This window comes from Ictalurus furcatus, chromosome 3 (assembly GCF_023375685.1).
Source record: "Ictalurus furcatus strain D&B chromosome 3, Billie_1.0, whole genome shotgun sequence".
In the NCBI taxonomy this organism is placed as follows: Eukaryota; Metazoa; Chordata; class Actinopteri; order Siluriformes; family Ictaluridae; genus Ictalurus; species Ictalurus furcatus.
The window spans coordinates 14,241,051-14,309,854 of record NC_071257.1 but is presented as its reverse complement, the minus strand read 5'-3'; the positions used below and the strand labels follow the sequence as shown (position 1 = coordinate 14,309,854).

The 68,804-nt window shown below is 40.0% G+C and overlaps 5 protein-coding genes across 6 annotated transcripts in view; 4 read left to right on the top strand and 1 right to left on the bottom strand.

The window, feature by feature from the left end:
- The first annotated feature begins 8,204 nt into the window (after positions 1–8,204).
- On the top strand, positions 8,205–18,291 carry pprc1 (PPARG related coactivator 1). Its single transcript, XM_053620896.1, has 13 exons — positions 8,205–8,390; positions 11,557–11,688; positions 11,826–11,978; positions 12,273–14,124; positions 14,224–14,277; positions 15,041–15,101; positions 15,368–15,435; positions 15,580–16,213; positions 16,325–16,513; positions 16,772–16,850; positions 16,949–17,070; positions 17,187–17,338; positions 17,845–18,291. The coding sequence occupies exons 1-13, from the start codon at positions 8,205–8,207 to the stop codon at positions 17,943–17,945; spliced, it is 3,783 nt and encodes a 1,260-aa protein (XP_053476871.1). The 3' UTR covers positions 17,946–18,291.
- Positions 18,292–20,051: 1,760 nt separating this feature from the next.
- Positions 20,052–34,831, top strand: oga (O-GlcNAcase). Of its 2 annotated transcripts, XM_053620893.1 has the most exons (17): positions 20,052–20,990; positions 21,223–21,274; positions 21,373–21,470; positions 21,585–21,715; positions 21,833–22,004; positions 22,096–22,194; positions 22,298–22,582; positions 23,078–23,236; positions 23,346–23,977; positions 24,479–24,653; positions 28,669–28,722; positions 30,079–30,164; positions 31,169–31,273; positions 31,595–31,686; positions 31,883–32,075; positions 32,176–32,335; positions 32,519–34,831. In XM_053620893.1, exons 1-17 carry the CDS (start codon positions 20,828–20,830, stop codon positions 32,653–32,655), a joined length of 2,793 nt encoding a protein of 930 aa, XP_053476868.1. In that variant the 5' UTR covers positions 20,052–20,827; the 3' UTR covers positions 32,656–34,831. The 2 variants fall into 2 exon arrangements, with proteins under 2 accessions (XP_053476868.1, XP_053476869.1); XM_053620894.1 differs by lacking the exon at positions 28,669–28,722 and having other exon boundaries at positions 20,086–20,990; positions 32,519–34,829.
- Positions 34,832–36,482: 1,651 nt separating this feature from the next.
- npm3 (nucleophosmin/nucleoplasmin, 3) lies at positions 36,483–43,227 on the top strand. The gene is made up of 5 exons (XM_053620892.1): positions 36,483–36,668; positions 37,045–37,130; positions 37,261–37,380; positions 39,300–39,393; positions 42,549–43,227. The coding sequence occupies exons 1-5, from the start codon at positions 36,596–36,598 to the stop codon at positions 42,644–42,646; spliced, it is 471 nt and encodes a 156-aa protein (XP_053476867.1). The 5' UTR covers positions 36,483–36,595; the 3' UTR covers positions 42,647–43,227.
- A 2,166-nt stretch (positions 43,228–45,393) lies between these two features.
- On the top strand, positions 45,394–55,252 carry arl3a (ADP ribosylation factor like GTPase 3a). Its single transcript, XM_053620891.1, has 6 exons — positions 45,394–45,471; positions 47,922–48,065; positions 52,872–52,988; positions 53,195–53,245; positions 53,530–53,715; positions 53,834–55,252. The coding sequence occupies exons 1-6, from the start codon at positions 45,469–45,471 to the stop codon at positions 53,879–53,881; spliced, it is 549 nt and encodes a 182-aa protein (XP_053476866.1). The 5' UTR covers positions 45,394–45,468; the 3' UTR covers positions 53,882–55,252.
- Positions 55,253–60,840: 5,588 nt separating this feature from the next.
- Positions 60,841–68,804, bottom strand: part of trim8a (tripartite motif containing 8a) — a 15,335-nt gene continuing 7,371 nt past the window's right edge. Inside the window, exons 3-7 of the mRNA XM_053620888.1 lie at positions 66,328–66,423; positions 64,490–64,723; positions 64,157–64,188; positions 63,948–64,063; positions 60,841–63,864 (exon numbers count right to left, since the gene is read on the bottom strand). Of these exons, the coding sequence (XP_053476863.1) occupies positions 63,230–63,864; positions 63,948–64,063; positions 64,157–64,188; positions 64,490–64,723; positions 66,328–66,423 (1,113 nt within the window). The 3' untranslated portion in view covers positions 60,841–63,229. The remainder of the gene's footprint in view (positions 63,865–63,947; positions 64,064–64,156; positions 64,189–64,489; positions 64,724–66,327; positions 66,424–68,804) is intronic.

Genomic DNA, 68,804 nt, shown 5'->3' with positions numbered 1-68,804 from the left:
CTGGTTTCTTTAATAAAAGAACAAAATCAGTTGGCATGGCGGCCTATTACATTTTAAATAACTTGATTGAATTTAAGTAACTTGATGATCAAATTACTTGAAACAAACAATCCCAGCAGTAAAGCTTTCGCATCTTTTATGATGCTGTCATCCAGGGGTATCGTGTGTAATTGCTGGGGTTGAAATGCCTCTCAAAAGCCTGGTTTTCTGCACCAAATTAAGCTCTGGTATAGGTCTGCTGTTGGAGATTAACTCCAATTTTTCATTAACAGTTCATCTTGTGGCGACAGGCCGATGGCCAGCGCACAGGAAACAAAGATTGCTCCTTCCACGACTGCCGCGGTGGTGCTGAAAAGACAGCGTCGCTTCAGCGCCACTAAGGTTTTGGACGGCCAGGGAGCATGTGGTGGCGGGGCGGGGCCGCCGACACACCCACGGCTCCTGAATGGTGCACCGCACGGAAATAATTCCACCATCCAGCGGGCGAGGGGAGGATATAAAAGGGCGGTATTCCACTCACAACGGGAGAAGAGGATCTCCGAGCATACGAAGCCGATGCGAGTGAAGGCTCCGCCCCCCCGGTTGTAACCGAAGGCAGCTGAGACCCTCACCGCCAGATTGCACTGCAACACACACACACGCACCCGCACTCCCCTCACTGTTCATCTCAAATAAAGATCCCTCCACGAATAACCCTAGAACGGCTTCCTGTGGGTCTGTGCTCATCCCACCGCGGGCTAAATTTCCTACACTGGTGGAGGATGCGGGCATGAGCGCAGACACGCCCACATGAGCACTTTAAAGAAAGATCACCAAGACTATTACGTGAACACATGAAATGGATACTTTTTTTTTTCCGTCCCCCCTTGCTGTAATTGAAGCTCTCTTGGGACTTTAAAAAAAGAAAAAAATTTTTATTATAATTGGAGTGGATAGAGAGATGGCCCCCACACTACAGCGTCTCATGGAGACTAGCCTCCAGCAGCAGGCCACAACACAGCAGCTCGCCCAAAGCCTGCAAGTGGCTACCCAGGAGCTGCTGGCCCTCAGAGCGGCCCCGCCATTCCGGGACCCTGGCCGAGAAGCCTAGCACCTTCTCCCCCGCCTGACCCTCGAAGATGACATCGAGACCTACCTCAAGACCTTCGAACGGGTCGCCCACCGAGAAGGCTGGGACATGGAAGCCTGGCCGCGCATTCTCGGCCCATTGCTCTCCAGAGAAGCCCGCACTGCATACTATGCCCTCTCCCCGGAGGACGCGGCGGACTACGGTGAGGTAGAGAAAGAGATATTGGCATGGTATGGCAGAACCTCTTACCGAGCGGTAGCAGACTTCCATCAGTGGAGCTACCAGCCGGGGGCCCCGCCCCGTGGTCAGATGAACACCCTCCTGCGCCTCACCACACGGTGGCTCCACCCTAACCAATGCACCGCCACCGAGGTATCAAAGGTGGCCATGGACCAGTTCCTGAGAGCTCTGCCGGCCACAGAGCGCCGAGCCGTGGGAATACGTGCGCCCGGAACCCTTAAGGAGCTGCTAACGGCCCTAGAACTCACCCTGCCCCCCTTGGAGTTTGGCCGGGATGGGCAGCGACCCCATAGCCCGCCCGGAAGGGGGCCGCCACATCGACCCGACCGCCAGCATACTGCCGAAGGAAAAGAGGTCACCCGGAACGGACCCACCTATGGGACACCCCAAGAGGAGTCCAGGCCGCTGAAACTAGATCGGGGGACACCGAAGGAGGGTCAAGTCTCCAGGCCTGCCAGAGGCGGCCCCCACCGTCCAGACCCACCGAAACCAATCCAGCAAAGGGAGGAGGCCCGGCCGGCCTACATGGCCCGGGGCAAGAAGTATGCCCCGGCCGAAGGTAAGTCACACACATCCCCTAACCCACTCTCCTCTGTGTTTCAACACAGGCCGGGAGCAGAAGGAGGACGACTGCCTGAAGCATTGCTGGGCCCAGGTGCGGCAGATTGACGGGGTCGACCAAAGCCCAGAACACAGGCTACCCACCTCCTACTTTCTAGTCCAGGGAGGCCTGCTATACCACCGAACCCAGCGCAGAGGGGAAAACGTGGACCTCCTAGTAGTTCCCAGGACCCGAACCCAAACACTGGTACACCTGGCCCACACCCATCCGCTCGGGGGCCACCTGGGAGCCCGAAACACCAGAGAAAAACTGAAGGACCACTTCACCTGGCCGCAGAGGTCCGAGCCTTTTGTCAGTGGTGCCCTCAGTGTCAGCACACCGCCCCCAGGAAGCCCCCACCAGCGCCCCTGTTCCCTCTGCCCATCATCAGTGTCCCCTTCGAAAGGATCGGAATGGACCTCGTAGGGCCGCTCCCCAAGTCCGCCCGGGGTCACGAGTACATACTCGTCGTCGTGGACTACACGACCCGGTACCCCGAGGTGGTACCATTACGCAAAGCTACCTCCCGCAACATTGCCAGAGAACTGGTACTCCTGTTCAGTTGTGTGGGGATCCCAAAGGACATTCTGACTGACCAAGGTACGCCTTTTGTGTCCAAGTTAATGTCTGATCTGTGTCGGCTGTTACAGGTGAAACATCTCAAGACGTCTGTCTACCACCCGCAAACTGATGGACTGGTCGAGAGATTCAACCAGACACTAAAACAGATGTTACGCCGGGTGGTAGACAAGGAAGGAAGGAACTGGAACCTCCTCCTTCCCTACGTGCTCTTCGCCATCCAGGAGTGCCCCCAGGCGTCCACGGGCTTCACACCCTTTGAGCTCCTCTTTGGACGGCGACCTCGAGGACTGCTGGATGTGGCTCGCGAAGCATGGGAGGAACAACCGTCAACATTGACCTCGGTCATCGCCTACATGCAGGAGATGCAAGAGAAGATTGACCGTGTAACCCCGATAGTTCAGGAGCACATGAGAGCCGCCCAGGAGGCACAGAAAAGGGTGTACAACCGTCCCACGCAGCCTTGGGAATTCCAACCGGGCGATCGGGTGCTCCTACTAGTACCCAGTAGCTCCTGCAAGTTCCTGGCCCGGTGGCAAGGCCTGTACACAGTCCTCGAGCGAAAAGGCCCCGTAAACTACCGCCTGCAGCAGCCCGATAAGCGGGCAGAGGAAAAACTCTACTAGTGAATCTGCTGAAGAAGTGGGTAGAACCAGCGCCGGTAGTATCAGCGTACGCGGCTCTGGACACAGATCACGGCAAGGGTACCTTGGTAGAATTAGTGGAAGATCTTACCCCCACACAGAGACAGGAGCTAACAGAGTTGGTGGACCAATTTTCTGATGTGTTCTCTACCTCCCCAGGAATGACGCAGCTGGTCCACCATGAGATCAAGACCCGTCCAGGAGTAGTGGTAAGACAGTGGCCCTACCGTGTCCCAGAGGCCCGGCGCAAGGCTATCAAGGAAGAAGTTGGCCAAATGCTGCGGGACCATATCATAGAGGAGTCCAACAGCCCCTGGTCCAGCCCCATCGTTGTCGTACCAAAGCCGGATGGAAGTATACGACTTTGTAACGACTTCCGGAAGCTGAACCAGGTCTCTGAGTTCGATAGCTATCCCCTCCCCTGAGTGGATGACCTCATGGAGCGACTGGGAAGAGCCCGGTTCATAAGTACCCTGGACCTAACGAAAGGCTACTGGCAAGTCGCGCTGGCACCAGACGCGAGACCGAAGACGGCCTTCAGCACAGCCACCGGTCACTGGCAGTACCAGGTTCTCCCCTTCGGGCTACGTGGGGCGCCCGCTACGTTCCAGCGGCTGATGGACATTGTCCTGTGACCCCACCGTATGTTCGCAGCTGCCTACCTAGACAACGTAGTCATCCACTCCTCCACTTGGTCGGACCACCTGTTCCACCTGGGGGAGATTCTGAAGGAGCTCCAGAAGGCTGGGCTGACAGCCAACCCCAAGAAATGCCACCTAGGGCTGACCGAGGCACAGTACCTGGGCTACCGTATTGGCCGGGGTATGTTGAAGCCACAAACAGAGAAAATCGAGGCAGTGAAGGACTACCCCGACCCACATCAAAGAAACAGGTACGTACCTTCTTGGGGTTGGCAGGGGATTACCGCAGGTTCGTGCCTAACTTCTCCTCTTTAGCTTCCCCCCTCTCAGACCTTACAAAAAAGGGCCAGCCGGACCGGGTGAAATGGTCTGCGGAGGCAGAGCAGGCATTCCAAGCCCTAAAGGAGGCCCTCACCAGTGCCCCAGTGTTACGCAACCCAGACTTCGCCCTCCCATTCACCGTACACACAGATGCCTCCGAGACCGGGTTGGGCGCCGTTCTCTCGCAGACCTTCAACGGAGAGGAACACCCGGTCCTCTACATCAGTCGAAAGTTGTCCCCAGCTGAGAGGAAGTATGCGGCCATGGAAAGATAGGCCCTAGCGATAAAATGGGCCATTGAAGAGCTCCGATACTACCTGGCCGGTCGGCACTAACGTCCTGGTGACAGACCATGCCCCACTGCAGTGGATGGCCAAGGCCAAGGACACTAATGCCAGGGTAACCTGATGGTTCCTCTCGTTGCAGGACTTCTCTTTCCAGGCCCAGCACCGGGCGGGGACCCACCATGGGATTGCAGATGGCCTTTCGCGACGGGATGCACTGTGGGCCCGACACACGACAGCAGTGGGCTCGGAGCTGAGGGGGGGTACTGTGGCGACAGGCCGGTGGCCGGTGCACAGGAAACAAAGATCGCTCCTCCCACAACTGCTGCAGTGGCACTGAAGAGACAGCGCCGCTTCAGCGCCACCAAGGTTTTGGACGGCAAGAGAGCACGTGGCGGTGGGGCGGGGCCGCATAGGTGGTAGAGTGAAGCCCAGGTTTTTCCTGGCAACCTGCTGCTTACATGGCTCAGCTTGGTACTCCTCCTCCTGTTGTTGTGGCGTGGCATAGTTCTCCGTGAACATATCCAATCCGTGATTGAAGCCCAGGTACTTGACGATCTGCTGTTTCCGTTGTAGGTCTCACGTTCTGTCACGTTTCAAGGTTGATGCGGAAGCAATCGCAGATTTTCAAACAGTTTAATAAACGAACAAACAACAAAACAAAGACACTACGACAACTTGGCAAAATACTGTGGCAAAAACTAAACATGGAAGCATGGACAAAACATAGAAGACAATTATGTGAGACAAGGAAGCAGTACAAACAGTGGCTATATATAGAAGTGCTTGTTAACAGAAACGTGATTCAGGTGAAGGTGGTCATGTGACATATTGTAGTACATTGCAGTGGCTGATGGGAACTGAAGTCCAGAGTTACCTCCTTGATATATGACACTATCAACATGCAATAGCCTATTGATGATGGAAAAATGACGAGACAAAAACGTAGCTTAAAAAATAATAACTTTATCAAAATCTCTCTTAATTTTAGTCGACAAAAAAAAAGGAAACGAGATATTATAGGCTGTTTTTTTTTTTTGAAAGCGAGTTCATAACACATAACTTCCATAACAAACATGTCTTTCATAACTTATTAACACACTTCACAATGATTAGTTGATTTAGTGAGAGGCATGTGCTCCCAAGAAAGTGCAGCATTTAAGAGGGGATTCATACTGGCCCAATACACTCCAGGCTTCTATTGTCTTTAATACCCCTGCGTAAACTGGATGTTAAACTTTTTTTTTGCATTTAATTTTGCAACCTGAATTTGATTAGCAGAATATAATATAAATTGAATATAAATACTTAATTTTTTGAAAACCTGATTTTTAACTAAATTCCATGTAGTGATAGGTGCACGTAGTACTTACCAGTAACACAATAGTTACAGTGGGCCTCATAGATTTACTTGTAAATGATTCATACAATCATTTACAGAATGCATTTTTTGTTATTTATGAAAATCCTGTAAATGTCGACAAACTTTTGCATTCTATGCTCCTGAAGACTAACTAGTGTTAATTCTGTCAGCAATTTTTTTAAATTTAGTCTTACTCCTGTGTAAAATGTCCCTGATAGTTTTTATCGTATTTAGTCAACCTTATCCTGTTTTTTGTTTTTTTAATCAAGTTGTAGCTCACTAAAAGTCTAGGCATTTTAGTCTTATATTAGTCAAAGAAATCAGTAAGTATTTTAGTCTAGTTTTAGTCAACGAAAATTGTTGGCATGTTAGTCACTGAAAACCGTAGAGATTTTTAGCCTTAAGATTATTATTGATTAACATTTCAGTCAATCTAGTCTAGCCAGTGGTGGAAAGGGGGGTGCCAATATGTGTAAATAAATATTTGTAAATATAATATAAATATAAATAACTCTCTAATATATATTAACATTACACTTATCTCATATCTCCTCCAGACAATATGTTTTATTGGAGTATCAAGACAGAAACAGTTATGAATTATGTGTGGTACAAAACAAACACTGTTCATTCATCTTCATCTTCCATATCATGACCCTCTGCCCTCTCACTCCTAGCTGTTTTACCATGTGGTCCAAAGTAATTTTAAAAAGTTTTTTTTTTCTTTCATCCCACCTAACTGACTCTCTCTCCCCTTCAACATCTCCTCCCTCTATCTTGCCTTTTATGAAATAAGTGACAGTCTGTGTCAGTGCAATAAAAAATGAAAGTGGTACATTAAAAGCCCATGGAGGCTGGAGAATCTGCATGGCATCTAAAATGCTTTATAAACATTACATATCACTCTATGTGAATACTGACCAAGTTTCTATTTGTAATAAACATGCAGGCTAACATAACTGTGGATATAATACTCAGCAAGGTATGATATTAAAAATAAATTAAGATGAATAAGGGCGTTAAAAATTAAACCGGGATCATTTCAGGTAAGTGCACGCAGCTTTATCCTTTATCCCTCTACTATCGCATCTGTTAAAGTCTCTGTTTCTGGTTTTTGGCTCTGTTACTACTCCGTTAACTTACCTGCATGTTTAGGTCCTACCATAAAGCAACACAGGATCAGTGTGCGGCATAAAATTTGACTCTATTCAACCAGCTACTTTACTTTCATGTCTGCCTGGTCTTCCGCCATGTATAGGACATGACCTTTTTTAAGGGCATTGTTTCCTGTGACTTAGCATTCTGCATCAAACAAAGAGAAGAATTTCACATATGTAGATTTGAACAGTAGCATAATTCAGTTTAGCTACCTTGGAAATTAAACAGATGACAAACCTCATGGTTTCAGCCCAGATAGTGTAAATTTCTGTGGACATGCAGTCCATGGTGCCTGTTGAGAGTATTGCCTTAGCTAATTGGGGACAGGATTAAAAAACCCATCTGAAAAGTGGGTTCGTAAGTTAATTTTGCTCTTGAGGGAAATAATCGGTTATGTATGAACACCAACGATTACTGCTGATCAGGTTGCCTGTTTGCATGTTCTCATTGAAGAGTACATCAAAAATAGTTTTGAGTTATTTCCAGACCATCCTCTTAAACCCAAAGACCATTATCTCTCTAACCATCGAGTGCTTATAATTCACTTTGGACCTCTCTTTCACCTTACGACTCTTGAGATTTAAAAGTAAGCATACCTTCTTCAAACAGTGTTTTCATGTGTAATTATTATTTCAATACATTTAAGTAATATTTAACCAAACAATGTCTTTTGAGGCAACTGTTTGATGCAAGCAGATTTATATAATGCTAAACTGTTTAACAACATCAGCATCATAGCACTAAACATGTCTTAGCAGAGCAACTTCTTTTATTTTTTAACTTTTCGATTAAACTGGATTATTAGCAGACGGATATTTGACCTTCTTGATAGCTGCCCCCTCTCTGCGTTGAAAAATGTTTTTCTTATTACTCTTCTTCTTCTGTTGTTTTTATGGCGGGTGGCAAACCAGCTAAAATTGTGCAGTACCGCCACCAACTGGACAGGAGTGTGAAGCATCCACAGAAGGCGATGGATAAATAATTAAATAAAAGAAATATGTCGTTTTTATCATTTAGATTTTAATATCTAATTTGAAGATTCATTTTGTTTACATCCTTTTATCTAAACCGGTTATTTTAAAGATATTATAATAATACACTATATATTTTTGCGTGTTCTGGTGAACAAAGTCGATTTTGTAATGTGAGTTTAGTATCAAATTTGTCCTTTAGTTTCTTTGCAGTCTTTCCTCGTTGTTCTTCATATGCCTTACAATGTAGCATTACATGCTCAAGTGCCTCTTAACTACAATTCATATAGAGTATCCAGTGCGACTTTTAAAACGCAGTTTGGGGGCGGAGTTATGAGGTCATGTGAGTTTTGCCGGGAGCAGCAGCACCACGTGTGTCCGGCCGGCGGCGTGAGTCACGGCGGTTTGAATCACATTTTCACAGAGTGGAGTTGTAAGATGGCGGCCCGCTGGGGAACCGGTGAGGACATGTTAACAGCGTGTAAACTAGAGTATTTTTCACCAACGACTCTTGACGAGGTAAGATTATCTTTATTATTTGCTTCGGAATTCTATAATCAACTTTGAACTGTTGTCATTCTTTGCTTCGCTTGTAATTCGAGCTAAAGCAGTGGACGTGCTGGACAAATGACACGTGGGTTGAGATGGCCTTTGATAAACTAGATACCTGGTGTTGGTTAAATGACCGAATGGTTACCTGCAGAGATGATTTCCAACATACCTGTATATCAAAAATCTGTTTGAAAGGATTTATAAACTAACAGCTTTTCTAATAGTTTGTCAAACGTACAATAACAGCGAGCTGTGGCTATTTGGCATAGATCTCGCCATGCTATGTTAACATTTTTTTCACTCTAATGAATCTGTTTATCGGTGCTGCACAGAAATGATCTAATCGAGCTTTTTCTTTAATTGCACTAAAAAGCTGTGATTTTCATACAGTACTGGTCAGGAGTGAGCGGTGTGAGCTCACTGTTTGTATGAATAGTGCGACTGCTTGGTGTAAACGTGTCCAGCACGAGTGCCTAGGCCAGTCGTCCTCATGCACCAGAAGTGTGGTGTTCTATTCATTTTATACGAGCCGGATAGTAAGTTACTTTCTTTTCTTTGTATTTGTCCTTATTTTGGGGTCTAAATTTAAATATGGCTTCACATGTTTCCTTCCAAATGCCCCACGTGCGTCGTAGGATGAAGCACACATACAGTAGATATGAAATCTAGATATTATACACAGATAGTAGTAGTATTTTATTTTCCATTACACAACATTTTATTCATAATTATAGTGCCTAGACTTATTATGCGTTTATTTATTGCCATCCTCTACTTTTCAAGGAAGACTGACAAAGTTAAGTTTACCTTGGATGTATTTGTAGTAGATGTTGTGACCGGCAATACAGCCTCTTTTTTAAATGTTGATCTAGTGCTTCATGATCATGGTGGTGCAGTACATTGTTTGTTTTGTTTGTTTGTTTGTTTTGTTATTTGGGTTTTATCAACAGCAAGGCCGAAGATAAAGAAAGCAGCTAAATGTACTTTGTCCGAAAATATTTAAAACTAGATAAAGTTGAAGGTCTTTCTGAAAATGTATTTTGCTTTAATGGAATTATTTTCCGTTAACACTTTGACTGCAAAAGATCTCCACTCGGCTAGTTTAGAGTCAGCTCTGTGGTGCTGCCCACTTCAAATAGACCGATCCAGACTTGTTTTCAGATACCACTGAGGCCAGAGTTAAATATCCCAGTGGATGCTGTAGATATCGCATGGTTTATTCCTCGTGGTATTTCAGGTAGTTGTTATTTGCTGCTGCTGTTACCCCTGACCTGCTCATTAGGGATCTAAAGCTACCCCCAGTTTCTTTAAAGCTTCTAACAAGCGTGTACAATATTTCATTACACCCAAGTCGTGGTGATTAAGTGGGTCTATGTTGATTGACGTTATTTGCATGAACAGTAAACAGTTTTGTGATGTGAATTAAACGGTTATGGTAGTAAGCCTCAACTAGTGCGTTTGTTGTAATGCAACACGTGTTTGTCGAGCTGACTGTACTGGACTGTGTCCGAATCCTAATGGTTTTCCTTGTCCTTTAATAAGTGCACTACATAGGGAATGAAATAATGGGGTTTTGCGCTATATTGCAAAACACAGCCTGTACTTTGGTCACGAATGTCAGTGATTTTCTTATAGACCGAGCAGTTAGCAAAGTATTTGCCTGTATCTTTGGGAAAACTGCAACGCCCGGTTCAGAACACGTGTCCTGTTACAACCCAATAAACTGACTGTTGACGTCGGCAAATCTCGGGTGAAATCTCGCGTTATTATGGATGCCGCCCGAATTTCCTGACGGACGGAACATTCCAAGCGTCGTGATTGGTTGTTCTGCACTGGGGCGCAACAACATGCGGAAGTAGAAGCGACGTCACTGCTGAGGCGACCACATGTTTTCTTTTCCGCATGTTGTTTAACCGCATGCTTTGCTTTTCTTTTTCATAATTTCTGCAACATGTGCACAAAGTTTACAAACACAATACAACAGTTCAGTACATCAATGCAAGGCATGATGAAGATAACTAATTAAAAACTTATTTAAAAAATAAGTACTCGCCTACAAGAGTTCAGGCTACCGTTGTTAATTGTAATAATCTTCAGCACAAAAATAAGTATAAAAGTAAGACAAATAAATCCCCTTAACAGACGAGTAAAACTCCTCAGAGAATAGTGTTAAACTGTAAAGTAAAAAGGACACTACGTTATATACTAGTGAAATCAAAACCATTGTAAACATCCAATGAATTTGTCTAATCCAATAATCGATTGTTTTCCATCAGTGGCTGGCACTTGAAACTCCTTAGCTCATAACTAAAATGGTAAACACAAACAAATTACCTTTTTTCTTTCATCTGCATTTCATCACATTTTTGTGTGTTTCAAAATCAGGCTGCATTCAACTGTGTGTTGAGCATTGAACACTGGCCAGTCACAACAGTTGGAATACTATCTGAGACTTCTTGGCCCAAAACTTTAATGAGAGCCACATCAACACACATCTCTCCTGAGTTTCGGCCCCATAATAATTGAAGCCCACACAGAGAATTTTTAACGGACAGTCACAGCCACTAACTATGGGGTCATTCTGAACAAAAGTTCTGAAGTACTTTAACGGTTCCTTCTCAAGAGTCTTTTTTGAAATGGATTGCCTGGCATACTTTGTTGATAAAGTCCAGTTGAAAAGTTGAGGCATGATAAAAAGGAAGTTCAATCACAAATGGTATTGGATTTATATTTGGTGACCATTTTACAGTGTCTCATGGAAAATAAATGTTCATTTCTTCACATACAAGATAGATGGCTTCAGCATGTGTGTAATGTACATTACATGGAAAGGCAGTTTACAATTGTGAATAACTATACAGCTGGTTATTCACTGGTGTAAATGGCCTTTCTACCTGGTTCTGCATCATTATGTTAAAAGCGAACATTAACAACTGAAACCACTGTTAATGACCAATTGAGCATGATCACTGTACTTAAATTTTTTTTCATCTAAACCCCCAGTCAGCAGTTAACAAGTCACTTTTCTGTATTTGCTACATCACTTTATCACCCCTTTTGTTTGTTTTGCTATTGGTTGTAATCATTTAGTTGAAGGTGACCTTTACAACAGGGTTTGATTTTTACTCCACAGTCAGAAATTCTACAGGAAGGTCTATGCAGTTTGCAGCACAATGGTCTGGACACTGGAGATGTACTTGAAGCCCTGCATGGCTGTCTGGATCCATCCATTCTGTCAATCTTTGAAGACTCTACAAATGGAGAGGTAAAGCCATATTTTATTGCATATATAGAGGGGAAATGGGCAACGTACATCATTCTCTGGTTTTTAATTACAGTGTCTTATTGTATGACTTATATTCTGGTAGATTTAATCCAAATACCTTGTGTTTTCTTGTTTAGGTTAAAAGTGGTGTTGATGAAGAAAGTGAGACAACACTGCTCACAGCTCTCACTGAAATACTTGACAATGTAGATGATGAAAACTTGTCTCCTTTTGACACTCTACCTGACATGGAGGTTTTGCAAGGGCAGAGGGGCCGTGAGCTTTCACCTGTGAGTATGCAGCTCTTTCCTTTCTAATGCTGGTGCTAAACTCCAAACAACAAAAAGCTGTCTGTACTCTGAAAAAAGAGATATACTTGTGGCAGTTTGGCCCGGTTCATCTAGTTTCCTAAAAAGACATCTTTTGTCATGTTTTGTTGTTGTTAGCATACACACAGAGAGTCTGTGTGTAACTCAAGACAATCAGTCTATTAGTTTGAATTGATGTAGACATGTCACTAACCTTTCTTGTCGTGTGTGTGTGTGTGTGTGTGTGTGTGTGTGTGTGTGTGTGTGACACTGCAGAGACATAATGGTGGTGAAGATGGTGCTGCTAGTTTTTCTGAACTTATACGAGATTTGGATGTATCATCTGAATTGGACTGGTGCCTTCCCATATCCCTAGAGCAGGATGGAGAGACTGTGTCTGTTACTCTCAGCGATTTGGTCAAGCACATGCACCCGTATGCCATGACTTTGTGTGTAGAAGGGGAGGAACAGCTCCTTCCTGAAGGAGGAATCATTTTGGAGGTGATGGATAAAGGAGAACATGGGGAACCCATTCTTGCTATCCCAGACCTGGGCTTTCCCCTATCTCTTGATAGTATAGAAGATGAACAGAATATTCCTGAAAGCAGAACAGAAAAGGTTACGTGTAAACATGAAGACACTCCATCAGAGGTGGCCCTCTCTAAGATTTCACTGGTCAGAGACAACAAAATGGGGAATGTAAAAATTAAACAACCTAAGAAAGAGTCACCTGAAAAAAGGCTCTTGAAAAAGAAAAAGAAATGGAAAACTGAAGAACCCAAACCTGTTGACGGAAGAGTGTTAAGGAGCATGTCCTCTAATGAGGCAGTTGAGGAACCCAGTAAGGAAGGGGAAGAACAAAAGAGGAAGAAAAAGGTCACATTTGCACCTGTGCTTACTGTAGATGAGAAGAAGTGTCAAGTTAAATCTTCAGAGGTGAAGACAACTGAAGTACAGGTGCCTATTCCTTCTTTCACCATAACCACCACAGCAAATTCACCATCAAATCAAGTCTGTACTGATGTCATAAAACCAAAACACTTTCATGTCCCTGAGGAAAAAGCCACACCTGGTGAACTACCTAGTGACAAATGTAGTGAAACTGCTGTGCCTTCCGAGCAGCAGCCTGGAGTCAGCCAGCCAAGGGAACCCAAGCAAAAATCACTCAGTTTACAACAGTACCGTCTTCTTCGCCAGCAGAAAAAACCAACTCCTCTGGAGAATGTGGGTGACAACAGTACTAAATGGCCTACTTTACCAGAAGCACCCAAGGAACTTCCTCCAATCCCCTGCCTGCCTGACCCCAGCCCTAAAGACCCACGTCGTGCAGTCTCCACTCCTGTGAAAAAGGAGTTTGTCCCTGAAATCATGCCCGCCTGGCAGCCAAGAGGCCCTGGAGCACCCCCGACTCCTCAGGCTTTGCTGGTTCCACCAGCATCAATGTTGGCTGCCTCTAAAAAACCTGTGTCCTGTAAGTCAGTTTCTCCAGCTCCCACAAAACCTCTAGAAAATGTTGCCACATCCACAGGCTCCTCCACACAGCCTAATCCTCAGAAACCACCTGTTCCAACCAATATGCCAGAGAACGCTATTCCCAACAAGGTATCTCAGGCTGCTAAGCAGGCATCAGCTGCAATTACACTATCACCACCAATGGCCACTAAAGTTAGAGAAGCTCAGAATCCGCATGTAGCTGAGCAGGCAAAATGTTTACAAAATACCCCCTCTGCTTCTTATCAGGTTACAGTGACTCAATTATCAGCCCTCTCTAAGGATCAAGAAATCTCACAAATTCAGGTTGTGCCTGAAATCACCACAATCACTACAAGTACAAAAATTGATACCTCTAAGGCTGCTTCTCATAATCTTAATGTTGCAAGTGTAGCTGAGCAAATGCTGAAAGTTTCTGTGCCTAAACCAGCAAAACCCACTCAGTCAGTCAGTGCTACCAAGCCTACTGTCGCCTCCCAACGTCATGTTGCACCCATAGCTCTTCAGCCTTTCTCATCCGCTCCAATTCAGGCCAGAATTATGAAGCTGGCAGAGCAAATGAGGATGGCTTCTGTTGCAGTACCTAAACCAAAGAACCCTACTGCAGAGCTTATAGAGTCATTCACCAGTGAAATTGGTAAGCATAGTTGCAGAGTAAAACAAGTGACCAGTAAAGTTCCTTACAACAAAGACTAGAACTCACCGTGGTCTTTTTTTTTTTTTCCTTCACCCCCAGGTATTGAGGCTTCTGACCTCACCAGCCTTTTGGAGCGGTTTGAAGAGACTCAGAGTAAGTGATTGTTTTAACATGCCAAATGAGTACAACATGATAAAGACCAAGTTTAATGCCTACCAACACCTCACTCACTTTTGGTTATGCTTATTTCCATATTTGATAACAAAAACATACTCAACTATTGGTTGATGATATATTTTATAACATTTAACATTCTATAACATCATATAACATTAGGATACCTTGTGTGAACCTTTAGCTGTCTTTGGCCAGCACAGAGATACTTTTCTTTAAATTATGTCTCGGACAGTTGACTCTATGTAACTAACTTGCTCAGAATGCTCAAATACAAATTTAAAGATACATTTCTCATTGCATAGCTGAACAAGGAAAGTGTGCTTGCATGTAGAGGAGCTACCTTTTTTTACCATTCTAAAAGCGGATGTAATGTAGTTGTGAGGAGGGGCTGTGCCTCTTGGAGAACCCCCCTGTATGGCTGGAACAGCTGCTGTGACCTCATATTCACTGTGCTTCTGGAATTCTGTACTGTTTGCAAATTCAGTTTCACTCTGAGTGAGCTGTCTTTTTGTCTGGGTATTTGTGCCAGCACATGCTTGCTTGCCAGTATACAATATAATAAAATTGTCCTCTGAATCAAGACTCATGTTATTTAGACGCACATTTTACACAGTAGTATACTGAATCTGAAGGAATCGTTCATAACAATCCCTGCATTTGACAAGAATGTAATGTGAGGGCAAGGACCAGAGAGCCTGCTCTGACCCTTGATATTTACCACCTTCCGTTTCCTTTCCAGCCAAAGAGGAGCAGAATGTGCCGGATGTCTGTGGTAGAGCAGCTGCTGTAGGAAACTCCAGGTGAGTATGGTGCAGTTTTGGACAGAGGCAGGAGTTACCCTACAGCCCTAACGCTGCTCCCACACCAAACCTTCTCTGTTTGTGTGTATGGTTGCGTTTTGGTTTTACCAAGAACAGCCAAATATGGCTCCGGACTACAGACGTGGATGACATTGAAAATTCAGTGCGTCCACTGAAACAGTCTACATTTTAATTAGGAATGGCCTCTTGTTTCATGTCAGTGAGTTTTGAACCTCATTGTGATGGCATGTCTGCTGCCTTTGCAGTGTGGAGCAGCATGCAGAAACCACAGTGCTCAAAAAAGCTTGCAGTCCTGATCTGGGCAGCACAGCAGGTAAATAATCATCAATGACCAAAAACAATCATTTACCTTAAAGGGCATTTAATATTTATTTATTGTATTGTATTGTATTGTATTGTATTGTATTGTAACGGCTGTATCTGTCTTTAATTCTTCCCACTCTTCCTTGCTGTATAGGCCTTACTCCACCAGCCACACCTCCTCACCAGATGTGGAAGCCCTTGGCACCAGTTGCATTATTAGAAAAACCAATCAAGTCAGAAAAACCCAAGTCAACTCCATCTAAGACCATTCAAATAGAGCCACTGCCTTTGCCTGCAGGCAGGCTCCAGTGCAAGCCCCAGACTTCTGTTACTCTTGGACAGATCCAGCCTTTTTCTCTAGACCACGATTACTGTCTCCTTTCAAAGGAACCATCCCAGAATGAGCTGGCTAATAAGCAACAACCAAACATAAAGTCTATTGCGCTGCCCTCTGCAAACAACAAGGCATCTGCAGAGACTGGATCTAAACTCCTTTCAAACACCACCATTAAAGAAAGCTTTCAGGAAAATGTCAAATCTCAGCACCTTGTATGTGGGAGTCAGTCTAAGAGGGAGGCCTTGACCACCACAGGCATTGTGACCCCGGATGCTTCTCCAGAAAGGCTGGATTCTGAAAGATATCAGGGATATTCTGAACGTTCCCCCAGCCCATGCCACCAGAAGAGAGGTCGCACACAGAGAAAATACAGAACACGGTTACCTAGCAGGTCTAGATCCACATCAAGCAGTTCTGGATCTTCCGGATCACGCTCACCACCCAGGAAAAGGTTGATTGATTTTGATCATCTGTTTAATTCTTGTAATTATGACTTTAAGCTACCCATATTCCCTTTGCATGGAGTATTGCTTCTTTTTTAACTCAATGTTTTTTTGCATAGATATAGGTCTCGCAGCGCCTCCAGATCTCCTTCAAGATATCGTACCCATTCCCGCTCATCATCTCCTCGCCAGCGCAGATACTCGTATTCCAGCTCCGGCTCTGATTCTTGGAGCCGCAGTCGTTCTCGGTCCCGATCACATTCTCGGTCTCCCTCTCGCAGGTTTCCTCGCTGGGACACTCTTCATGGGTGAGAATTGTTGTGCATCTGTATGATTTTACTTTTTTATTTATTTTATTTTATACCAGTGTAATTTTTTGGCAGGTGGTACAATCAAAAAGGGAGTGCTAGAACTACATAATGTTTATGTACTTTGTAGTTTAATCTTTGCATTTTTAATATTACACACATAGCAGCTCACATTCACTTAAAATATGCTTAGTTTGTTAACTGATATTCTGACTTAAAATAATAAGGTTTACTATTCTGTCATCTTTTCTCTTGTAGCCGTAACCAGAGATCTAACTACTGCTATGATTTAAAACCTCATAACGAGGAAATTAGAAGATACAAGGAGAAGGCTATTGTAAGTATATGGCTGATTCTAATAACGGGAAGTAAATGTAATTTATACTGTACAAACTTTTACTGAGTCTTCAGTAAAAATGTCTGTGCTGACTTCAGGAGGAGCGTAGAGTTGTTTATATTGGTCGTATTCATGGAAGCATGACCCGTAAGGAACTGAAGGAGCGCTTCTCATACTTTGGGGAGATTGAGGAATGCACTGTACACTTTAGAGAGCATGGGTGAGGGAAAAATGACCATTTACGTTCCCTGATTGCTGACAATGTAAATAATAAATGAATTTTTTTGTTGTTTTTATTGTTAACTGTCAGTAATTGTAATAATATTTTTATTGTAGAGACAACTATGGCTTTGTCACATACTACAACACAAAGGATGCATTTAATGCTATTGAGAATGGAAGCAAGCTGCGGCAGCCAAATGAACTTCCATTCGATCTGTGCTTTGGAGGCAGGAGACAGTTTTGTAGGGCTAGTTATGCTGATTTGGGTGAGTTGTTGTTTTTTTTATTACTATTATTGTCTTTTTACAATACTATTATTTACACAGGAATTAATTTGTAAGCATGTGATCCTGGATTAATTTGGTCCTAGATTTCAGGTCAAAAATATTCCACTGGGGAATAGATAAGGATAATTTGTAAGGGCAAGAAGCATAATCTGCTTAATATGAACACTCAAATACACACACAATAAAGTGTGTCTTTTTCACAATAAAGATATATGAAGTCCCAGGTTGATCTGTTTTTTGTTGGGTTTTTTTCCTTCTTTTTTTGTGTTCTTCAGCCCTTTTAAACCTTTTGTTTACAGGCAACACAATCCAAGTAATGGTTTTTGAGCTGTACCAACTATATTGCCAATTAAGTGAACCTTGTACAATAATTCCATATCTCACTTTATAATTCCAGGATTAAGCTTACATTACTTAAAACTTGTAGGGGAAAAGAACACAAGACTTAATTTCTATTACAAATAAACTGATATGTTTTCTTCCAGATTCAAATCGTGACTTTGATCCAGCCCCTGTGAAAGGCAGGGTTAATGCACTAGACTTTGACACTTTACTAAAGCAAGCTCAGAGAAACTTGAAAAGGTAACACTTGAGGAAAAGAGGAAGACTGGAATCATATCATGTATTACCTCAGTGCTATGCACAAACCTTCCAAGTGCTGCCATTAAGTTCATGGAATTTTCTTTTTCTTATTTGTTTTTTTTTCTTCTGCAAGCTTACACCTTCTATTGAAGTGAAGATTTGTATGAAAAATTAAAAGATTAAAAAAAAAACTGAATAACATAAAATGATAGTCACGATTTTTTAAAATGAAGAATTTATTTAAATGCTTATACTAAAATGTTGGATGCATTTTAAGTATTAATGATGAGAGGATGGATTTACATTGCTGAAAATGTAGCCCAGTCCAAATAAACCCATACAAGAACTTGGATGTGCTTTATTTATTATTGGTTTTGAATTTTGCTGTCCAAATCTTGTAATGTGTCAGTTTGTAGTGTTTGATTAATGAATCCAGCCTGAAATGTCAAGGGTTGTGCAGCAGCCACCTGATTTAGTATAGTGGGATGCTGTGAAGGTGAGATTTTGATGGTGATAGATTTATGTGAGAATGTGAGGAAGAGAGGGAAACTGGTACTGGAAAGCCACAGTGCTACACATTTCACTGTATTTTTTCCATCCCATCTCCCATCTGATTCCACTGTCCAGCTAATAAAGAAGTAATAACTCAGATTGCTGTAGTAAAAAGCTATATTTTGGATACAGTAACTATATGCTGATGTGTACACACTATAGCTCACTTCAAGGACAATTATGCTAAAGTGTTTGAAGTTGCATTTAACACAATTGTGTGAGTAATAATTTTAGACTAACAAAGTGCATCTATGCATAATTGCAGATGAGTAGGTACATAATGATGTTGGCACTAAATATATTTTAAAGGGAATCTCCACTAATAGTTCAACTTCACTTAGAATAGTGTGACACACACTGTGTGTATGTGTGTGTGTGTCACAGAGACATGCAAGTAAAATCTGTCACATTTGAAGAAAAAGATTGTACCTTGGCCATATTTGAATGTGTGTAAGTATAGTTGAATTAACCTTTTTTCTAACAAAATAACTAAGAATTTAGTACTCTACAACCCCCCTTACCAACATGACAGCACTAAATCTATAATGATAAGATTAAAAAATACAAAGTAATGAATGAGACTCCTCAAAATGAATTGTCAGATCCTTGGCTTTCTTTTATGGACGCCCATTAAGACCAATCAATCATCACTTGAATGCCACAGACTATTTGAGTATTATAGCTGACCATGTGCATCTCTTCATGGCCACAATTTAGCCATTTTCTAATTTCTACTTCAGCATGACAATGCACCATGTCACAAAGCAAAAGTCATCTCAAACTGGTTTCATGAACATGACAATGAGTTCAATATTCTTCAGTGACCTTCCCAGTCACCGGATCTGAATCCAATGCACTTTCAGGATGTGGTAGAACGGGAGATTCCCAGCATGAAAGTGCACCTGAAAAATCTGCAGGAATTGAGTGATGCAAACATGTCAATATGGACCAGAATCTCAAAGGAGTGTCTTCAGCATCTTGTGGAAACCATGTTGTGAAGAATTGAGGCTGTTTTGAGAGCAAAGGGAGGCGCTACCCAGTATTAATATAGTAATAAAGAAAATACCTAATAAACCTAGTAAAGTGCTCAGTGAGTGTAAATGCTCAGTTGGCATAGCGGTCAAAACCATAGAGTAATCAGTGGTAATGCCAATAATAGGTTGTAAATTCACCCCTCATAAAATCGCATATTAATAGCATTTTAGCCGGTCGATTAGAAAAAGTTTCTAATGTAAACGTGTGTCAAACAGCACAGTCTACGACGATAATACAATCACACGCTCCTCGTTTCTTGCGTTTGAACTGTGGCGCGTCACACTGACCACTCCTTTTATACTGCCTACAGGAGGGAGACTTCTTTTTCATTTAAGGTGTATCGCTCTTCCTGGTTTATATTTTCAGATCCCGCGAACTGGTTACAACCAGCATAACCGCATCTTAATACATAATTTACACTGTATTATTTTCAAATGCACAAAGAACCCATATAATTCTTGGCGTTTCGTATTATCTACATTTTCACAGTGAGACTTTTATGAATGCACGTACTTAGCGCAGAGACTTTAATATACAGATGTGCACATCGTTCAGTTTCCGGTTTGAACAAATGATACTTTTCGTTCTTCACGGTGACAAAATATTCTTGGGGGGGACATAATTTCTTGGTTTTAATTAATTCGGTTTAACTAAGCTGTAATAGCCCGTATAATCTCTTTAACATAACCTATGAGTGTAGAGTCTTGTCGCGTTTGAGCGTCTTTGATAAAGCTTTCTGTTTTTGACTGTTAAACCAGCGGTGACTGGTTCGAACTGGCCCAGTGAGTCTGCGCACTGAGTGTAAACAGGAAGAGAAAAAAAATAGGCTGTTAACGGGACGCGAGATTTAATCGGTTGCGACTGTTTTTAGTAATCAACTAATTTCGAATTCTGTGCACGAAGGATTATTTATCCGTGCAGGCATATTTGTTAAGAAATATGTGTCCTGCAACAGAACAGTGACAATAACGTCTGCTCGAGGAAAGCGCTATCTAACGTTAATCTTCAGTTGCTTGGCTAGCTAGCAGCTCTGGAGAGGATTTTGACGCTGAGGTATATCTTGTTAGCTGCATGGCTACATAAACAGATGCATGAGTGGGAAAGACAGACTTTTCGCTGTAAAGTTACTTTATAAATAGTGCTAACTTGTCATAGCGACAATACGTTTAAAATCCGTATCCTCCAAGCTGGCTAACGTGCTATCTAGCGAGCTAAGTTACTGCGCTGAGCCACTTCTCAGAAAGACGAACGCTTCAGCATTAGTGACATTTTATTAATCTGCATTAACCGCTTCTGGAAATGGTTCAGAAAGATAAAATAGTGGAATTGTCCCAGTCGGACCCTGAGCCGTGTCCTGCAGGGACAGAGGTCGGTGTGGTGGATGTCCAGAGCTCGGTGGAAGAGCACAGTGTTGTGGCTGAGAGAACAGGCCGCAGGAAATTCATCAGCGGTGTTGTTGAGGGTGAGTTCACAGTCTTACACAGCTCCATTGTTTACGTTCACATGAGATGTATTTCACACAGCACTAAACACTAAATAATCATTTCTGTCACGCAGCGCGTATTTAAACAAGGACTTCTGGTGCCAGCAACTAATTTGTGTCATTAACCTGAGTGTTATGCAGAGGGTGGAAATCTTTCCAGTATGTTTGGTTGTGTGAAAACCCTATTTTCCCCCTCTTCTGTTTTTACTAGGTTTTTATGGTCGACCATGGACAATGGAACAAAGAAAAGAGCTGTTTAGGAGGTACTGTCCACTGACCGCTGCAAATACAGTAACGTGCTTAATAGTAAGTGTATTGTTTGAACACTGATGTATATGAACCCCTTTTCCTGATTTTCCAGACAGCAGAAATGGGGTTTGAACACGTATCTGTATGCACCTAAAGACGACTACAAACATAGAATGTTCTGGAGAGAGATGTACTCTGTGGAGGAAGCGGGTAACATCTGTTGTTGTTTACTGTGTAAACCAAGAATGTTGCCTAAAAGATTACTGATGTGCTGTTAAATTTTAATCAGATGGTGGTTATAATTTTGTCATCTTTCCTTTAAAGAGCAACTTATGATATTGATAAGTTCTGCAAAAGAGCATGGAATTGAGTTCATTTACGCCATATCACCTGGCCTGGATATAACCTTCTCAAACCAGAAGGAGGTCTCTACACTGAAAAGAAAGTTAGACCAAGTAATGCAGTTTTATTAATTTATTTTATTATTTTTTTTAAATCAAATATGTTTATTTTTATACAGTATAACTCCCCCCTCCCACCCCTCTCTCACTAATACTCTGTTGTTCATACAGGTCTCTCATTTTGGGTGCAAGTCCTTTGCTCTACTTTTTGATGACATTGATCACAACATGTGTCCGGCTGACAAAGAAGTATTTAGCTCATTTGCACATGCACAAGTTTCTATTACCAATGAGATCTACCAGTATCTGGGAGAGCCTGAAATATTTTTGTTTTGCCCCACAGGTAGAATGATTGTTCTTTTTATTGGTCTGTGAAAGAGGCACATTTGTCATCTCTGTTCTGTTTGCTTAATTTTACATCTTGCACTTTTCAGAATACTGTGGAACGTTTTGCTACCCAAACGTGGCCCAGTCGCCTTACCTGCGTACCGTTGGTGAAAAACTGCTGCCTGGCATTGACATTTTGTGGACAGGTAAGGTTTTTACTGATAATTAATATACACAGATAATGTGTGTAACGGTTTGTATTTTAGTGCTAAGCTTGTCTTGTTTCTTTGTCTGTTTGTTTGTTTTAAGGTCCAAAAGTAGTTTCTAAAGACATAACTGTAGAGTCTATTGAAGAGGTGACAAAGATCTTGAGGAGACCTCCTGTAATCTGGGACAATATTCATGCCAATGACTATGATCAGAAGCGTTTGTTCCTTGGTCCTTATAAAGGCAGGTCCACTGAATTGATCCCCCGGCTAAAAGGAGTCCTCACCAACCCAAACTGTGAATTTGAGACAAACTTTGTAGCAATTCACACATTAGCAACGTGGTATAAGTCTAATATGAATGGAGTGAGAAAGGATGTCGTCATGAGTAAGTATCATTATAATGAAGCTATTTGAGACTTAATTCAAGCCTTTATTGTAGTTTGATTTACATTAGGTTGTGTTTTGTGGGATTTCTTCTGTAGAATATCACAAAAAGATAAAATTGTCGGTAAAGGTGACGTACTTTATGTTCCAGCATTGCTGGAATTAAAGAAAACTGGACAACTTCAGCTGTGTGGTCTTGCTTGACATGAATAGTATGACTAGGTAGCTTGGATGTGTACATGAGTAGCTTTTGAATTTTTTTATTTTTATTTTTTTATATAACTTTAAACAAAGGCCACCAGTTTGTAAAGAATGATGGCAATAACCACTTTGCATTTTCTTATTTGTATTTACATCCTTCTTTTTTAATTTATTATGTAATAAATAATTCTAATAATTTTTGAGGTGTCTACATAATTGCTCAAATGTGTAAATGCACGGCTCTGGCTGATTATTGGAAATATACACGTTCTCTCTTCATCACGTGTTTTCTCAGCGGACAGTGAAGACAGCACAGTGTCCATTCAGATAAAGTTGGAGAATGAGGGAAGTGATGAGGAGCTGGAGACAGACATTCTTTACAGTCCACAGATTGCCCTTAAGTTGGCTCTTACTGAGTGGCTCAGCGAGTTTGGAGTGCCTCATCAGTACAACAGTAATTGCCATTGTTTGCTAGTAGTTAACACTGAATGTTCTGTATACAGTTAGAAATGTTGATTTTAGGGAGTCAGTCTATATGTTGCTCATGCCACGTATTTTAACAGGCCGTCAGGGAGCTCACAGTGGCCCGAAGAGTGCCTCCACCGATGTGCCCTCAATGACTGCACCCTCTCTAGGATCCTCCACTACAGTAACCACAGTTTTTCAACAGCCCATCATGAGCCCTGCTGCTCCCCTTACTGAGGAACCACACACACTGCACAAAGAGGAGGAGGAGGAGGTGGAGGTAGAAGTAGAGAAGAAGGATTCAGATGAGGAGCCCATGGAGATGGTGTTGGAGAAACAAGATGAAGTCGAGGATGCCAAGAATGTCAATCAGATCCTCACAAAAATTGTTAAAGCTGCTATGACTGAGGATCTCAAACCTATGGACACTGATAAGGAGAGTATATCAAAGACTCCAGAGATGTCAGTTCAGGAGGACTCCAGCAGTGACATTGCACCCATGCAGACTGACGAGCAGCTGAATAAAGATATGTTTGTTCCAGGACCCGACGAGAAACCGCTGTACACCGCCGAGGCACTCACACTGGATGACCTGTCTCTGCTGGCAGAACTGTTCTACTTGCCATATGAACACGGTCCTAAAGCAGTGCAAATGCTCAAAGAATTCAACTGGCTCAGGGCTAACACCAGCATTGTTAGTGTGAACTCCAAATGCAAGGACTCAGAGAAAGTAAGTGTTCTAGACAAAATGGACCGTAAATAGTCCTGTCTCATAACCTAATCCACTTCATCTCTTGGTGAAATTTAGAGCACAGATCACTGTGTAAGTTTCATCATGTGGTGATCCCAAATGTTTGACTTGTTTATAATGATGAAGAGCTGAAAATTGTATTACTTTACTGAATGTCAGTAACAATTTTAAACTTTCCTGTTATTGTTGTGTTGTGGAACACTTTATACTTTTTTTCTTTTAGGTTTGGGGTCATTACTTTTAAACCATTCCATTACTTGAGTATAATTACTGTATCAAGTGAATGGAAATAGGATGAAAACCGAGAACTACAGTGCATCAAAATGGAGGAAATGCAGCCTCTGTTTTGACCACTTGGTGGTGTTTAAAAAAAAAAAAAAAAAAAAAAAAAAAAGTCTCATTGCAGGAAGTAGTTTTTCTTTTTGTAGTTGTTACTAAACGTTTTGCTTTATATTGATTTGAGATTTGTGCTTCTGTCAGGTGACTGAATGGCACACCAGAGCAGAAAATTTCGAGGAGATGTGTTGCGCCGTCATGCAGATGTTCACCAGACTCTCCAACTCAGCCAATCGAACCATTTTGTATGATTTGTATCCCTATATCTGGGATATAAAGAGTATCATCTCTATGGTGAAATCATTTGTCCAGTGGTTAGGTAGGTAAGACTATGTTCATTTTTTTTATTTTTTTTTTTAAATGGGACTGCTGGGGGTCATTATACATTAAGTACACACATAAGTAAACTATAACCTGGGGATTAGCTTTTCAAATTGTGACATTCATTTAGTTTAGAGTCAAGAATATAGAAAATCAGGAACGTATCAAGAACAGATGCCAAAACATATTTTTAGACATAATCAGGTAAATTATCACTTGAGTTTAAGCTAGTATATGGGACACACACATACCTACTATATTCTTTCAAATTATCTGCATCGGCATCAGTTTTCTTAGATTAGAATATTTATTAAAAATATACATCTATTAAACCTTAAACAGGCTTATATGACTTTGTTGCTTTACGTTTTTTCCCCATTTTTTTTTTCCACTGGTTTTTAAATACTGTTTTTCTCTACTGACTGAATGCTGTCTTCAGTGCTAGGCTGTTCTCCATTTGTTTTCCAGTTTAATGAAGTAAAAAAAAAAAACCTGTATAAATATAGAGATTATAATTTATTTGGCTATGGATTGAGTTGCCAGTGTGGTTTCTGCTGCTTGCTGTGTGTACAGTATGATTGTGCGTTAACTCAGCAACACCTGCTGGCATTTTTTCGATCAAGGGCCTGATCGTGATGGAAAGTTGATCCTTTACACCCTAGCGCGCTGCGCATGCGAGCTTGAAAAGCGAGACAGGTGTGTAAGGCTATTCTGGTGCGATTTCATTTAATAATACAAGAAGTTATTGGGGCAAGACATTGAGCAAATCAGTACAATGTAATATCCACACAAAACTGATGAATGCTTTACTCTAACTGTACTGATCTGAGCTTAGACAGTACACCTTAATAAGTGTGTCCATACATAAACCACTCAGCCATAACGTTGAAACCACTGGCAGGTATAGTGAATAACATTGATTATGTTGTTATAATGGCACCTGTCTCAAGGGTGTTGTTCTTGGGGTTCTCGAAGTTGATGTGTTCGAAGCAGGAAAAATGGGCAAGCATAAGGATCGGAGCGACTTTGATAAGGGCCAAATTATGATGGCTAGACAACTGGGTCGGCGCATCTCCAAAACAGCTGGTCTTGTGGGGTGTTCCTGGTGTGCAGTAGTTAGCATCTACCAAAAGTGGTCCAAGGAAGGACAGCCAGTGAACCAGTGACAGGGTCATGAGCGCCCAAGGCTCATTGATGCATGTGGGGAGTGAAGGCTAGCCCGTCTGGTCCGATCCCACAGAAAAGCTACTGTAGTGCAAATTGCTGAAAAAGTTAATGCTGGTTATGATATATAAAGGTGTCAGAACACAGTGTGCATCACAGCTTGATGCTAATGGGACTGCATAGCCACAGACTAGTCACAGCGCCCATGCTGACCCCTGTCCACCACCGAAAGTGCCTACAATGGGCACATGAGCATCAGAACTGGACCATGGAGCAATGCAAAAAGGTGGCCCGGTCTGATGAATCACGTTTTCTCTTGCATCATGTGGATGGCCGGGTGTGCTTGCGTCACTTACCCGCTCGGTACAATGTTCTGTTGGGACACCTTGGGTCCTGACATTTATGTGAATGTTAATTTGACACCCTTTCATGGCAACAGTATTCCCTAATGGCAATGGCCTTTTCCCCCCAGAATAATGCGCCCTGCCACACTGCAAAAAATATTTAGGAATGATTTGAGGGACATGACAAAGAGGTCAAGGTATTGACTTGGCCTCTAAATTCCCCAGATCTCAATCCGAACAAGCATATGTGGCATGTGCTGGATAAACAAGTCCGATTCATGGAGGTCCCACCTCGCAACTTGCAGGACTTAAATGATCTGCTGCTAATGTCTGGGTGCCACATACCACATCACACCTTCAAAGGTCTTGTGGGTCAGTTGTTTTGGCAGCACAAGGGGACCTACACTATATTGAGCAGATGGTTTCAATGTTATGGCTGATCGGTGTAATGCTGTGTATAAAAAAAAAAAAAAAAAAAAGATCCATGGCGTAGCAGAGTTGGTTTGAATAGAAAATATGTAACATTTTTATGCATTGCCCTTTGTAGCCAGTTCCTTTGGGAGCAATGGTCATACAGTGCTGTGAAAAAGTATTTGATTTTTTTTCTGATTTTGTGTATATCTCATACTAAATTGTTTCTGAAATTAAAACAAAGTCTAAGATAAAACAAAGGCAACCTGAGTAAACAAAAAATACAGTTTTTAAATGATGTTATTTATTGAACAAAAAAGTTATCCAATACCAACTGGGCCTGTGTGAAAATGTATTTGCCCCCGTAGTTACTAATTCCCCAAATCATGAAATTGCATTCATAATGGGGTTCAGCTGGACTAGACGCAACCAGACCTGATTACTACAAAGCCTGTTCAATCAAATCAACACTTAAATAGAACTTTTTCAACAGCATGAAGTTGGTTAAAAGGTCTTACTCAGTAACACACTGTGCCAAAATTGAAAGAAATTCCAGAAATGATGAGGAAGAAGCTGATTGTAACCATTCCCAGACTGACATATGTCAAAGCTATTTCAAAGGCTCTGGGACTCCAAAGGACCACAGTAAGAGCCATTATCTCCAAATGGAAAAACTTGGCACAGTAGTTAAACTTCCCAGAAGTGGCCAAAACTACTCATCCAGGAAGTCACGAAAGAGCCAAGGACAACATCAAAGGACCTACAGGCCTCTCTTGCATCAATAAAGGTCACTGTTATTGATTCCACTATCAGAAAGACACTGGGCAAACATGGCATCCATGGAAGAGTGGTGAGGTGAAAACCACTGCTAACCCAGATGAACATTAAAGCTCCTCTGAATTTTGCCAAAACAGACCTTAATGATCCTCAAAACCATTTGGGAGAATGTTCTGTGGATTTATGAAAGTGGAACTGTTTGGAAGACGGAGGTCCCGTGTTATCTGGCGTAAACCAAACACAGAACTCCACAAAAAGAACATCATACCTATGGTCAAGCATGGTGGTGGAAGTGTCATGGTGTGGGGATGCTTTGCTGCTTCAGGGCCTGGGCGACTTGCAATAATTGAGGGAGACATGAATTCTGCTCTCTACCAGAAAATCATAAAGGGGAATGTTTGGTCTCCAGTCTGTAACTTGAAACTCAAGCACAACTGGATTATGCAGCAAGACAGTGATCCACAGCACAGGAGTAAATCCTAGTCCTAGAATTGAAAGACTGATCTCCACTGAAGTGTTTGGTTGCTGCTAAAGGTGGCACAGCCAGATTAGTTTAAGGGGGCAATTAGTTTTTCACATTGGTGATAGGTGTTTGATGATATTTTTGCTTCAATAAATAAATAAACTTTTGTGAAATGTTGTATTTCATTTGAAGATCTAAAAGTATGTAGTATGAGATGTACACAAAAACAGAAGAAATCACAGCAGTGTGTGTGAATAATGATTAATATTATCTATCTGCATTATGGACATGTATGGTTAGAGTACTGGATTCTGTTCCAATTTTTTGTATTTGTCAAAAGGTGATTGAATAATTATAGCACCAGCATGGCCTGGGTTACCTTGGTAACCACATTGCATTCACAGGTTTCTGTCCAGCTATATGACAAAGCAAACACAGCAGGCAGCAACCAAAAACTGGTCAAGCCTCATCTTAGTTCAAAAGAATGGAGGAAACAAACAAGTTAATATATGCTGCACATCAACAATGTCTTTTGAGACATTTAATACAAAACAAGAAATTCTTTCTAAACAAAAGCAGCTTTAACGTATGTGTCTCTCTTAAAAAGAGGTGTCAGTTTGTACTACTGGAAGCCATAGTTCTTGCTATGTGTGGTATAAAAGTGTCCCCTCTTATCATGCATCTGTGCACCACCAGGCAAATGAAGTATGCCTGCAATCCTACCTTATCCTTATCTCCTCTGTTTCCTTGGTCCAAAGCAGTGCAGATGGCAGTCAGTCAGCGCCTCACTGCTGTTGTGCTAAAATTACTTGCTAACGAGCTCTTCTATTGTCTTTTCCCTTCATTATGTACAGATGGAAGAATCCTCAGCACAAGTTTCTACTGCTATTGGATCGACAGTGGACTATGTATGCACTGTGTTAGCGTTTTTAGTGCGATTTTGGGGTGGGAGTAGAGGCGGGGCTTTTGTTTTCTTACTGTTTCCTATATTAAGTAACATTTTCATATGTTTTGGAAAAAGAACAATTTTGAATGAAGTCACATTTGCGCAGCGATAGTTGAAAGCATAAGTGTTAACCCCCAGATTTTTTTTCTGGCAGCTCTAACGTGGTTTTTTTTTCTATCAGTAGGCCTTATTGAGATGGCTTCATGACCAGCCATGGAGCACCACCTTAGGGGAAACATAGTGTCTTAAAGCTCTTGTGTTTCCTGCTCTTACTATTTGATTTAATGTGAAGTTGCATTTCTTAATTTATTGTGTGTACTAATTAACAGCATTTTGACCATCTGAATTCCCCTCAGATGGTGCACATTTGTGCTGTGTCCTGCCATTTCTTCAGAGGATGTGCACTTAAGTATTTGTATGAAATCCAGGTTAAATGGGAGCATGTTGTCTCCTGCATTCTTGCTGCATTTGTCTTGTTACATGACTTTGAGTTCCAGTCCCCATGCATTTGGTGGTGAATAAACACTTTTTTTTTTCTTTTTTTTTTTTTAATCAAAACGGGATAAAGGGATGAGGCTTAGTCGTCAAACGTTTCTCAGACGGTTCACTCTTTCAGCAGCTCTTCTCCCCTTAAAGGGTTCTGGTCTGCCTGTATAATAGCTTAGGCGCTACGTCTAAATTGCTTGAGCTGATGAGCAGTGCTTGTTAGTCATGTGACAAGGCAGATGTAAATGTGACTTCAGATGAGTTGTAGAATTCAGTGGGGCTTCAACAGCTGAAGCTTAATTAATTACTAGCAAGCCACTGATGTTGAACTAACGCAATCTTTAAACAGGCTGCCGTTAATTAAAGAGGGGCATCTTATTAGACAGCTCATCATTTGCAAAAATACTTTCTTTCTGCATTATTTGAAATAAATAATTTGTATCGAGTTTCTTTAGCAAATTAATATTATGTAGTAAATCCTTATCTAATTGTCAACACCAATTATTTTGTTTAACAGTCTGTGATTATAAGGACTATCCTGCAGTACAGATTCCGTTGATGATTTGGCCTTGCATATAATGTTTACATCAGAGATTGTCCCGTTATCAATCTAAGCTTTAGCTGCTTGATCCCCAAAAGACCCGGGTTTTAAGTGTTTTACTTTTGTTTATATTTCGATATAATACTTAATTTTAGTGCACAGACGTATTACCGTTTACTTTTCAATGGAGTGATATGGAAGTAGACACCACTATACCCCATACCCCCTTCCTCCTCATTCTGGCAGAAAGCCCCTCACATAACATTTTCCGCTTGGATCTGATCTCAACAGGGTGTCGTAGTCAGTCCTCAGCACAGTTCTTAAGTGGAGACCAAGAGCCCTGGGCCTTTAGGGGCGGTCTAGCGGGAGAGTTCCAGGTATCCTATATTGAATTCACAGCCAAATGTTAAAAAATGGAGTTTTATTTTTAATTTTATTTCTGGTGTGCTTGCAGAATGTTAAGGGTTGGTCTGTTGAAGGTGAGCTGACAGCTACAACAAAATAGATTAATTAAATCACTTACACTTGACCAGCAGAGTTGTGAATTTGTGCTGAACTGGAATATAAAAGGGATATGAATAGCTTCACAGCCAGTTTTTAAAATGATTGTTTCTTAACACAGCCTAAATTTGGGTTTCTTTCAGCAACTGCCCAAAAGAGATGTGGCTTTTCCCTATGCGCCTGCGACTGCGCAGCATGGCTAGGGTTTATTTTCATGACACCTTATTCCTTTGCAGGAAGCGCAAATGTTATCTGCTGCGCCTGCATCCGCAATACCGCGCTCAGGTGTGCGCCTGCGAGTTCGCCTGCGGAAAGCTCCATGAGCAAATCAAATAGTTTATTTTAAATTCTTAAGCTTTAAGCTGCTTAGTGATTTTTACAGTGATTCCATTTTTACAGTTGTAGTATAAATAATGTTTTGCCCTGATATTTGGTCATGGAGTTTTTGCTTGATGTGTGCCCACATCATTCATTTTCTCTACAGGAAATGCGCAGCGAACACTTGCGATGCCTTTCTGTGGGAAAGGGGCATCTCCTTTAGCCAGTTAAACCTTTCTCAGACCAAGCCTGCAGCCATATGTTCCCTTGTGTATTTGCTTTTGGTTTCTTTAAAAAACATATGAAAAATGCACAGAAAGGTATGAACTTAGCTATGCTGTTTACCTGCTCTTGCTGATCACTGACCAACCAAAAGAGCCAGTACGATCCCATTTTAAAGCACTTCTATCATGCCAGCATTTGGTTACATGTGGTGCTCTTATGTGTCAGGTTGGTTCAGCAGGGGCAGAGGAACTCAGAAGTCTAAGTCTGATTGAAAAACTGCTCAGTCGTTCACTTAAAGCTGACCAAGTACTGATTGTTTTTGCATTGGTCTTCACAGCGACTGTTGCCAATAGATGGGGCAAACGACCTTTTCTTTCAGCCACCACCATCAATGCCAACTTCCAAAATCTATTCCATAAGGCCTTACTTTTCTAAAGATGAAGTAAGTGTTGAATTTGTGTCTTTTTATATGGCACCATTTTGAAAGGCTTCTCTATTAACAGTTCACAGTTGAAATGTGTCGAATTACCCAAGTGCAAAAACCTCCATCCCTCCATCTAAAGTCTAAACATAATTTGTGTACACTGTCTCTAAAGTTATTAAACTTTAATAAGAAAATGAATGTTGAATGTGTTCGTATTCCCAGTTTGCACACTGCTGTTCATTGCAGCACCATTTGATTAATTGTGCTAAATCAGCAGTTTGGTCTATCTGTTAGCCTTCAAAAACTTCATACTGTGTACCTGTGTGTTTGCCTTCTTAGGCTGCTGTCTACAAGATCTGCAGGGAAATGTACACAGAGGGATGTGAGGGTATTCCTTTTCCTGACCAGGAACCAGACCTGATTGGGGACAGGTAACAAATGGATAATTTGGAAAATGGATCATTTTCTCTGCCCAAATAGTTTGATATGAAAAATATTATCCTAATAGTACGATTCACATAGCTCACAAATCAGTATGTCTGTTTGTGTGTAGCTGTATTAACTAGCCGTATCTCTTACACTGTCTGTGGATTGTGTTACGAATTAGAGTAATTGTGTGTCCTTCAGGTTAGTGGGAGGGTTTTTGACACTCAGCCCAGATTACGGCTTTGTCCTGGAGGATGAGGAGGGGATCTGCGGCTATGCCTTGGGCACCGTGGACGTCAAGCCCTTTGTCAAGAAATGCAAGCTGAGCTGGATTCCATTCATGCAGGAAAAGTACAACAAACCTGACTCCGAGAAGGATCTGTCTGAGGCAGAGGTAAGACATGGTCCTCCACACACCTCTCTTCCTTTTATAGCCAATCACTTTAAATGCACAGCATAGTGGGTGGTTGTTTCTGTATTGTTTTTCCCTTCAGAAAATGATGCTAAGCTTTCATGAGGAAGAGGAAGGATTGCCAGACTCATTCCTTAGTAACTTCCCCTCGCTCATAAAGGTGGACATTCATGCCAAAGTGACTGACCCCAGTGTAGCCAAAAGCATGATGGGCTGTCTCCTTTCATCCTTGAAAGCCAATGGTATGGGCTGTGTTATTGTTTGTGTCGGTTTTCCATTAAGTAGAACCTTACTTTCTGTTTTTTAGAATATTAAGCTGTCTTTAGCTGCCATAAACCTGTTAGAGATTTATAGGTAAATGAAACAAAGTTTGAATGTCTTCTTCTGGTCATTCTTTTCTGATCTTCTACTGTTTCCTTTTTCAGGCTCCCATGGTGCCTTTTGTGAGGTCCGGCAAATTGATAAACGGATGTTGGACTTCTATGGCAAACTTGGCTGCTTCGAAGTAGCTAAAATGGAGGGCTTTCCAAAAGATGTGATCATAATGGGAAGGAGCTTGTGAAAGGGAGCCATGTGGAAGCCTAGTGCCCTTGAAAGAACTTGTACAAAGCTACAGTGGTCTGCATGGAAGACCGGGAGTGTGTCTTAATACCCGTTACAATGTTCACATTGGTACCTTTTGGTTGCACTAATTGCAGCCTAGTTTATTTCTATAAAGTGTGCTCTTCAGAAAAATCTGAAAGCATTTAAGGTGCATCTGATGGTTGGTATGCTTTGCAAATCAGAGGGTGTGTGTCTTTTTTTTTTTTTTTTTTTTTTTTTTTTTTTAAATAAATGAGACCCTCTTCTGGTCTAAAAAAACAGCTTGAGCTGGCCCGATGCCATTTAGCCCATTACACATGTGGATGGTTACATTCAAGACATATTCAGTATATTACAGGTTTCAGTGAGTGTATTTAGGTGCAGCACAATCGGCAGATTAAAGCTGCCACTGCACTATTGAGCAGAGTTAATTTTCCATGTCTTTTTACTCTTATTTTCAAAGCTTGAGTGACTATTCAGCAGTACTCTAGAAGTTAAGCAGCTCCATTTTTGCTCCATTTTTCCCCAGTCACAGAATGTTAATGCAGCGTTAGAATTTTCACAGCATCTTTGGATGTTCTCAAAGCAGTAATTCATTGTGCTTTAAGTCATTCATCAGAACTGCTAGGAATGCACATATAAGGAACTTGTATGTCCTTAGAGCTGCATGGACATTATTTTTTTGCTTAAGTGCAAGGCATGTGTATCTTACTGATACCGCTGTGTTTTGGTCTGTTGATTTCATCAGTGTTTAGCAGAATTTTACCCCCCTTCTGAGTTTTTTTTTTGTTTGTTTTTTTGTTCACATACATGATCGGAGATTATGCCAGTTGTGTATTTATATACTCCAGTCTCAACAGTGTGAATATTCCCAACTAAAATTATGTGACTAAAAGAGTCTACTCTAAAACATTTGTGTAATAGGCAGTGATATTAATAATAATCTAAAGCGGGCTGAAAAGACAGCCACATTTGTGATATTTTTGACAGATGATTCTAGTTGCTTGCAGGTCAGTGCCTAAGGTATTAAAACAAAATTTCAGCTATAAAGGAGACTGGGGCAGCATTCAGACAATGTGTTTTTTGTTTTTGTTTTATAGTTATCAGATTAACATTTGTTTATTAGTATGAAGGACTCACATCTTAGTTTTTTCTGATTTGAGCCAATTCCATATACATGGTATATCTCTGATAAATAATAGACTATCTAAATTCAGATTGAGTATAGTAACATCTGATATGGCCTTTGATTTGTGCTTTCTTACACCCTTTCCCCAAATGTCTTGAATAGTGCTTTGTTTTTCCTTGCTTTACTTCAATGTTCGGTTTAAGGAGGTTGAGATTACATTCAAGTGGAAAGGGCTTCATTTGACGGTATAAATACATTTAAGAAATTTCAGTACTTCAAGTTGTAACTATGAATATGTATGTAATATAGTTGTACTTTCTGTAAGGTTTGTATGTAATTAAGATGGTTAGTTACAATAAAGTATGTTAAAAAAAAAAGGATCTCATGCAGGTGTTTTATTGGTGTTTAGTGTTTACTTAATTGGTTAATTCCCATACTATGTAAAATCTTTAGTTTAATTTCTATTTTTAGCAAATTATGAAAAGGTAAATGGGGGAGAGTATAGAGAAATATTTCCTGACTTTTACTTCTAGTTGCAGCATTTCTAGCTTGGGAATGGGAAGAATTTTATCATTACAACAAAGTGACTTGACTCCTTACGATCTATAATTACATCCATCCATCCATCCATCTTCTACCGCTTACTCCTTTTCAGGGTCACAGGGAACCTGGAGCCTATCCCAGGGAGTATCGGGCACAAAGCGGGGTACACCCTGGACAGGGTGCCAATCCATCGCAGGGTACAGAGACACACACACACACACACACACACCCATTCATACACTATGGACACTTTAGACATGCCAGTCAGCCGACCATGCATGTCTTTGGACTGGGGGAGGAAACCGGAGTACCCGGAGGAAACCCCCGCAGCATGTGGAGAACATGCAAACTCTGCACAGACAGGGGCCACAGTGGAAATCGAACCCCTGACCCTGGAGGTGTGAGGCGAAAGTGCTAACCACTAAGATAATTACATCTAGTCAGCCACTATTTTACTTGGAAGTTTACTTTTTTAATCTGGCAAAAGTAAAAATTGTATTGTGGTATACAGGTGCATCTCCAAAAAATTGGAATATCATGGAAAAGTTAATTTTTTTTTTTTTTTGTAATTTAATTAAAAAAGTGGAATTTTTCATATATTCTAAATTAATTACACAAAGTTAAATATTCCAAGCCTTTTTTCCCCCTTTGTTTTAATCTTGGTTACAGCTCATGGAAATCAAAAATCCAGTATCTCAAAGTATTAGAATAAAGAATTTATAACACAGAAATGTCGACCTTCTGAAAAGTATATTAATTTACTTGGTCGGCGCTCCTTTTGCATGAATTACTGCATCAATGCAGCGTGGAATGGATGCAATCAGCCTGTGGCACTGCTGAGGTGTTATGGAAGCCCAGGTTGCTTTGATAGCGGCCTTCAGCTCGTCTGTATTGTTGGGTCTGGTGTCTCTTATAGATTCTCTATGGGGTTCAGGTCAGGCGAGTTGGCTGGCCAATCAAGCGCAGTAATACCATGGTCAGCAAACCAGTTACTAGTAGTTGTGGCACTGTGGGCAGGTGCCAAGTCCTGCTGGAAAGGGAAATCAGCATCTCCATAAAGCTCATCAGCAGGTGGAAGCATGAAGTTCTCTAAAACCTCCTGGCAGACGCTGCATCGACTCTCAACTTCAGAAACACTGTGGACCAACACCAGCAGATGACATGACACCTCAAATCATCACTGACTGTGGAAACTTCACACTGGACTTCAAGCAACTTGGATTCTGTGCCTCTCCATTTTTCCTCCAGGCTGAAATGTAAGATTTACTTTCATCTTCCCCATGATTGTGGTTGTGTGTTGTGTTATGGTTGTGTACTGACCCAGACTGAGAGATTAAAGGTTCAGGAAACCATTGCAGATGTTTTGAGTTAATTAGCTCATTAACGCTCTTCTCAGGTCAACATTTCTGTATTATAAATTCTTTATTTTAATATTTTGATATGTTGGATTTTTGATTTCCATGAGCTGTAAACCATAATTATCAAGATTTTTAAAAAGGCTTGAAATATATCCCTTTATGTGTAATGAATCTAGAATATATGAGAAGTTCCACTTTTTGAATTAAATAACAGAAGAAATAACTTTTCCATGATATTCAAATTGTTTGAGATGCACCTGTATTTCATGCTCTTCCAGTATACATTTCAACTCATTTATTAAGTTTATTTATATGTGAAATCTTCTATTTCAAAATGCTTGTTGTCATGGAGGTGTTATCTGACTGTGTTTTTTACCCACTGTCTTAAAAGAATAATATCTTTGAATTAATCTTCTGAGTTAATATTGGTATTTTATGGTGTTAAATATCGTATGTAGTCTTTCCATTATTTATTTATTATTTAAAGGCCAATGATGCGAGATTTCTATTTTATTATTATTACTATTATTATTATTATTATTAGTAGTAGTAGTAGTAGTGTTAATATTGTTGTTGTTGTTGCTATTCATCACTTATATGACCTAAAAAACTAAACTAAACTCTAAATATATATATAATATACATACATACACACACACACACACACACACACACACACAGAACAAGAACCAAAAAATAGCGTGTCAAAACAAAATTGAATTAAGATATATATTTTTTATTTAAGAACATAACACTGTTCGTGCTGAATACGTCATATTTCCTGCGACGGGATTTGTGTTCTCGTCACATGTTTTGACGGTAGCTTGAAAATTTGAAGATTTGATTTATTAACGCTCAGTTCAGTTGAATTGTCTCGTATATTGAAAATCATGTCGTTTTTAGAGGACGAGTGCTCGAGCAGCCTAACGGGTGCACGTTCACGACTGGAGAGCTATGTTTTTAGTAAGTTCAATTGCCATCGTTTTTTATCGGTAGTTAAGTGTTAGCTTGCTAGCGAACACGTGGACTACAAATATACAATGCTTACATGAGCAACTGGGGCAAAAGTCCAGTTTTGGTAAGGAGAAACGAATAAAATTAAAAATATATATATAACGTTAAAGGGTTTTAACAGGAAACCGCAAAGTAGGCTAATGAGAGACTTAAACACCAGAGCAAAGCTCGAATGATACATTTCCTGTTGAGGAAGTTAGCAGTTTAAAGCAGTATTACAGTTAATTTGGTGCAATATTAATGCTGTAGTTACTAACTGACGGTGCGGCAGTACGAAATTACGGTATAATTTCAGTACAATGAACTGTGTTTTGTTTCTCTGAAGGCTGTCAGTTATCCTCTGAAGTGCCCTTCTACACCTTTCAAGGCGAGGAGGAAGAGGATTTGGAGCATTTTTTAGAGCTCCGTACGGTGAGTAGTTGTGGTACATTTTACTTAATTTTTATCTTGAATATTAAATGTAGACATATGTCCAAAAAAATCTAGATGTTCTCGTTTATGCACCGTTTTCCCACTCCCTCTGCGGCACCACCTGCTATAGATCTGCCTTGGGGAAGGGGCTAAAGAGGAGAACAATGTGGTGGAGGTGACTGCCATGAATCACCAAGGGAAGAAGATTTCAGTGCCAGTAGCCAATCTCCACATATCTTGTCTTCCCATGGTAATGTACTTTTTAGTGATTTTTTAAATTATTATTATTAATTAAGTTTATGTATATACACTCACCATCCTCTTTATTAGGAACATCTGTACACCTGCTTGTTTATGCAGTTATCCCATCAGCCAATCATGTGGCAGCAGCACAATGCATAAAATCATGCAGATACAGGTCAAGAGCTTTCACTGTTCACATCAAACATCAGAATGGGGGTGGGGAAAGTGTGATTTCTGTGGCATGGTTGTTGAAAATTTGGAAAAGACCACACAATTTTTTCCCCCCTAATCTGCATCTGTCTATTTTTTTCTGAGTCTGTACTCATGATAGCCTCAGATTCCTGTTCTTGGCTGACAGGAGTGGAACCCAATGTGGTCTTCTGCTCTTGTTGCCTGTCCATGTCAAGGTTCAATGTCTTGTGCGTTCTGAGATGCCTTTCTGCTCACCGCGGTTGTAAAGAGTGATTATATCCTTCCTGGCAGCTCGAACCAATCTGGCCATTTTCCTCTGACCTCTCTTATTAACAAGGTGTTTCCACCCACAGAACTGTCACTTGCTTACTTAATTTTTTTGTTTTTCCACACCATTCTGTGTAAACTCTAGAGACTGTTGTGTGTGAAAATCCCAGATGATCAGGGGTTTATGAAATACCCAAACCAGTACCAATGGTACCAACATCCATGCCATGGTTAAAGTCACAGAGATCACACTTGTTCTTCATTCTGATGTTTGATGTGAACATTAAGCTCTTGACGTTTATCAGCATGATTTTATGCGTTGCGCTGCTGCCACATGATTGGCTGATTGGATAACTGCATGAATGAGCATGTGTACAGGTTTTCCTATTAAAGTGGAGAGTGATTATACAAAAGGGTGCAAATTCAATATTAATCTGCTTATTTTAATAAAACACAGTAATATGATTTATTTTATTTCTTGTTAATTGCCATTGCGGTTTTGGCCTAATACGATATCACGAGGCCGAAGCATACAAACTAATAAACACAGAGCTGTTTGCTTTTTACTTTGACAGCTTTTAATCAAATATTCTACATTTGCAGGCAGTTGAACTTGTATACTGATATTTAGTAGATACAGTCTTTTTATATTGCATTTTGTCCTGGATAGTCCATGTGTCAATACATCAGTCACTGAGTTTATGATTACAATAACATACACTATATGGCCAAAAGTTTGTGGACAACTGACCATCACACCCATGTGTGGTTCTTCCCCAAACTGTTGCCACAAAGCTGGAATCACGCTGGTGTTTAGGACATGTCTGTATGCTGTTCCATTACAATTTCCCATCACTGGAACTAAGAGGCCCAAACCTGTTCCAGCATGACAATGCTGATGTGCACAAAGCAAGGTCCATTAAGACATGGTTTGGCCTGCACAGAGCCCTGACTTCAACCCCACTGAACACCTTTTGGATGAATTGGAACGCAGACTGCACCCCAGGTCTCCTCACCCGAAATCAGTGCCTGACCTCACTAATGCTCTTATGGCTGAACGGGTAGAAATCCCCACAGCCACGCCCCAAAATCTAGTGGAAATTCTTCCCAGAAGAGTGGAGAGTATTATAACAGCAAAAGGGGGACCAACCTTGGAATGGGATGTTCAGCAAGCACACATGGGTGTGATAGACATGTGTCCACATACTTCTGGGCATTATGTGTACCTAAAACTATACCCATGATTATCTGTTCCAGACACAGTATAACTATGGCACACCCAAAAACCTTGCTTTTTTGGTTAGAGGTCTGCCCTTACACCGCATGACCAACTTAGTCAAATATAATCCAAACTTAAGCAATTCATAATGAGCATATTTCTGTAAAAGGTCAGCTAGGAAAAATCTGAACACAAAAAGACCCAGCCACTTGTGGTGTTTCTTGATTTTGTTGTAATATGTGTTTCAGGTAAGCCTGGGAGAATTTGAATTGATGGCACCTGTGACGTTACGCCTGAAATCAGGAAGTGGGCCGGTGACTGTTAGTGGATTACATTTAGTTGGTAAGTTGGGAGTCCAACTCTGGGTGTTTTTCATTTCTTTAATTCGATTTGTTCTTTCCTCGTTTTCCTTCCTTGCTTTTTAGGATGTGAGAAAGGGATGCAAAGTAAAGGAAACAAGGAGAGGAGGCATTGAGGACAAACACATTTTCCAAAACACATGCTCATGCTTATGAAGTGTCACTTCAAAGCAACTTTACTGATGATTTGTTGTACAGCTATAATGTACTGGTCATGACCAATATGCATATACACTCACCGTCCACTTTATTAGTAATACTTGTACACCTGCATATTTGTGCAGTTATCTAATCAGCCAATCATGTGGCGGCAGCACAATGCATAAAATCATGCAGATACAGGTCAAGAGCTTCAGTTAATGTTCATATCAAACATCAGAATGGGGAAAAAGACTGATCTCTGTGACTTTGACCGTGGCATGGTTATTGGTACCAGATGGGATGGTGTGAGTATTTCAGAAACTTCATAGGTCTGCTGGGAGTTTTCACACATTAGAGTTAATGTCTCTAGAGTTTACACAGAAAACGTTGTGTGAGTGACAGTTTTGTGGTTGATAAGGGAGGTAAATGGCTAGATAGGTTTGAACTAGCAATAATCGCTCTTTACAACTGTAGTGAGCAGAAAAGCATCTCAGTATGCACAAAACATTGAACCTTGAGGTGAATGGGCTACAACAGCAGATCACATTGGGTTCCACTGTCAGCCTCATGTTCGAGTGTTTCATCTGAGCATTATTTGAATCTCTTGACCTGTATCTGCATTATTTTTTGCACTGCTTCCACACAATTAGACAGCTGTATTAATGTGCAGGTGTTCCTAATAAAGTAAACCAAATAAATATTATTTAAACATTTTGTAAGCACATACATGTGCAGTAATGTTGTAGTCTATACCAGAGCTTCTAGCACCTCTGGTTTAGCTGTAGCATTTATGTATTTTGAAATAATATTACTGCAGAACTAGGCTTAATTAAATAACAAGTCACTGATTACAGTACAGTTGGCATGATTTGAATATTATTTACTGTTTTCAAATCAGACACACAAACTAATGTAATGTCACATTCAGATATATATATATATATATATATATATATATATATATATATATATATATATATATATATATATATATATATATATATATATATAAATAATATACTATATTTCTTATATATGATCCTGCACACTTTTTTGCAACTATATTCAGTGTGACCCATGTTCTCAGTCATTGGAAAAGGTTTCAAACACTAATTTATTCAATTGCAGTCAGTGGGGATGGGCAATATCTTATCGTTTGCGATATACCGGTAGAAATTCTCACCACAATAAGAATTAGTAAAGCCTACGATAAAACCTAGTTGATGACGTATTTCTGTGTACGACGGCCTGCAACCCTTCTGCAGCTCACGTGCAGATTTAAAACAAGTACTGCGGAAAGCAGATGTGAAGCTGAGGAGGAGTTTATCACTATGCGAGGAGCTACCTCTACAATCTGGAACTGGTTTGGTTTCAGAAAATCAGTTTTACTTTTAGATCAATGTTTGTGTTTCTGAGGCTCTCAAGACTGCATGCAGCTGTCACTTGTAGCCAAAAACAGTGCTGCATGGTACTATATTTATATAGTCACTGATATCGTTATTGCAATAAATACCAGAAAATATTGTGATATAGTTTTAAGTCCATATCGCCCATCCCTACCAGTCAGGCAAATTCAGAATAAAGGACAATATCTGCTAGCTGCCTCGGTACAGTTAATTTTGCTTGCCATGTTTTCATGAGGCAAATCTTTTTGCAGTGTGAAAATGACTCCAGATCTTTGGGTGCGATACTACCGCCTAACACTACATAATGCAAATTCTGATCGACATAAATGCTGAGTCTCGTAAACTAATCACTCGTTTGAGAACATGGTCAGCCATTTTCAATGCATCAAGTTGTCATACAAACTAGTGACTTTTGGGCCAAAGCAGTGCAAGATAAGGTTTTCTGCTAATGTTTTTGAAGGTATGAATGATTGATGGGTATGTACATAAATTTGCAATGAGGTAGAACAACTCAGCTGAATAAGGTTCAACTTGGGACATTGCGCATGATTCTCTCATTGGCCACAAGGAAATGATTGCGAATTAAATTATCCTTCACAACAAAACACATGCCAACACCGAAGTGTAATGTAATGTGTTCCTATAATTCAGAGGACTTTGTTTTAATGTTCTCTGCCATTTTTCCACCAAATGTTTGTGTTGGGTTTTTTTTTTGTTTTGTTTTTTACTGCAAATGAAGTGACTTCGTGCCACAGCACACTTCATAACAGACATAATCTACTTTAAACTAATCAATAATGAAATTCATTGTCAACTATTGTTATTATTGCATTTTATTGATTTTGCCAGTTAGTTGTTGCAGCTTTATATTGTATACGTAATAATTTTCACTTTTTGTTATTAATGATTATTAATTATTTCCTATTTGTGCAGACATTGTTTATTTTGTTTGAGGTTTTCTTTCCTGTCAGTAATAGTGTAAAGAACAAGTGAAAAGTCTAATAAGTCACTTGATCAAAAGAAAATATCTTTCACAACAATTGTAGACTTATATTCATTTTGTAACTTTATAAGTACGCTTATACACACAGCTGCTTGTTTATAAATCCAAATTTTTCTGCATGTTGCTGTTAAATACCAGTTTATCTATTGCTGCTTTTATTGTCTGTACTGTGAGCATCAGGCTGTCCTGTGTGCTCATCACATGCTACAAAAACGTCTTCCATGTAGAAAGCAGGTGTTTATCCTTGCTCTAGGACTTGCTCTTGATTCCTCTGAGTGCATTTAATGAATTGATGCATGACCTAAAAGATGTCAGGCTTTAAGTGATTTATGGGTCATGGGCTGAAGAGCGTAAGCTTAGAGTCAAGAAGGCATAATTTAAAGAATTGGGATGCATCCATAATTTGGTGATTTCCTTGCATAAATGCACCTACTGAAAAGCCAGTGTGTTGAATCGTGCAGAATGCAAAGCATATGAGATGTGACTGGTATAGAGACGTCAACTGTTTTCGTAGGTTTTGATAAATGAACTCAAAATGCACTATTTGCTGTATAAATGACTAACACTAATATCTCTCCTCATATTCAGCTTCAGAGAATGAAGAGTCAGAAGTATCTGATGAAGATGATGACTCTGAGGAGGAAATGCCCCCCATTAAGCCAGCCAAAAAGAAGCAGAAAATGTAGAGTCAACATTTTATGAAGATTTCACTAAGTTTTATACAACATAATGTTCCATACATTTTCAATACAGTTAGTATGGACAGCAGAGCAAAAAAAAAATGTGAAGGTTGAATATTTTTTAAAAGAATTATGTGGACTAGCTCCATGTACATTTTGTGATTCTTCATGTTAAAAGTGTTTTAACACTTAACCTGTTAAGTTCCAAAACGCTGTAAGTTTTTGCGTAGTACATGTAGTTCTTGCTTGTCTTTGGCTTTAGGATACGAGGCATTTCGGAACAAAACTGTATTTCCTTGTGGAGTTAAAACGTTTACTGTTCATTTGTTGAGGGACAGTTAAAGGTTCACTAAGAAATATGTTTTCATATTGTTGGATTACTATTAATTAGCCTTAAGGACCTTCACCAGCACTGTTTCCTGCAGCTGTGCAAGCGTGACTTTAACTTTTTTTTTTCCTTCTTAAATGTGGTAAGGGTTTTGATGGCACATGTCAATGATAAGTGTTGAAACACAAAGGACTGCCATGGTTGACTTTTTTGTACATTTATAGGTTTTCTGAATTAAAATACTTTCATCTTTAGCAAAGGATTATTTTTTTCATGATGTATTTAAAAATTGACGGTTACCACTTCTCATTAGGATTCTACTTTTCTGTTCTTTAATACTATTACATTTCTCTATTTCTTAGTATAAATTAGCAAAATTATTGATAGTCAATTGAGTAATAAAAAAAAGTGAGTAAATAAAATAGTCTGGTTTTGTTTCAGCTAGAATGTATAAAAAAGTAGTCACATGCTACAAGAGAGAGCTGATGACCTGCAGAGATTGTTTTGAGGCATGGTCTTGGATTCCTTGCTCTGTATTGTCCAAGTATATGAAAGATTACAGGAGACTCAGAGCTGTTATGTTGTCAGAGGTTCCATAATGACGTGGTTTTGATAGAACCATGATATTATTTTAGATTTTTACAAAAATTGAGTTTCTGTTTATTTACTAACTTCAACTAAAGGTTAGATTTCAGTCATTTTAGTATTAAACTAATTAACATTTTTCATAACTTTTTTTCTCTCTTTTTAACTCCTTTTTAGTAAGACTGCCAGGAAGTCTGGAATTTTAGTGTGAATCTCGAATTTTCTTTCTGCCACTGGTTGCTATTTATAGGTTTTCTTCCAGTGTTCTTACACTAAATAATGTTAAAGTTTCAGTATCCTGATTCATAGGCTTAGCACACCAAGCTACACACCTCAGACACAAAAATCAAGATTCTTTCATTTACATAGAAGAGGCTGGAGGGACTGTTTCACTTAAATTCCTCATCAGAATCTACAATGAGAGTGATTTTTGTGGGCCATTTTTTTTTGGGGGGGGGGGTGATGGTTCAGCTAATCCTGTAATAAATGTAATCACCAAATCAGTACTGGTAGGCTTTATTTAATCAGGGGTGTAGCCTATAGATTTTTTTTTTTTAATGCTTGTTCTAATTAGTGTGACAGTGTGGTAGTGTGAATTCAGATATATTTTCTAAGGTCATTAATAAAATAAAATGCCCAAAATATTATACATTTCTGAAATCCTCATGGTATTGACCTAAGTGTACAGGTTAAAATGCTTACATCGTCTTCTAAAGAAACACAGCTTACACTTTTGTCAAGACTGACTGAAAACCATTTTAATGAAAGGCACATTTACAGTGTTATTTATTTGTAGCATACATATTCAATGCATCAATATATCAAATTTCAGTAACAGGACTTCTCTAAAGTCTTCTCCAAATTGATCAACATATTCTAATATTGAATGCAGAAGACTATTTTAACATGACTATATATAATGATGCTGGCCTAAATACCATTCTGTAATTCATTTCTTACAGCAACAACAACAGGATTTATAAAATCTTCAATATTTTCCAAATTCATAACCAATAATTTTTTATTCAGTATAAACAGATTACAAATCACAGTCAAACTAAAAGTTAAGTAGCATTTTATAAAATATTTCTTGCAGTACCCACCATTCGCCCTGTGTGTGCGGAGTTTGCATGTTCTCCCCGTACTGCGGGGATTCCTCCGGGTACTCCGGTTTCCTCCCCCAGTCCAAAGACATGCATGGTAGGCTGATTGGCATGTCCAAAATGTCCGTAATGTATGAATGGGTGTGTGAATGTGTGTATGTGATTGTGCCCTGCGATGGATTGGCACTCTGTCCAGGGTGTACCTCGCCTTGTGCCCGTTGCTCCCTGGGATAGGCTCCAGGTTTCCCCGTGACCCGGAAAAGGATAAAACGGTATAGAAGATGGATGGATGGATGGATTTCTTGCAGTAGCAGCTAAGCACAAGATTTAAAAAAAAAAACCATCAATATCAATCTGTATAATTATATGAACACTGTACACTGAGTAAAAAAATCTCTACATACTCAATAGTAAGCTGAAGTAGCTCTGTATCTCCCAGTCTACCGTTTCCCCCTGCTTCATGAAGGTTCATAAAAACACAATTAATGCACATCATAAAATCCACCAGTGGGTCATTTCACCGTTATATATAGTTGATTTAGGCTAGAAACTGAACACTGCTGTGTTAAACTCAGGAACTTTACCTGAAGTCCCAATATACCTGAATTCACCCTCCTTTCATCATCAGACATAATTGATGTTTTCTATGCTGTTCTAACATCACATTTCTTTATGTGTGGTTAGGTATATGTGTGGATTCCGCGCGCCCTCTCACCGGATCTCCTCGGTGATCTCTGATCCGACCAAAGCCCGTGACGTCACCCGCCTCCCCTAGTAACCCTCCTCGGCGTCTCCGGAGGAAAACCATCAACATGGTGCGTAGCGAATTCACTTGTTTATTAGTTTGTTTGTTTTTTTTATGTTGAACAGACAGAACCGAGACCACAAACAGTTCATCCCGTCCGATTTATTCGACAAGAATGTATGGAAAACGGTGTCTTACGGGCCCGGCTAGCTAATGTGGAAAAATTAGGTCGCTAGCCAATTAGCTAGCTAACGGATTGTGTAACTAACTCTCTAGCCAAGCGAGCGTTAGTTTAGATAACTATAAACTATTATTTAGATAACTATAAAGATGCTTAATTAAATATTGCAAACTGTTCGGAAGAAGAAAGAGACGTTTCTTTTATATCCATATTCCGTCAGTAGGAAATAATTAAATAATGATTCAGAGTAACGCTACTGTGTTTAAGGTCTGCTCACGCGGTTTGAATCGGATTTTAATCTGCTGGTAAAAAAAAAAAAAACTCAAACTAGCGGGTAACTAGTCAGACTTAACTAGTAGTCAGAATGCCAAGAGCTCCTCTAAATCTCAGCAGACGCTGAAGAAAATTTCAAGAAAACATTCGAATATATTTCTTATAGACTCTTGTAGATGTTAGTAGTGTTCCAGACTACGTTCAAAATTATTAATAATAATAAGTAAGTAAGTAAGTAACATTAACTGGTTTTGAGATTAGTGTCTGCTGTGAAGTGTGTTGGGAAGATTTCAGGGATCATTTTCTCAGCTGGTAAGAGGTCAGAAGTGTGACCATGGCTCAGTCTGGTGATTTTGCTGAACTCCTACTCAGTGGTTTTCATTTTCCTTTGTTCATGAGCAGAATTTCTGAGAAAGGTTATGTGACTGGAAAATACTGTCCACATCGACATTAGAACAAATCCTATACTGGACATATTGCTTTAATGGCCTCTTCACACTTGTTTTCATCATCAAATTATACAAATCGTTTGTTCCTGATGATCTGTGAATTCATATAAGCAGGGGGTAAAATATGTTGGATTTTTTTTTTCCCTTTCACTTTTATTCTTCTGACTGGAGTATTCTCAGAAAGTATTGGAACAACAAGACCAATTCTGTTGTTTTCGCTATACATTGAAGACATCTGGGTTTGAGATCAAAAAAATTAATATGAAGCGATAGACCAGAATTTAAGGTTTTATTTTCTCATATTACATCTAGATGGGTTAAACAACTTAAAACATGACCCCTTTGGTGCCAGACCACCCAATGTTTAAGTGACCAAAAGTATAGGAACAGAGTCTTCAAGGAAATTAAAGTAAATAAAACTTAATGTTTGGTTGCTAATCACTTGCTTGCAATAACTGCATCAATCTGGTGACCTACTGACTTTCTTTTGTGATGCTTTTCCAGGCTTTTACCACAACTTCTTTCAGTTGTTGTTTGTTTCTCCCGTAAGTCTCATCTTCAGGAGGTGAAATGCATGCTCAATTGGGTTAAAGGTCTGATGATTGACTTGGCCAGTCTAAAACCTTCCACTTTTTCCCCCCCTGATGAAGTCCTTTGTTGTGTTGGCAATGTGTTTTGGATCATTGTCTTGCTGCATGACGAAGTTCCTCCCAATTAGATTGGATGTATTTCTCTGTAAGTTTGAAGACTTTTCTGTAGATTTCTGTTCCAAGTCAAGTGACTGTAATTTCAACCATATGCAGCTGGTACAGAAGCAGCCATGCAAGCCCAAGCCATGACACTACCTCCACCAACTGCTGTCTGTCATCAGCTGCTGCTGTTTTCCTTGGTCGACCCGTTCCATGTCTGGTTTTTAGTACGCCACTGTTTTTTTTTTTGTTGTTGTTGTTGTTTTGTTTTTTTAGTACATTCCAAATTGTTGCATTGACTATGCTCAATGGTTGTGCAATGGCTTTGATTTTCCCTCTTTTCTTCAAAATGGCTTGCTTTTCTCCCATAGACAGATCTCTGGTCTTCATGTTGATTTGTCTATTTTAACAAGTGCAGTCTTCACAGGTGAAACCCACAGCTCAAAACAAGAGTAGATATTCAGAGCTGTTAATTCTTTAAACAGTCAATTTAACAGGACACACCTGGGTAGCAAGAAACACTGATCAGTCACATGTTCCGATATTTTTGATCACTTGAAAAAAATGGTTGGGTTCAAACAAAATGTGCCATGTTCTAAGTTGTTTAACACATCTAGCTGTAAATATCACGAAATGGATGCTGATCTATCATCTCATATTCATCTTTTGATCTTAAACCCAAATATGTTCATTGTATAGCGAAAACAATAGAACTGGCCTTGCTGTTCCAGTACTTTCAGAGGGGAAGTTATATAAGACAATCTTGACTACTGGAAAGATCAGAGAGCAGATTTCCGTCTGTATTATTTACATTTCTTAAATTAAATGTGTATCCTGCATTTGTCTGTAAGTCTGTCCATTTTGTTTCCTTTATGAAATCTCTCAGGTTTCTTCTGGACAGGGTTTTGATAGTATTTTTGTACTTCAGGGTTTATTATCGATTCTCCGAAAGCTGAAGAGTGCTCCAGACCAGGAGGTGCGCATTTTGCTCCTTGGACTCGATAATGGAGGAAAGACAACATTACTCAAGCAGCTGGCTTCTGAGGACATCAGTCACATCACTCCTACACAGGTATAGGATTTAACTAGGGTACAGTGTGCAAGTAAATACATAGTGTTTTTCCTGTTCTGGTTTGGTAATTAAATTAATCATAAATCAGGTGTGTTTGAGTAGGGCAACCACAAAAATGTTTAGTAGTAAATGTTAAATTTATATTTCACTGAACACCACCACAGGTGGTGCAGACCGATAAAGGTTACATTCATTAAATGAAATTTGTGACATTGGTCCTCATATTTTTGTGTAAATGTTTGTGTAAGCCAAATCAAACAAAAAAATCATCAAATGCATAGCATTTGGTGATGCCCACAAAACTCCATAAATGACACAGCTGATATGACAAGTAAATGATAAAAGATGTTCTAGCGTTAGAAGTGAAAGTTTTGTCTAGCACCTATAAATAAAAATATAAATATATATATATATATATATATATATATATATATATATATATATATATATATATATATATATATATATATATATATTATTTAGCAGTGTGTCAACCCCTTGAAAAGGCCAATATATGGAGCCAAATTACAGAATAGGTGAATTAGATGTGAAATTAATGATGTTAAAAGAAATTAGTTTGACTTGAAAATGGAGGGACAAAATATATGCACAGTGCCCTCCACTAATATTGTCACCCTTGGTAAATATGAGCAAAGAATGCTGTGAAAAAAATTGTCTTTTATTGTTTAACCTTTGATCTTTTGTTAAAAAAAATCACCAGAACACACTGCTGTCATGGATATCAAACAATTGCAAACAAAACATGGCAGGAGCTTGATTTTGTGGTCAGTAAAACATTTTCATGTTGATTTTGATGTATGTTTTGGATCATTGTCCTGCTGAAAGATCCAACCACGGCCCAGTTTAAGCTTTCTGGCAGAGGCAGTCAGGTTTTCATTTAATATGTGTTGATATTTGATAGAGTCCATGATGCAATGTATCCTTGCAGAATGTCCAGGTCCTCTGGCAGAAAAACAGTCCCAAAACATTAAAGAGCCACCACCATATTTAACCGTGGGCATGAGGTAATTTTCGATATGGCTACCTCTCTGTGTGCACCAAAACCACCTCTGGTGTTTATTGCCAAAAAGCTCTATTTTGGTTCCATCTGACCATAGAACTCGATCCCATTTGTAGTTCCAGTAGAGTCTGGCAAACTGAAGACGCTTGAGTTTGGTTTTGGATGAGAGTAGAGGCTTTTTTCTTGAAAGCCTTCCAAACAATTTGTGGTGATGTAGGTGACTTCGGATTATAGTTTTGGAGACATTCTGACCCCAAGACACAACTAAGTTCTGCAATTCTCCAGCTGTGATCCTTGGAGATTTTTTGGCCACTCAAACCATCCTCTTCACAGTGCATTGAGACAAATAGACACACGTCCAATTCCAGGTTGATTCATAACTTTTCCAGTTGACCGGAACGTCTTAATTATCCCCAGATTATCACCCTGATGGTGAAAATGGGCTTTCAGTGCTTGTGCTGTTTTCTTATAGCCACTTCCCATTTTGTGACGCTCAACAACCTTTTGCTGCACATCACAGCTATATTCCTTGGTCTTACCCATTGTTATGAATAAGGGAATTTGGCCTATGTGCTACCTCATACTTATACCCCTGTGAAACAGGAAGTCACTTAGTCATCCAGGTGTACTAAAAAATGTAAATATCAATGGGAATATACTTCATATACATTTTTCTCATATGAATTCATAGGGGTGCTAACGCTGTAGAGCAAAGATGCCTTCAGAATAATGAAATCAAATGTTTCTACATTTAAAAAAAAAAAAAATACAGTAAACAGTAGTAAATGAAACAAAGTCAGTATTACGTGTGACACAAAATAAAAATAGTAGTCTCTGGTAGAATTTGTGCAGTTTTAAATGGAAGTTGCACTTATGTAATATGCTGCTTTCTTTTATGACATACAAACATTTTTCTGTAACATTTAATTTTATGCTAGAAAATTAATGTTTGGGAATCTAAAATGTTTTTTTGTACTGACTCGATAATGTAGAGGTTATAAACTAAAAAAAATCTGTAACAGTTTGTACCAAAAAAAAAAAAATAGGATTCCTACATTTTTTTTGCACAGTACTGTATATTTAACAAAGATTTTTTTGATAAACCTGTGTTGTTTGCAATTGTTTAATATCAATGAGAGCAGAGTATTTTTGTAATTTAAAAAAAACAAAAAAAAAAAAACATTTTTTTTAAACAAACTATCAAAAAGTTAAACAATAGACAATTTTAAACAGCCTTCTCTGCTCATATTTACCAAGGGTGCCAATATTATTGGGGGGCACTGTATCTGCTATAGATTGTGGACAACAAGACACATCATGTAGGAAAACCTCTTTTTTTTAAAAAAAAAAATACAAAGCATAGTGTCTTGGCGACTGTTGGCCAGAATGTGCCAGTGCACTCTCCCCTATTGCATATTGGAGAAATAGTAAGTGTCGTGGGAAGCCTGATGACACACTAGGGAGCATACAGCACACTGCAGCCAAATGAGACGTACCAGACTTATCGTCACTTAATGCTGGCTAATAAAGTGTTGCACAGCATTAAACGGTAGATGTCATTGGAAAACGGAACCGACTTATACACCGCTTGAGCCCGCTCTCCTTTTATACAGCATTGTTAATTTTACAGTTATGTGAAAAAATAAGTACACCCCATGGAAATTGTTGGCTTTTTTGACATATTTAGACAAGCAAACATTTGATCATCTTTGAAACAGTGCCTATTAATAAAGTTGGTACAAAACCACAAGGAAAATGAGTTTTTTTCTGTCATATATTCAACAGAAATATCAATAGATGTGATTATTCTCAGGAAAAAGTAAGTGCATTGACCTCAGAAGCTAGTATTGCCCCCTTTAGCAGGAATAACTTATTGTTTTTTATTATTATTATTATTATTATTATTATTATTATTATTGCATAATTGCCCACCAATCTCTGACATCTGATTGCTGGAATTGTTGACCACTCTTCCATGCAATATTTCAGTTGCAAGATGTTTGAGGGTTTTCTTCCATGTACAGCCCATTTCAAATCACCCCACAACATTTAAATGGGATTCAAATCAGGGCTTTGACTAGGCCATTGCATAACCCTCCATTTCTTCTTTTTGAGCCATTCCTTGGTGGATTTGCTAGTGTGCTTAGGATCATTATCCTGTTGAAAGGTCCACTTTTGGTTCAACTTTTGGACAGATGGGCTCACATTTTATTCAAGCACTCTTTGATATGATATAGAATTATAGTTGAATCAATGAATACAAGCTGTCCAGTCCCTGAGGTAGTGAAGTAACCCCAAACCATAACATTTCCACCACCGTGCTTCACAGTTGGTATGAGGTGCTTCTCCTGAAAAGCTGTCTTTGATCTGTGCCAAACATGTCTACTGTTACTGTGGACAAACAACTCTATCTTTCATTCTGTCCAGCGCACATTATTCCAAAACGCCTGGTCTTGGCCTATTTGCTCATTAGCAAACTGTAGTCTTGCAAAGGTTTTTTCCTGGCACGTCTCCCATGCAGGTCAAATTTGTGCAATCTCTTTCTGATTGTAGAAGCATGCACTTTAACATCAACAGTTGCAAGACTTGCTAGCAGATCCTGTGATAAAATTTTGGGGTTCTTTGAGACTTCTTTATGCATCAGAGGGTCTGTTCTTGGCCTGAATTTGCTGGGACGGCCAGTCCTGGACAAATTGGCAGTCGTTTGAAATCTGCTCCATTTGTAGATGATTTTCCTTACAGTGGAACGATGAATTTCAATTAATTTGGAGATCTTTTTAAATCCCTTGCCAGACTCGTAGGCATCCACAACCATTTTTCTGAAGGCCTTACAGAACTCTTTAGATCTTGGCATGATGGCACCACGCACCTCAGTAACAACGGGAACACCAGACACTAGATATGAGAGGGGTATACATAAGACAGGTTCCACCTGCACTCCCTAAGCAGGTTCTAATCACTGGCACCCAGTCTTCAACACCTGATTCTAATTTTATGGATTTGAAAGTGTGATAAATGTAGGGGTGTACTTACTTCTTCCAAGTGACTGATCTGTCTTTTGTTTATTTAAATTATGAAAATTACTACAAAATGTCAATTTTATGTCGTTTGATATAGTGCATCAACTTTAGCAGTAGACACTGTTTCAGAGAGGATAAAATGTTTGCTTGTCGAAATATGTCAAAAAAGCCAACAATTTCCATGGGGTGTACTTATTTTGTATGTATGTACTTGGTCTTATTTGTCCTTTTTATCGATTTATATTTATTAATTTTTTTAGTTAATGTGAAGTTAATATGAAATGACTGGGTTTCACAAAATGCTTATTAAACCTTTGTGTGTAATTGAAATATAAGCCATTTTAAACTTCATAAGGTAATCTGTAAATAAAAGTGCAGTAACTCATCGAGATTTATATGATTTAAAGCCAGTCAAGGTTTATTTTAGTTGGTCATTTTATGCATAAATTTCCACACAGTGGGGAGCACGAATAGGATACAAATGTCTTTCCAAAATTGCTGGATTTCCATGAATAACACATTTCTTGTGGAAATGCTCACGTAAATGATTTATGAATAAATCCGCTCACATCTAGCTTTATATAAATGAGGCACACTGAATGCTTTTATACATAATGTGGGGGGTTTAATGGTTTTATTTCGAGTATGTATGCAAGGAAAACAATATCATGTCCCTCCTTTTCATTTCTCCTGCTGTATGGAATAACATTTCCTTTTAAGGAAAACTGCATGTTTCTCTTTTTTTTTTTCTTTCCCCGACACCAGGGCTTCAACATTAAGAGTGTGCAATCCCAGGGTTTCAAGCTAAATGTATGGGACATTGGAGGCCAGAGAAAGATCAGACCATACTGGAGAAACTACTTTGAAAACACTGATGTGCTTGTAAGTGTTTTCAGTGCGGTCTTAACTGATGTTCTTAGTCATTGGGGGTTACAGCGCCAGTTTGTGACTTTAGTTTGTTTTTGCAGCATCTAACTTATGAATGTGATTTAGGAATTTTTAATATGCTCAACTAAAGTTTATCATGTCTCTGCTTGTCACTGCTTCGTGCTTGTGAATACTTTCTTAATAGAACTTGTCTGTTTTAGATTTATGTCATAGACAGTGCAGATCGGAAGAGGTTTGAAGAAACGGGACAGGTGAGCATATTAGTGTGTGTGTGTGTGTGTGAGCAAGGGAGAGGGAGAAATCAGGTGTCTGCACAAATATTCAGTTGAAGATAAAACTCTGCAATGATTTTACTTTTAAAACATTGGTGGTGTGTTGTGGGGTGGTATGGATGAGAAAATCACAGCATGTATGTCTGGAGGATAAACTGTTTGCATTTTATTAAAAATGGAATTCCTAATAGGAAAGATTTCATTGCGGAGAAAGACAGCAGGTAATAAAAAAACAGTTAATGTGTGTGTTGATGTTTTTACAGGAGCTAGCCGAGTTGCTGGACGAGGAGAAACTTAGTGGTGTCCCTGTCCTTATCTTTGCAAATAAGCAAGACTTGCTCACTGCTGCTCCGGCTTCAGAGATTGCAGAGGGTCTGAATCTGCACACCATTAGAGATCGTGTGTGGCAGATCCAATCCTGCTCTGCTCTTACAGGCGAAGGAGTCCAGGTACAAAAAAAGTCTATATTTTGTGCATAAGCATTCCTCTTTTCATACTGTAGAAACCAGTACTTTTAACTAAAAAATAAAAAACATGTGCGTGATTGTTTTTGCACGATTTGTTTAGGATGGCATGAACTGGGTGTGCAAGAATGTCACGGCAAAGAAGAAATAGGACTGTTCGTACATTTGTAAGGAATCCAAACACTGCGTGAAAAAGCAAACACTGTGGACTATGTGGAATCTTCACCAGCTGGACTAGGTTGTAGAAGAATGATCTTTGTATTGACCACATTTGAGGATGCCTAGGACAAGACCTGTAAGTCTCCTATTAATGCTATTAAACATCCACCACCATTGCACTGCAAGTTCTGTGCCGATGTCCTCCTGGATCATCTAATCTACGGTCACTAATCTACTGTTCAGTCTAAAGACTAACCAGTGCACCTAAAATGAACCACTACATCTAACCAAACACTGCAACCGTTAAAGCCGAACACTCCAAGCATAAGGTCTTGACAAGCTCATCATTGCTTTAAGCTGAAATCCTCCTCTTTTCCTAGACACTGTATGCACTGTCTGAGCAGAGGCTTGTTACTTCATGTATTGCGGATTGATGATGTGCTATGAGCTATCAAAAATGTATGTGCATGTGTGTGCACGTATGTGTGCACGTAGAATGAGTGAAAACTAGCTTTATAGAGTGTAGGATCGTTTCTGATGTAATGTCAAAGGGATTATTTGGCATACATACTTATTTGCCCTGTCACTGGGCGCGCGCGCGCACACACACACACACACACACACACACTTGTTTATCCATACACTGTTTTTTATGTTAGTCCAATTAGAAGTTTGTTAGCTCTTTAAATTATTTCCTGTTTATTTCTGTTTTAAGGCTTCTTTGTTGTGTTGACTTCCAAAGAGCATTTTGCTGACTTGTACCACTGTCTTAAAAAAAAAACCAAAACGAGCACTCATTTTAATTTGGTTAATGATAGACGAGCATCAGCATAAGCCAAAGAGTGGGAAGGACAGTCGGCTCTCACTAAAGACAGGACATGAATGAAACTGACAGGTGCCCTTGTAACAGGTTTAGTAGGCTTAAGCATCTGGTTGTGGCAGTGGAGAGGTGTGTGTGTGTGAGAGAGAGAGAGAGAGAGAGAGAGAGAGAGAGTGAGAGAAAAGGGAAGAACTGATATGTTTTTTTTGTTTGTTTTTTGGGCAGGGGATTTGTGATTGTTCTACTTTGTGTATTTGAACATTCCATTCCTCCAGTACATCAGAACATGGTAAAGGTTTATGATGGTACATACATTTATCCTGTTACTGTACATTTTTTTCCTTTAGTCTTTCAAATACTCCTTTGTAAACAATTGTAATGAAAAGCTATTGTAATGATTGCTGATGATTTTACAGAACATTTTATGAAACACTTTCTAGAAGACCGAATCATGTCAGCATAATAAACATATTGAAACTCCAACAAACCATGACTTAGGCATTGGGTTCTTTTTTATTATTATTATTATTATTATTATTATTATTATTATTATTATTAAAAAGAAAAAAAAAGGCCATCACTGTAAAGAGGTGAAGTATCCTTGTCGTCCTTCACGCTGTATAATATTTCTCTGTAAATATGTATTTGTTTTGCATAGTTGATGATGAGAATGTAAGCTTTATTTCTTTGTGTTAGACCTTGTATCATACCAAATGTGGGCTTGCATTAGTTTTAGGAAAGTGTGGGAGGCTGTTAAAATTGAATGCAACCCACATGCTAGATGTAAGGCAGGCCTGACATGAAAAAACATTTACCTACTCTAAACACGAGCATCTCACATAGCTGAGTTATTAGCAGACACTCTGTTTAACTACTTTTTTCCCCCCATTTGTTTGGTTCAGCCAGAACTGAAGCAATACCATTTACTACTTTTTTCATTTTACATAATTTAAATAAAAACATTTCAACAATTAATTACATAATTCAGATTTCAATAAATTTTTATTGTGCCAAAACAATTGTTTTTTATTTTTAGATCACCCGTTTTATCTTTTTTCACCCCAAAATACACTATGGCCAAAAGTTTGTGGACACCCGACAGTCATACCCATTGTATCCTACAGACACTACTGTAAGATGAGACGGTCTGGGGTCTGAGTTCCAGTTCATTGCAGAGGTGTTCAGTTGGGTTGCAGTCAGGGCTCTGTGCAGACCACCCGAGTTCTTCCACTCCAACCTTGGCAAAACCATGTCTTAATGGCGCTTGCTTTGTGCACATGGGCATTGTCATGCTGGAACAGGTTTGGGCCTCTTAGTTCCAGTGAAGGAAAATTGTAATACTACTGTATACAGAGACATCCTATATAATTGTGTGCTTCCAACTTTGTGGCAACAGTCTGGGGAAGGCCTACATACTTTTGGCCATATAATATAGTGTACTCTCTAATCCAGTAAGTGAAAAGAGGCCTGTCTTTGTGTGGTAAGGTAATTTATGTTACTATGGAAACCTCCTGAAGTCCTGTAAGTTGCGAGGTGGGGCCTCCATGGATCGGACTTGTTTGTACAGCACATCCCACAGATGCCTGATTGGATTGAGATCTGGGGAATTTGGAGGCCAAGTCAACACCTTGAACTCTGTCAGAGAGAGAGATGGATAGATCTCTCTCTCTCTCTCGATAGATAGATAGATAGATAGATGGAGATATATATTACATACATACTAATATAGATAGATAGATAGTATGTATGTGTAAATATATTATAATATATGAATATGAAAGTCATTAGTATGGCAACTGCTTCTGCTTTCTTCATTCTTTGTTGGGTTGTGACAAAGCCTGATCAAGGAATTGAGATAAAGTTTGTGTAGCCACGGAAGAATGTGCCGACTTTGCAGAGTCAAACATCAGAGAACAGGAAAGATAATTAGCCTACTGAGACTCATACTCAGTTCTCAGTATATGACCCCATAATAAATCTGTACATCTTGTTCTTATTCATCTCTGTGTATAAGTTCATCATTTCCGCTTGTATACAGATTTAACACGGGATAAAATCTGAATAATTGCTTTTGGTGTTTGAGTGATTACACCAAATGAGCAGTAAACCAGTGTTAGTGTTCAACTTACTGACCTGAAGTCATGATGATGTATCCGGGAAACACAGTGAAGGTAAGCCTACCTGGAAAAGGTTACAGTAAAACCTACACATGCATCACAATACTGAACCTATGTTTATTTCTGTAATGTGACGTTTTATTATATCAGTATACTAAAAGATTTTATTTATTTATTTATTTAAAGTAAATCTGAGGTCAACTTAATGCAAAATGAATCACATCCGGTTTGTGTGTGTATGGGAGTATGCTTTGGTGTCAACTTGTCAGTGCGTCACTATGTTGTGTGTTTGATACGTATGTTCACAGGGGCGCAGCAAGCTGCATTTGACAGCTGTGTTTCTATGACAGCTGTGTGTGCACATGCCCCGGCTCAGGGGCCCCAATGAAGGTGTGTTTTACCACTGCTGCTCCGCTGGGAGACAGCCTCTCAGCTGTTGTGCAGCTGCTGTTTGCATTAGCTGCCTCTGAGCTCTACACATTTACCCGCTCTACACTATGTCACATCACACTTCTGTTTCCAAAAGCCCCAGACTAATCAAAGACACATACAGAGTGTGGGATGAGTCAGGCCTACAAATATTGCAGAGAACTGCTGGTTTCATATTCCTGTAATGATCAACTAGAGAATGGGGGGAAAACTGCTGCTCTGGCTGCCCTATTTGTTACCCGAGCCCTTCCCACCGCCCTCCAAAATTATGAAGGTAGAGCTCGGGGAATTTAGCATAACGATTCTCCACCTTTGAAACAAATGTGCAACATTATCTATGAGCTTTACCGCTGCAAAAGATGCAATACTGCTCATTATAACTATTTTTGTAGTAGTACAGGTTAATCAGAAATATGACATCTGCTTATAAAGGACTTGAAACCATCACAGGGGTTATGAACTCTAATTTGACTGTACCACTATTACCACCCTGTTTTCTTAGAACTCTGGAACACAGCTCCCATGTCCAAGAAATTACCCACATGCCCCTGCAGCTTCCTATCTCAAGGGCTTAAGAGGGATTTTGGATTATCCTGCCTGGATTTAGGGACTGGAGTCATATTGTGCTGGATGGCTAAAATGATAATTCTACATGGTAAATATATTATTGGGCATGTAATGGGCTGACAACGTGTTAGAATTGGGATGGGTGGGTGTGTTTGCAAATGTTTCCTTTTCCTCTTTGCTTAGTCACACTGAAGCAGTGAGGATGAAGAGAGTAAGAAGAGACAGGAGAAAAAGAAGGCATTAGCCAGCATGCTAGTAGCGCAGCACTCGTATTTGGTTGTAAGAAGCTGTAAGAAGCCAGTGCCTTTGGCCATCTCTGCGTCAGGCTGACTCCTGGCGAACCTTTCTGGGGATTCATACTTTACTTTCCTGTAGAAAGCATTAAAAGATTGTTTTTGTCCATTTAAATACACATGACCAATTGACCAGTTCAGACTTCAATATTGTAACTACATTTCCAACTTAAGTGTAGTTACTGAATAACTAATTAATAGGCAAAGACTTTAGGGGTTAAAGTGGAGAGTGATAGAAATGGAAATAGCAGGTGTTTTTTGCTACTTACACATTTTATTTTACATGACTGGTATACTTCAAGTTCAGTCATATTAATCAGCAAAGAGGGTCCCTGAACTACAGTGGTGCTTGAAAGTTTTTGAACCCTTTCGAATCTGCATAAATATGACCTAAAACATCATCAGTTTTCATACAAGTCCTAAAAGTAGACAAAGAGAACCAAACTCTTTAGAGATGGTTTTGTAACCTTTCCTGATGAGCAACAACTCTTTTTCTGAGGTCCTCAGAAATTCTCCTATGTTCAAGCCATGAGACACTTCCACAAACATGTGAAGATCAGACTCTGATAGATCCCTGTTGTTTAAATAAAACAGGATACTCGCTCTCACCTGATTGTCATCCCTTACTGATTGTATTCACCTGACCCTAATTTCACCTTCAAATTAACTGCTAATCCTAGAGGTTCACATACTTTTGCCACTCAGAGATATGTAATATTGGAACATTTTCCTCAGAAAATAAATGACCAAGTATAATATTATTGTCTCATTTGTTTAATTGTCTACTTTTTTTTCTACCAATTGTCTACTTTTGTCTACTCTTTGTCTACTTTTACAAGCTGTGTGAAAATCTGATGGTTTTAGGTTATATTTTAGCAGAAATGTAGAAAAAAGCACCAGTGTATGACAAAAAAAGATATGTCAGAGGAAACATGAGACAGTGGTGGTGGAATGCATATAAAATGAAACTGGTCTTTCTGGATTCCCCAGAGAGAAATGCAAAATCATAAAAAAAATATTCACAAATCTAATGATACAAATAATGATAATGTATTGATGTCCCTGTCTAGCACATGCATTGTGTGAATACTCAATGGCAAAGAAAAGGAAGGCAACAATGTCAGCCTACACCATATACACCACAGCCTGTCAACTTCCAATCACACACAGATCCATCAGATAACCAACAGCTCTTGAACTACCATATAGCATGCTTGAAACAATCCATCCTTTCAGAGAGCTACCGTTAAAAAAACAATAGCCCTCCCCCAAACAGCTATCCCAGTCGGAAAAGAAGGTTGCATACAGTTGCAGACATGGTTTAATAATGCATGTTAAAGGAGGGGAGAGCTCATAGCAAATTCTCTTTAATCTGATCAGCCGTCACATGCGACGCTTCATCCAGCCCAGAGCAGGACTAGAACACTGAAGGAGGACTTGCTTATTGTGTAAATTTGGGCTACAGTGCACTGCCTGTGATGGCAGAAACAGGGCAAAAGGCCCTGCAGCTGTTCTACCAATACATCTACACATTTATCTTTCTCGCTCTTCCTCTACCTTTATCTACACCCAAACTTGGAAAGGAAAAAAGGAAACGGGAACAATTTATGTAGTTTCATCTGGATTCAGGGTAGGAGAGGTCTTAACGGACATTATCTGTTCTCTCTGGGCCTTGTGAAATATGACCAGTGATCACATGCAAAGAGGAGCCTTGGCTGTGTTTTGCAATCAATCCTTCTGGAGGCCAGAGTCCTCCCACGGGCTGTAGTCGGTCTGCTTGAGCAGCCAGCACGATTAGCATCATGGGACAGTGGAGCTCTGAAAAACAAACCCATTGTGGAATACTTAGAGCATATGGCGTGTCCACCCACATCAAGCAGAGAGGAGACAAAAAGAAAAGAGAAGATGAATTTTGTTCAGATCTGTAATTGGTCAAAATGTGTTGGCGGTGCTGTGTGTGTGTGTGTAATGAGTGCAGATGCGAAGGGCAGTGGGAGGAGAAGGGCAGGAACGTTACACTCCATAAATAAATGATGAGCTTCTCTTGGAGACTGATGACTTTCCCTTTCTCCTCCTTTCTCCATCCTCCTAGTGCTGCCTCTCTCCCACCCTCAAAATTCCACCATGCTGTAACAGGGCTGTGTTCCATGACGTGACGTATCAACCTGGCAACCTGTAACCGTCATCACCACTTCCAAAATTCACAGCACAGGAGAGCTAGAACAGGTCTGTGGGATTTGAGATGTCCCATCGCCGTTATTCTGGTGTGGTTTTAAGGCAAGTGTTTCCACTGGCACCAAGTATGTTGTAGGAATAGTGTCAAGTCAAGCAAGAGCTGTGTAGTTTATATATATATATATATATATATATATATATATATATATATATATATATATATATATATATATATCTATCTAGGAAGGCCAGATATTCCAGTGACACCTCATAAAGCTTAACAAACATTAACTATATATTCTCAAAGCCATAAACAAATCATCAAACTGTCTTACAAATGATTAACTGTTTCTCAAACATAACCCCCCCCCCCCCCCCATCCTGTTGGAATGAATCAAGGCTTTGGAGAGATCACCAATTGACAGTATGATTTGTGGTTTATAATTTTATCTTGTGTCTTGTATAGACAACCCATTGTCTTTAAAATGCAGAACTCAGCGACTGCATGAGACGGTTCTTCTTTTAGCCAAGAAACATTTCATTGTCTATTCAAAAAGAGTGCATATAAGTAGATCTATGAATATTTCTGAGCACATGTAATGTGTTGTAGTCAAGGGGATACCTCAAGATTAAAGTGAGTCTATAGTGACTCTAAAGTGCAGTTAGACCGATAAAGACAATATTCTGAAAAAGTTTTCTCAAGGTAGATAGAATACAGTGTTATAGGACTGTTAACAAAACAATCAGTAATCACTGCAGTATCATTATGAGTATTTGAGCTCCCACAACAAAAAATATGTCACATCCACCAACAGCTGTGACTTTTTGTACAATGTCAGTAGGTTGAGCATCTGGATGAATGCAGCTTTAACATAAAAGCAGAGGGTCAGTTTGTTGGCCAGACTCTGAGGCTGCATTTTGTGCTTCATGTCCAAGCAGAAAAACACCCACACTCCCACCTTCCAGGATGATAACTGTACGAGGCACAGGGCCAAATCTGCATGTGACTTGTTCAATGAGCATGATGGGATCCGATAGAAAATTTGTGCGATTTTAAAATAGGTACTCATGATGTCTAGCTGATTTGTGAACCCAATTTGTAGAAGAGTGGGATCAAATGCACAGGAACCCACAGGATCTCAAGACACTAATGGTGTCCTTACCAAATAATATTGCAGCTGTTATTAAAGCGAGTGGCTTATATTATTCATCCATCCATCCTCTATACCGCTTATCCTTCAGGGTCGTGGGGAACCTGGAGCCTATTCCAGGGAGCATCAGGCACAAGGCAGGGGACACCTTGGACAAGGTGCCAATCCTGAAGTATATTATGTTGATGATAATCCATATAATACATTAACTATCTTTTGCCCAGGGAGCTTATTTTATTAATAATTTTATTTTTAGATTTAGTGAACAGAACCACACCAAGCCAAAATCGCTGTTACCCAAAGGTAATACTTTAAAACCCACAAAACTCATGTACAGATGGAGCTGTACTTATCTATTCCATCATTAGATCAGAGCTAAAAACTGTATTCATTTCTGAGTTTTGAAATCAGACCCATGGAAACCACACAAATCTGGCTCCATTAACTGCTGTTTATTTTTTAGATTAGAGCCACACGTGTTGCGAAAATATGTACAAAAAAAAAGACTGCACTGCATGTGTTTTAAAACCAACATTTAATACTCTTTTGAAGCACAATGAAGCAAATTATAGAGGTTCAGTAGTCCATTGTTTTCTTGTAAAAAATATGTGGAAAAAATGTCAATAACGGTTTTCTATTCAGGCTCAGCATAGACCCTTGGAGTTCATGGAAAAATCTTTTTGGACTGCTCAAAGTCCCAAACAGGAAGTCAAGAGATTTTCAGCATGTTCCTGACAATCAGCAACTGTGCAGTGATCACACAAACCCACTGGGTTCCACTGGAGCTGACAAATTTTTTAAAGAGGCAGGATACCACATCTATATAAGTGATCTAAGATTAAATATTGAGTGTGTTTGCTGATCGTCATTGAACATGCCTTTCATGTGCTTTGATTCAGGAAGTTACCATACCCAACAGAAAGCAGAGGAAAGATTTATATTTCTTGTTTCAGAGAAGTCCAGCAAAGACACGCAACATGTGAGAGGTGCTCCTGGAGCCGTCCAGGATTATAACTGGTATTCGAGTTTGATTCCTTCGGGGTGATTCTTCCTAAACAGAATTAAGACACATCTTTCTACCTCCAGTCAAATCATAAAAAATACTAATATGTAATTGTAAACATGATTCTAGATCCTGTTGCCTTTTAGGCATTTACATAAGAACTCAATCCCAGCTCGCCCTACGTTACACATGGTTTAGACAGTCATGGTGTGATTGAAGTGAGTAATGAAGACAACTGCATTCTTGATCTTTTTACCCATATTTCCTATAATAACCAGCTACCCTTTTTTTTCCTACCAATCATTTCTGTTAACAGAAATAAAATGAAGTTTAGGCATCATATAGATGCATTAAATGAGTTGTTTCCCCCAGTTAACTAGTGAAGAACAGACCAAATTTATGATATAAAGATGCCTCCTCCTCCTCCACAGACACCCTAAAGGCTGGAAGATCGGGCGGAGGAAAGGCATGAAGCTGGCCCTGTGCAAAGTCTAACATCATTTGGGTCAGCAGCATCTGGAGTTATCCCAAGCATGTTTTCAATTTTAAACGCACAGCCACAAATTCCCTTTTTAAAAAAAGACTGCACAGTGGCAGACCGGGATTTCAGACTTGAGAAGGAAGATATATGTGGTTGGGAGGGCTACAGGGCTTACCTCAATTAACAGAAAATGAGAAAAAGTGCCATTTGAATGCAATGGTGGTTGTACTTGAGACACAATAAAGGCAGAGAAAGCAAAAGGAAAAGAAGCAAGAGAAAGAAAGGAGGAATGGAAAAAGGATGGTTAACTGGTGACATAGTGTTTAGTAGAAGGTTCTCCATAGAGGCTGTAGAAGTCGGGGTGCCTGTGGCTCTGTGAGGTGCCAATCCAATTGCCACGTACTGAGATGTTCTGCATTGGCTGGGACATGGAGGGAGCTGGGGGGGGCATTGGGTGCGAGAACTCCTGCGCCCAGGCAAAAGAGGGTGAGCGTGGATAGGATGGGTGGCCATGATGTCCGGACACAGAGGGCATGCTGGAGCAGTAGCAGTTGTCCACTGTACACATGAGGATCTTACGGCCATTGTATTGTGGCAGCATTGCCTGCTGGGTGGAGCCAGCGTTAGGGTAATGGGCGGGACTGAACACTGAGCTGGAATGATGGAGAGGCTGAGCATCGCTCACTTCTGTGCCGCCGCTGTTGAGGCTCACAATGTGCCGAGCAGTGCTGCAGGAGGCCACAGATGGCCCTTCATCGGCGCTGGTACTTGGAGCCAGGAACTGCTGCTTGTTCACAGGACCTGACGAAGATTCCATGAAGTTTGCGCTGCTCTCAGGAAATGCGGTCGAGTGCTTGCGCTTTTCTGATCCTGAGCTGCTCACTCTGCATTGGTAGACAGGAACACTCTGGAAAAAGTGCGCAGGAGCGGCGAAGGGTGCTGGACACAGGACATACAAAATCAGAACAGAACTCACAGCTCAAAGGGGTTTCTAAAAAAGTGGACTTGCAGCAGCGATATACCTTCCAGCATTTTGCGTAGGTTCTTCTCCTTTTTAGAAATCTCAGCGAGAAAGACTTTAGAGTTAAGGTGACCTGCATTGTAGGGAGGTAGTGCACTGTCTATAGATGTCTGAGATCTGGGAAGAGATAGCATTCAAACATTTATCATCGTGTTTTAAAACCACACAATTCTTGGCATTTTTAAACGTATTATCTAGTGAATGTCTTACCTATCCAGGAGGACTTTTACAGGTTTTGTGTTCTGGAAATAGAAAGAAATGGAAAAAAACATTAAAGGAAAATAGTCTGTAAGCTGTTTTCTTACTGCCTCGTTGTCAAAAGATCTGAGCTTCCAGATTTTTCCATGCTCACAGATAAACACACTGTGCTGAAGTATTTCTCACAGGTATGGCCACATTCACACTGTGCATTTATGTGAGTGAATGTGAGCGTGTGGGCGTTGGCGTCTGCAGGGGAGATTTACAGCACAGAGCAAGCAAGAGAGACAGATAAAGAACAAAAAGAAGGTGGGGGTTGAGGGAAAGGAAAGAAACATGCCTCACCTTCATGAAGTTGATATTCTCTGCCTTGTCAAATAAGAGCTGGACAGAGCTGAGCATCTTCTTGGCCTCCTGGCGCCGCTCATTGAGCTGCAGGACCTGTCTGGAGTTTTCCTGGCAGAACTTCGATCGTGACTTCTCCAGCACATTCAGAGCCTTCCCCAGGTCCTCTTCCAGGAGCTGTTGCATTTTCTGATATTGCAGGCGCACCTCTTGTTTCAACTGATCCACTTTATCCTGCACACAACATACACAAAAGGCTGTAACAAACCTTAGGCAACCTATTTTTAAGACAAATTTTATCTACAATCAATTATTTTATGACTCATTCATTAGCACTAAAAACATCTATACAGAGCAGTAAACATGTTTACACACACAAACGTACTGGAACAGCAAGGCCTTTTTTTGGCTATACAATGAAGATATTTAGGTTTCAGATCAAAAGATGAATATGATACAATAAATAAGAATTCCAGAGAAATGTAGAACATGGCATATTTTATTTCAGCCCACCCATTTTTCAAGTGATCAAAATATTGGGACATGTGACTGATAGGTCAATTTGGAATGTCCTGAAAAAGTAAGACCACCACCATGTCTGGATGTTAGTACACTACCGGTATACGAACAACCAGACATGGTAAAGGTCAGGCAAGGAAAACAACAGCAGTCGATGATAAACATGAGGGAGAGAGAAACATGCGAGAGCATTGAAGAAAAATCCAAAAACAACAGTCAGTGACATCACCAACAACCTCCACAGGGCAGGGGTGAATGTATCACAATCCACCATTTGAAGTAGACTTTTAGAGCAGAAATATAGAGGACATACCACAAGATGCAAATCACTCATCAGCAGTAAGAATCAGAAAGCCAGATTGGAATTCGCAAAGAAATACAGAGATGAGTCACAAAAGTTCTGGAACCAAGATTAACCTCTATCAAAGTGATGGAAAAGTGTGGTGAAATAAAGGATCTGCTCATGATCCAAAACATACGAGCTCGCTGGGCCAAGCATGGTGGAGGTAGTGTCATGGTTTGGCTTGCATGGCTGCTTCTGGAACAATCTCACTAATCTTTATTGATGATGTAACTCATAATGGTAGCAGCAGAATAAATTCAGAATTCTACAGAAACATTTTGTCTGCCACTTTACAGAGAAATTCATTCAATCTAATTGGGAGGAACTTAATCATGCAGCAAGACAATGACCCAAAACACAATGCCAACAGATCACAGGACTTTATCAGGGAGGAAAGTGGCCATATTCTAAGTTGTTTTTTTTTTTTTAATAGCACATCTAGATATAAATATCAGGCAATGAAATCTGAAAATCTGATTGATCATCTCTTATGCATCTTTGGATCTCGAACCCAGTGTCTTCAGTGTATAGCAAAACCAACAGAACTGGTCTTGCCTTCAGAGAGGACTGTTTATTGTATATGCACAATATGCCTAAGACTATTTTTATTAGAACATTTGCAGCACTAAACAATTTTTAAATATCTGGTGAGGAAAAAAGACTGATTGATTAAAGGCTTTGTTTAAACCCAGAGAACATTCAATATTGGTGAAACCTCTCCTTTGTGCACAGGTACTTTGGATTAGAACTTCATTATAATTCGAGCTCTTAAAAATAGCAGCAGGTACATACTGGTATTTTTCCCCAAACTGGACAGAAGTAAACATAATAAATCCCAAAAGGCAACAAGCCTTACCACCGACAGACCATTTTTCATACAGGAAAGTATAACGTGAGATGCAATAGCTGTGATGGGACAAAGGGAGAAAGAAAGAGAGATGGTGTGTGGGTGTATCTATATACTTTATATCATTACCTCCACCTGCCGTTTGTCTGACTCCAGCTTGTACAACAGCTCTTCGATGTCCTGCACTCGGTCATCGATACGATCCTGCTGCTTCATCAACATGTGCTGAAAGACAGTGAGAAGACCAACATTTTATTTCCCGTGCCACAGAGAGACTGGATAACCATGTTATTAATAATGAAAAATGATATGGCAGTCATTTGATATTTAGATATATACAATATATATATATACACACACACACAGAGTAGGGTGCAAATGGCTTCATATGGGATGAGGTAAACAGCATATTTAGTCTGGACAAATGATTAATTCTGAAGGCATTTTAATGGGGAAGAATTTTAAGTGGGAACAACATGCATGGAAATCAGAAATTACAAGGGTCAGGTCACAAGAGAAGGCTTGCAGAACCGACTGAACATAAACACAGTATTTTCAGTCACCTCTGCAGAGCAACCTCTAATATCCTGCTGCCTGTTTCAGCATCTCTATGACAACCAATCCAAGCAACCCATATTAAAGCAAATGAGGAAAACAAAAGCTGCCAACAATGATACTAATTAATCCAAAATACTCGGGTTTTTGAACATGCACACACATTTGCCCATCTGATTCTGCCCCTTATCATTAGGTGTGTGGACGAGTTTTAAATTGGATCTGGAAGAAGGCACTAACCCCCAAACATTCCCCATCCCCCAGCCAAATCAAAGCATGTCAAAGCCTGGCTTTTATAATCCCCTCCATTCTCCCTCACTCTTGCCAGCATGACTGAGGGAGAAAACACAGCACCTAAAAACCATAAAGAATCTACAACATACTACACGGTGTCCCAATTCAGTTTTAATCTGATAACGGTATACGCCATACATGCGATAGGTAGCAGTGGCCGAGAAAAGGGAAGGCAGCTGTCATGACTACAAATCTTGTGCTCACATATGTTTACATTAATCAGCATGAGATGGAGAGAGAGAGAGAAAGCAAGAAAGAAAGAAAGAAAAAGAAAGAGAAAGAAAGAACGCATGATTGTCTTGTGCTTGCTTTCTTTCTTTTGTTTGTGCTCATCTCAGTGTCAGTAGCAGATTGTTGGTTGTGCAGAGTGTTCAGGCCCTCTTTGTGTGTGTGTGTGTGTGTGTGTGTTGGCTGTAGGGTCACTGCTTTTCCAGGCAGTGTGAGAATGTGAGCGAACACACATTATTGGGGCCTCCAGCAACTGAGCCTCTGAAACCCTCAGCACAAGTCTCCAAGAAAGACTGCTTTCATTTGAAATCTACATGAAACTTTTCAACAAAACAATCACAAAAAATATTTCTAAGAAAATGAGGCAGCATTTTATCAAGATTATTTTAATGTTTAAATAGTAAAAGACTGTAAATTATACCTCTGTAGTCCTTTAACTCAAGCTAAGCCTGGTGCCATCTGTGGTATCAGGATCAGAATTAGTCAACGGGTTACTCAATAACCATAAAGTGCGCACAGGAAATCGTATATCAAGAGTTCAACAATGGCCAAACCCCAGAACATGACAAATATGCTCTGATTGTGACGGGAAGTACGGCAAATTACTGCTCCCCTGCTACCATACATAGCAGCGGGTTTCTAAAAGAAGTCTGAATATTATACTACAGTTAGAATAGGCTGTGAGTGTTGAGACGAGTGTATCCATATACCGTATTTCCATCTGTCCCACGTTCTCCCATTTCAAAACCTCACAGATGTGCAGACGTGCTCTATGCACTCCTTTTGTTCACAGGGCTGAAGGTAACATCTAAAGACTATTTAATGCAACCAACAGTAAAAGCCGTTTTTTTTTATGATAAATATAAGCTTTTTAATTGCAGTGATGCAATGAAAAGGCTTTTTGTAGTGTTTTTGAGCTCTTAAAGCTGAAAAGCTGAAGTACATAGGAATTCAGGCACAGACCAGAATAATCTGGTTGCTATGAGTGTGTGAGGGGTGCCTGTGAATTTCACAGCTAAATGCTGAGAGAGAGTTGATTTATTTCTGCAATTTGTCAGAGTGTGCCCTGTGACTCAAAACAGCCCACTTACATTGCAGGCAAAGACAAAAGGTCATGCATCAATACAATGCAAAAGTTCTGAAGAAGGAGTGAGAGTTTACAGTGGGAATGAACACTTTGAAATGTACGCTCTATACTGTATTCATTCATAACGAGAAGTTACTGGACATGAAACATTAGATACTTCATGACTGTTCTCTAATGAATAGTAACCATGACTCCATGCTCAAAACATGTCCAGAGCTCAGTGCAGTATTAAAGGAAAGGTCAACACATTTCAGACTCTTCCTCTTCACAGCAGGCCTGTGGGAAGAATCCCATCGATCAGCGAGCTCAACTGACTACATTCTCTGACAGGCATGCTGTGTATTCACTGCTTTACAAAAGCTTTTAGAGGAGAATCGAAGTGGAACGTTCTACTAGATCATCACTGATTGGATTTTCAATCAAGTTGTTCCTGTCCATGAGA

Bases quoted from the DNA above. Each gene is read 5' to 3' on its own strand.
- pprc1 (XM_053620896.1), top strand. From the start codon at position 8,205: ATGAGGTCATGTGAGTTTTGCCGGGAGCAGCAGCACCACGTGTGTCCG. The intron at 11,689-11,825 runs GTAAAGCCATAT...TTTCTTGTTTAG, and splicing joins AAGACTCTACAAATGGAGAG to GTTAAAAGTGGTGTTGATGA. The intron at 14,125-14,223 runs GTAAGCATAGTT...CTTCACCCCCAG, and splicing joins GTCATTCACCAGTGAAATTG to GTATTGAGGCTTCTGACCTC.
- oga (XM_053620893.1), top strand. From the start codon at position 20,828: ATGGTTCAGAAAGATAAAATAGTGGAATTGTCCCAGTCGGACCCTGAG. The intron at 20,991-21,222 runs GTGAGTTCACAG...TGTTTTTACTAG, and splicing joins CATCAGCGGTGTTGTTGAGG to GTTTTTATGGTCGACCATGG. The intron at 22,583-23,077 runs GTAAGTATCATT...GTGTTTTCTCAG, and splicing joins GAGAAAGGATGTCGTCATGA to CGGACAGTGAAGACAGCACA.
- npm3 (XM_053620892.1), top strand. From the start codon at position 36,596: ATGTCGTTTTTAGAGGACGAGTGCTCGAGCAGCCTAACGGGTGCACGT. The intron at 36,669-37,044 runs GTAAGTTCAATT...GTTTCTCTGAAG, and splicing joins ACTGGAGAGCTATGTTTTTA to GCTGTCAGTTATCCTCTGAA. The intron at 37,381-39,299 runs GTAATGTACTTT...TATGTGTTTCAG, and splicing joins ACATATCTTGTCTTCCCATG to GTAAGCCTGGGAGAATTTGA.
- arl3a (XM_053620891.1), top strand. The intron at 53,246-53,529 runs GTGAGCATATTA...ATGTTTTTACAG, and splicing joins GGTTTGAAGAAACGGGACAG to GAGCTAGCCGAGTTGCTGGA. The intron at 53,716-53,833 runs GTACAAAAAAAG...CGATTTGTTTAG, and splicing joins TTACAGGCGAAGGAGTCCAG to GATGGCATGAACTGGGTGTG.